Source organism: Mytilus galloprovincialis, chromosome 11, assembly GCF_965363235.1.
Source record: "Mytilus galloprovincialis chromosome 11, xbMytGall1.hap1.1, whole genome shotgun sequence".
NCBI classification, from domain to species: Eukaryota; Metazoa; Mollusca; class Bivalvia; order Mytilida; family Mytilidae; genus Mytilus; species Mytilus galloprovincialis.
In genome coordinates, this window is record NC_134848.1 from 83,957,938 (window position 1) to 84,030,026 (window position 72,089).

General features: G+C 32.0%; 2 protein-coding genes across 2 annotated transcripts; both read right to left on the reverse strand.

Moving 5' to 3' along the window:
* Positions 1–8,653: 8,653 nt before the first annotated feature.
* On the reverse strand, positions 8,654–12,032 carry LOC143050940 (uncharacterized). Its single transcript, XM_076224040.1, has 3 exons — positions 11,863–12,032; positions 9,010–11,349; positions 8,654–8,808 (listed from the first exon to the last, which is right to left on the reverse strand). The coding sequence occupies exons 1-3, from the start codon at positions 11,903–11,905 to the stop codon at positions 8,654–8,656; spliced, it is 2,538 nt and encodes an 845-aa protein (XP_076080155.1). The 5' UTR covers positions 11,906–12,032.
* A 9,180-nt stretch (positions 12,033–21,212) lies between these two features.
* LOC143050941 (uncharacterized) lies at positions 21,213–36,488 on the reverse strand. The gene is made up of 7 exons (XM_076224041.1): positions 36,411–36,488; positions 35,698–36,006; positions 35,232–35,286; positions 29,316–29,413; positions 24,392–24,451; positions 21,526–21,609; positions 21,213–21,262 (listed from the first exon to the last, which is right to left on the reverse strand). The coding sequence occupies exons 1-7, from the start codon at positions 36,460–36,462 to the stop codon at positions 21,213–21,215; spliced, it is 708 nt and encodes a 235-aa protein (XP_076080156.1). The 5' UTR covers positions 36,463–36,488.
* Between the last annotated feature and the right edge of the window lie 35,601 nt (positions 36,489–72,089).

The window sequence follows — 72,089 nt, forward strand, 5'->3', positions numbered from 1 at the left end:
CACTGTATAAAACAAATGATAAGTGAAGCAAAATCGAAATCTACTCTGTCTCGCCTAAATTATGAAAATGTCAAAGAAGGGAAAATACATAACATATGGAAAAGCTGTGGCACAAATCCATATGCCATCACATCTGCCTCCTTAAAGGCAAAGTTAGCAACAGGGACAATATACCTGCAATATCATCGAGCTAAATTTAGCAATGGACATGTGTCGCCTATTTGCCAGTTATGTGCAGAGGAAGAAGAAGATATACTTCACTTCATATTAAAGTGCTCTAAGCTACAATATATAAGAGATGATTTTCTACATATGATAGGCGAGGTATTGACAGAAAACCTAGAGGATCAGGATCTTATCCAAGAATTAATAACCAATGACGAACATTTGTGTCAGCTAGTTATTGACTGCTCAAAATTTCGATTTTTAAATGAGAATGCACAGAATAGAATAGAAACATTATCGAGAGGTCTGTGTCATAAATTATTCCAGCAACGGGCAATATTAATTGAACAGTGATTAAAAGCGTGTAATACCGAGCTGAAAAGAAGGGTCATACCAAAAGATAGAACATTTTGTTGTATATAGTGTATTTACATTTTACCGTTTTTAATATGAAAGAAGCAACTTTTATATTTGAATGATGGATGACTTTTTATGCATACCAGAATAGTGTAAATATTGGTGATAGGGTCACATCCCCCAGAGGAGATGAATTAATATCTCTTTTATAGTTTTAAAGGTTTTATATATCTTTTAAACATAATCTTGAGGATTTTAACCGCGAGTGATATTACACCGATTCTAGGATTGGTGGTTCTCCTGACATAGGAGGGAGTTGCAGTACAGGTAACAGGTAACAGGTAACAGGTAACTACTTTTTCTGTTTAGTCTGTTTTTTATGATATACATTTGACGTGAAACTGTACTTATGTATCCCGTCATACTTTGAACCACACCATTATTTTATTTATTATTATTACTTTTACTGTTAAATCTGGTTTTTGTTATATCTACTTTACGTGAGTCTGCATTTATGTATGCCGTCATACGACAAAATTATTTTTATGTCTACCTGAGCGAATTTCAAACGCGCAATTTTACACCAGTAATGAAAACCTTCTATCATTTATGGGTAGACTTTACATAGATAAATTCAGCCGTATTTGACGTGAAACTGTACGTATGTGTCCCGTCATACTTTGAACCACACCATTATTTTATTTATTATTTTTACTGTAAGTCTGTTTTTTGTTATATCTACTTTATGTGAGTCTGCATTTATGTATGCCGTCATACGACAAAATTATTTTTATGTCTACCTGTGTGAATTTCAAACGCGCAATTTTACACCAGTAATGAAAACCTTCTTTCATTTATTGGTAGACTTTACATAGATAAATTCAGCAGTATAAGAAAAGCAAAATGAGAATGTTAAATTTGATGTATGCCTTTTTGTGCTACTTTGTTACATTTGTTGTTTATGTAGTGATATTAAGATGATAACACAATATTGACTGGTGTACCCCTATTTTTGACATTTTTACTCTTTGAGTATGTTTGTTTTGTTCATGCATCGTTGACAATGTAATGGAATTTAATGCGACTGTCATACAAGTGAGAGGTTTAGCTAGCTATATAACCAGGTTTAATCCACCATTTTCTACATTAGAAAATGCCTGTACCAAGTCAGGAATATGACAGTTGTTATCCATTCGTTTGATGTGTTTGGACTTTTGATTTTGCCTTTTGATTTTTGATTTTCCTTTTTGAATTTTCCTCGGAGTTCAGTATTGTTGTGTTTTTGCTTTTTATCATACTTTGAACGACATAATTATTTTACGATAAGACTCTGTACCTATGTATCTTGTTATACTTTGAATGACAAAATTATTGTATTTATTAATATTACTTTTACTGTTAAACCACTTTTTTTGTGATATACATTTAACGTGACTCTGTACTAATGTATCCCGTCATACTTTGAACCACACTATTATTTTATTTATCATTATTACTTCAACTGTTAAGTCAGTTTTTGTTATTTTATTTTGCGTGACTGTATTTATTCATCCCGTCATACTTTGAACGACAAAATTGTTTCATGTCTACCTGTGCGAATTTCAAACGCGCAATTTTACTCCAGTACTCAAAACCCTCCTTCCGTGATGGGAGCATTTTACATAGACAAATAAAATCGTATAATATAATCAAAATGAGGATGTTAATTTGATGTATGCCTTTTTATGCTTCTTCGTTACATTTGTTGTTTTTATAGTGATTAAGATGATAACACAATGTTGACTGCTGTACCCCTATTTTTGACATTTTTACCTATTGTGTCTGTTTGTTTTGTTCACGCATCGGTGACAATATAATTGAATTTGATGTGACTGTCATACAAGTGAGAGGTTTAGCTAGCTATAAAACCAGGATCAATCCACCATTTTCTACATTTGAAAATGCCTGTACCAAGTCAGGAAAATGGCAGTTCTTATCCATTCGTTTTTTATGCGTCTTGTTATTTGATTTTGCTATATGATTATGGACTTTCCGAATTGATTTTTTTATATAAAAATATATATACTTGATAGGGTACACTGAAAATTTTACCGGTTTACATCAATTACTGTTGCAAACAATAAGCAATAAGACAAATTAATAAGTTCCGGAACTATCTCATGCGATTTCCTTTTAGTAATGTCATTATATGTTACATGTTACCTATTACCTTATATGTACGTTCCGCATCTGTCAGGCCCACCACCAAACGGTATATTTCAAATTTTCTATATACACGGGTCATGATCACAGATTCAGCCTACTTAATTCATCATTGTTACATTGTTTCCCATTGTAGTATTTGAATTAGCATGACTTTATAAAATAAAAATATAAATACTACAAAATTAATGTAGACTTAAAATAAGGCGTAGATACTGTTTCCAATGTGTTATCCGGTATGACATAACAACTTTATTTATAACTAATATAGGACAATGCTCCCTTCAAGGCCGCAAAAAATAATATTACCAATTATTGATAAGTTCCAGGTACATGGGTTCAAACAGAAAGATTTTGAAAACAGAGAAAACTGTGCATCTTATTATTCTTATAATCAGCAGGAATTTATCAGATGACAAAACCAATACTAAAAAGACAGTCTAAAATAATGCTTAAACATAATTAGATATTTTAATTCAGACACGGACCCGCGATATAGCAGTTGTGTTCTAGTAAATGTAATGTTTAGTAGTCAATCATTCCAACATTCAGAATTATATATCCCATTCTGACTCTTTATCTATTTCACATCTTACTTTATGCCTATTTGTCAATGAAAGTTCACAATTTCTGCTTCAAATGGTCAGTTTAGTAATAGTGTCACCCCAGTATCAACTCTAACCATATATATATAAAATAATTTACCTATCTTATGAACTAGAAGTGTTAAAACATAGCCATATTTGCAATCGTTGTATGTATGCAGATACCAGTCTGATGTATCAATTAACTTAAAGTTAGTCTGGCATTTGCATACCATGCATAATTCAATGTAAAAGTTATTGTTTTCTATATAACAAAAACACTTAAAAATCATAAAAACATAGCATTTTCAGGTTAAATTATTTCGTTAATGACCCAGAGGGTTTGCATTTTTCTCTGTTTTTGCCCCTGGTGCCTCTATTTCTGAATTTATTCTGCTGTTTCTAGAATTATGAAATATTAAGTGGATTTTAAGAAAAGAACACACAAAGAAAAGTTTATTTGGGATATTTTTGCATTCCTAGCTTGTATTTGTTTGATGTTGCGGTGATAAAAAGTGCACATGTAGGTGTCATCATACTAGTATTAAAGGCACAGAATTTTCTAAATATTCATAAAGTATTTATAAAACTTCATTTTTGAGTAAAATTGCATTAACACTAGTGAGATAAACCAGATTTAGTTAAATTCTTACGTTTTTTTTCTCACCCAATATAGGTTGCATTTCTGTAAATATCCACAATGCGGTTTCGGAAAGGAACTTTTTTTACGGCTAAAACTGTACCACTTTTAAAGTGAAGTTTTGAAAATAATTATATCCTAGAATGGAAAGCTCATGTGCATTTCAATTTTTGTTCAAAGGTCAAAATATAGGGTTGTTGTGATTATTGTCAACGTGTATATGCCTGAACTTTTCACAGTTTAAACTAGCACTTAATGTCGTAACCTTAACCACCCCTACCATTAATTTAGGATTACCACAGATTACAATATGATCAATATGCATATATATATTTTCTCTGACCTATTTTCGTATGCAACCGGATGCGACGTACCATGATTTGGTGGTACAGTCAAACCTGATTAAACCGGACCCTGAATAAACCGGTTTCCTGTCCATTCCGGCCGAAAATGAAAGTCCCATATTTTCCCATTCAAAGTCTTTGTTAAAATACCCTTTGTAAACCGGACCCTGTGTATTCCGAATTCCGGTCTATTTATAAAGTCCTAATACTCTTAATTACATTAATTATAACCTGTCAAAACCGGTTTATCTAATTAATTTCAATGATCGAAATGCAACCAAAACATATTTTTTTATACAATATGGCTTTTCGTGATAACCAATTAGTCAAGTGTCAAACTGTGAACCTACAATCGTACAGTAGTGAGCTGTATTATTTATTAAAACATTATAAACGTGTCAATTAAACGAAAAGACACACCGAATATATCTCGGATTGAACTTACGTTTTAACTTGGATAAACAAATTTAAATCCCGGAGTAAGAAATTCACATCGTGATTTCGAAATCCTGGGTTCCCTGTTGTGAACCCCTAAACAAATGACCTTGATAATGAAAAACACCCGGATGACAACAATCAATGGATATTGTACACTGTACGACAGCGTTTCGAAAGTGATGAAATTACGTTTGATAATATTCTGGCTTTTTAATCGGCCATTCCAACATTTCAAATTATTTTATCATGGGAGTAAATCGAAACTCTCGTCTTACAATCCAAACAACTCGAGCATTATGATGCAAATGCAAACAATGAAAAACGAAGTGAAAGCATTTTAATTTATCAGATATAATTTACAATCAGAGAGAACTTTTACATGCACAATGTCGGACGTCACAAGTCATTAACTTCCGGTCAAAACGGAAACCTGAATAAACCGGCTCATTGTCCAAACCGGCCCTTTTTCATAGTCCCGTAGCCAGCCGGTTTATACGGGTTTTACTGTATTCCACATCTACGAAAACTGTGACCGGAGTACTTAGAATGTCATATCCAAGAAATTTTAAAGACTGTTTTAATCTGGTAAGAAACCCATTATATAGGAACATATCTCTATTGATACATAATCAGCACACCCCTCTCATTTAATCTTTCCAGGAGCAGGTCTAAAAATTGATTCAGAATCAGCTCAAGCCTCTGATTAAAGCTTTCCAGGAGCATGTTTATATTTATACAGAATTATCTCACTCCTCTGATTGATATAGAAATGCTAACGCTCAGAATAAATTTCGAATATCACGGACAAGACCATGTGAAAATTTCCAACAAATAGATGGCCTCTATGAACTATTTCTTAATAAACACATGAATTACACTAAACGAAACCATTCTTTTAATAAAGAAAGTAATCAACAAAAGATAACACTCTCGGAAATGTGTTTGTTCTTTGTTTTCTTCTATAATACTGGCACCTTTTACAACTTATTCAATATATTTGGTTTTGCTCATTATTGAAAGATACATTTACCTATAGTTTTAGACATACATTGTATTTAAAGGGGAAATTCAGGAATCGAGAAGAAACAGGTTGAACAAATTAACTCCAAATGTTATAAATATTGCTTAGTGAAGGATGTACATCTGTGTTGACGACTGCATGCGAAAAACAACATTTCCCTATCGAAGCACGAAAGAACCCTCCTCTGTTTTTTCAGGAAAGATCTGAAATTGATGGGATAACAGTATCTTCTTCGCAATGGGTGTACATTTATGTCATTAGGATTCTGTAGGTTATTTGTCTCTTTAAGGCGAGGTTTGGCTAGCCACAAAACCAGGTTCATCCCACTATTTTGTTCTATGAATGTCCTGTACCAAGTCAGGAAAATGGTTGTTGTTATCTTCTTATTCGTTTCTATGTGTGTCGGTTCTTTTTTTTTTGTCGCACCTAAGTGTTTCTGTTGTTTCTTTGTTTTTCCTGTTTTTTTTTAGTTAGTAACCCGGATTTCTTTTATCTCAATCAATGTATTACTTTCGAACAGCGGTATATATACTGTTGCCTTTATTTGCAATCACTCGACATTGTCTTTTTTATAGCAATAAAAACATGAATAAATTAGAGAAGTTAACAAAAAAAACACTAGATAATTTTTATTCTGATTAAATTGCTGATATTAATTGTTATCACAAGACTATTCCTTGAAGTACAATATCTACAACATTTCATTGATACCATTACAAAACAATTAGTATGTAGATAGTTACTTCCCTTGATAATTAACTATCTCTTAATTACACAAACTTTCAAACTCCATTGCATTTCTATTGATCGCAATATTAAAAAAACATGTTGTTTGATAAATTTCTATCCAATTTAATTATAAATCATAAAGTGTAAATCAATGTCGCGCAAATGGCAACTCTAAATACTAATTATATCAAAAGTTAAGCGATTACAGGGGGAACATGCATTTATGAAAAGGAAAGACGCTTCATGGAAATGGTCTCAATACAATGCAATATTTAGAAAATTTTCCTTACAGGAGAATCTGAGGGTATTTCGTTAATATTGCTGATATATAAATTGTTATCACAAACCTATTCTTTGAATTACAATATATACAACATTTCATTCAAACCATTGCAAAATAAGTAGCATACAGTATATATAGGTAATAACTTCAATTGATAACTACATATCTCTTTATCATATAAAACTTTCAGACGCCATTGAATTTTTATTGAGCACACTATTGATAAAATAATTGTTTGATAAATGTACAACTAATTTAATTTGAAGCTTTAAAGTTTACATCAATTTTAATCACATGACAATTCTAAATACTAATTACTGTGGATTCATTTATTTTCGTGGACAACAATTTTCGTGGATGAAGGAAAAATTGGATGTTCGTGGACATTTCATTTCGTGGTTCTGCCGAAGTTATTCTTCAAGCCCTTGGAAAATTTGTCATTAGTGAACATTTAATTTCGTGGTTCACCAGTGTTCACCTTTACCTACAAAATTCACGTAAATTGGTATCCAACGAATAATAAGGAAACCAAAGTAGAACACGTGTAAACAAAAAATGTATTAATGAAAAGGAATAATGGTAAACATATGTAAAAAATAACTTTACAGAAGAATGTGAGGATATTTCGTTTTTTTTTTCAATAATGTTATAATCACAAAAGAATTGAGTAATACTTGAAAGTACACATTAATGAAATTGAGTAATATAGAAAAATCTTGGAGGTAAATAAAATTTTAAAAAAATGTGAATGAACATGTCAATATAAAGGTATACACTTTTTTCATGTGTTGGTATTTCTATGTTTTTTGTCATACTTGGGTTTGATTGCTGCCTAACATTGAGATACCTCTATCTAATTTTCAGTCTATAGAACTATAGAGTCGAGAATCTTAATTTACAGGTATTATGTTACAAAAACCTAGAAATCAGAAAAACAAAAAAAAAACATCAGCACAACACATGAAATAGCATATCAATCACAGATATATAGTAGCTTATAATTATATACAGTGTTGTTTGGTAAAAAATATTCAGTAAAATATGGAATTTAAACGATGAAAACCATAAAAATACAGAAACAGTCCTCTCATTTGTATAACAGTCACACATAGGTTCGCAATATTAACAATAATGATCCAGTACGACCACTTTTTGGCCCCAAAATATAGCAGTTTTACAAAATTGTTAAAATGTAAACTTTTAGTTATTTATTGGACAGTAGAACATGTAGAATGCTTCTGTTACATACATATGGCTGTTTTTGACAATACAATGCACACATATCGGGTATTAGCACCATACAGTCATGCTAAATTACTAAAGTCATCACAATTCTAGCATTTTAGTTAAATTTTAGACGGTTTTCGTGTAAAACGAAAGTGACCGCATTCGTGTTCATCCTTAACATAGAAATGTAAGTTGTATTTAATGAAAATACAAAACATATATAAAGGTTGAGGATGAACACGAATGCGGCCACGTTCGTTGACAAAAAAAACTGAAAAGTGACATTTTTCGGCATATTTGATAGATTTTTCATATTTGAGCTTGAAGTGGATCGTTTTTAATGACTAAATATGTTAAAATCTTTCACATAAACTAATTTATTCAAATGAAATAGACTCTTAAGTGTTTAAAAAGTGGTCAAAATGTTTTTTATTTCTACCATAACTTTTAATTATGTCAGTGTTTTCTAAATAAACTATATGTTTCTACCAGACCATTGTAGTCTGGTCAGTTCTTCTTTTACTATTAAAGTGTTTATTCAGTATCTTCATTTTTTTTAAAGATGTTTTTATTCTGATTATAGTGCTGTATCTTTCATAGTTTACATTTGTGACTTATGATGATTTTCATGGTGTTTCTTTTTCATTTTACATTTTTGACTCATTATTGGTTTGGTACTTTATCTGTTATAATCACAGTTTTTGCCTTTTTCATGTGTTTCGTTAAAATCATTACTATAGATGTATGTCCATTTTCTGTTGCAATGTCTAAAGGGAATTTCTCATCCATTCTACATATCTGTGTGTCTGCTCCGTTATCTATTAATAAACATACAATATCTTCATATCCTACTTCACATGCATAAAACAATGGTGTGGTCCCGTCTTCTTTTGTCATGTTTATGTTTCCCTTGTGGTCTATTAGACAACGGACTATATTTATCCTACCCATAAAACAAGCAATGTGTAATGGAGAGGAACCAGCTATTAAATCAAAGGCATAATCTACTGACTTCTTACTGACGTATTCTGTTATACGCGATGATGTATTCTTAACAAGACTATCAAATAAGTTTTGTTTTGCTTTGTTTAATGTTATATCTGGGTGGTTATTAAATATATCTGTCATAGACTGTTTGCTATGGATACAGATATTACAGTCAGCACTATTCTCTAACTGTAACTGTGTTATCTCAATGTGTCCATTCCATGCACTGAAATATAAAGCATTACCTCCATCAGATGTCTTGGCATTAATGTCTGGTTTATGTTTCAGTAATGGCTGGACAAGACTAGGACTGTTACTGATTCTGGTGTTATAGTTACATGGATCAGGATTCCTCTCTAGTAGTAATCTTACTATATCAGTATGTCCTTTCAAACTTGCTATAATTAGAGGACTGCAGCCATCATTGTCACATAGATTAACATCAGGATTTCTCTCTAACAGTATTTTTACGATATCAGTATGTCCGTTTTGACTTGCTTGTAACAGAGGACTTAAGCCATCCTTGTTACATAGATTAACATCAGGTTTCCTCTCTAACAGTAACTTTACTATATCAGTATGTCCGTTTTGACTAGCCTGTAACAGAGGACTCAAGCCATCCTTGTTACATAGATTAACATCAGCATTCCTCTCTAACAGTAACTTTACTATATCAGTATGTCCGTTTTGACTTGCCATTAATATAGGACTCGAGCCATTCTTGTTACATAGATTAACATCAGGATTTCTCTCTAACAGTAACTTTACTCTATCAGTATGTCCGTTTTGACTAGCCTGTAACAGAGGACTCGAGCCATCCTTGTTACATAGATTAACATCAGCATTCCTCTCTAACAGTAACTTTACTATATCAATATGTCCGTTTTGACTTGCCTTTGATATAGGACTCGAGCCATCCTTGTTACATAGATTAACATCAGGATTCCTCTCTAACAGTAACTTTACGATATCAGTATGCCCTTCCTGACTTGCCATGTGCAGTCCACTTGTCCCACTATCTCTACATTGATCCACAACAACATCATTACGTAACATCCACTGTACCATGTCAGTATAACCATCATAACAATTCGATACCAGTGGAGTAGTACCAGAATCACAGCTCTCCTTTGGTTCCACTGTATCATTGGTATTAGCTAATTTAACCTGCTGTACTTTATCAAGTTGTTGTAAGTACTGTATTAACTGTTGTCTGAATGATGATACTTTTATATTATAATTACTGAACACAACTGCCACCTTTCCTGCTAACCAGTCCTTGATAAACCTTTCTAAATATAATTCTAAATGATCATCTGATATTTCAATAATAAAATCTATGTTACTGTTCTCGTCATCTGGTGATGTCTGCCAAATAAAACGTCCATGTACTAACTCACTATCACCATGTTCTATCAAACATTCTATGATTTTCTGACCAAAGTAATAGGCAAGGAAGTCAAACAATTTATCATGTATTGTTCTGTAAATACCATCCTGTTTAGAGACAAATGTACCAACTAAAGTGTCTAGTTCTGTCTTTAGATTTATTTTAGGTATACTGTTGATTCCACATGCCTCACATGTGTCTTTGATGATCTGTGTTTGCTCGTCTGAAATTTTACCCAGGAACCATTTCTCTCTCAGCTGATTATTGAAAAGAACTGCTAAAGCTAAACAGCATTTTTTACATTTCCCTTCATTGCCTTGGCTATTCAAATTTTTTAGTTCTTCTTTATAGACGATAAAGGGATTTTGGAAATATTTTGTGACATCTCCATGGTTTTCCTTATTATATAATGAACACAAAAGTGGAAAAAATTCACAATTATGTGAAAACGTATAAATATTGGGCAATCCTGAATCAATATATTTGTTTGCTATTCTACTTTTTTCTATAGTTGTAAGGCACAATTCATCTGCAATCAAATTACATTCACATAATTTAAAAGGTGATAATATATTAAACTTATCATCTCTATAGACTTGTAACCTACATGATACAATAACCTTACAACATGTGTCTGCAATAATTGTGTCAACTACAGGTAACAATTGTTTCCATTTATCAATCTGTTGTTGGTTGGCAGTAAAGTTTCCACAAATATCATCTACAACGAAGACTGTCTGTTTACCAGGTTGATAATAATTTCTTATATCATCTGGTTTGTTCACGGGTATTATTTTGTATCCGTCCTTCTGTAAAAGTAGGGCTGTGTGTCTTGCAATAAATGATTTACCAACTCCTGATGGGGCAGTTAATGTCAAACAACTGTTTTTGTTTAAACATTTTTGGACAAAGTCACTGGCTCGTGTAGACACGAACAGTTTATCCTTCATTTCCCAGTTTTCTATTTGTCTTTGTATCTGATCTGAAAAAAAAATGTACAGGTGTAGCTTATTTAAAGTAAAAAAAATGACTATGTACTGGAATTATTAAGTCATCATTTAGAACAGAATAGAAATGACTGAGACTATGCTGTTTTACATTCTGTCATCGCACCACATCTTATTCCTAACTTTACATAATCGGGTTTGATTATTTCGAAGGGTTGACTGTGATCTGTATTTGTTTACATGTTTCCCTGTAATGGACATTTATTTCATTGGCCATCATACCGTATTCCTCGTTTTCTTAAAATCTAAAACAAAAAATTAACCTCTTTAAAATATATACCTAATCACAAAACGTTTTAAATATTGTCCTGGTAAATCATCAGAAAAAGTTTTTTTTAAATAAAAGTATCTTTATAAATACTCAAAATTTCATTTTTTGGGGTTCCTGAAATGCATTGTTGCCCCTAAATGAAGTTGGTTTAAGATGAAATATATTTAAATTGCAGTTTAAAGTTTTTCGTTGTAACATACATGATTGCATATCCTACCTCTAATATTGTTTGGAATACATTCTTTCTGCTCAATTTCCATTTTCGTTTTTTTCTCTTTTACATCTGAATTGTCTTGTTTTTAATTAGAAAAATAATTTTGATTATATGCTACATAAGATGAATAAATTTCCTGAAAGCAATTCATTATTTCTATTTATTTAGCTGGACACCAAAAACTGCAAAAAAAAAAAATGACATGGGACATCTAATAATACATACATCGGCACCAGACATCTTAATTCTAATCACACAGACATCAGATATATGTAGCAAGTTGCAAGGACATGACTGATCGCATAGATACTATGCATAACATGTACATTGACATCATATCTTTGTTATTGATAACATAGACATAATATATATGTCACTGATAACATAAACATCAGTTAACAGATAATAATTTTGATCAGATATTTAATACTAACCAACTTGACATCTATGATCTGATATCTATGGGATCAGTATCAGGTGTCTGATGTCAATATGGTCAGTATCAGATGTCTGATGTCAATGTGATCAGTGTCAGTTGTCTGATGTCTACGTGATCAGTATTATATGTCCGATGTCAGTGTGATCAGTACCAGATGGCTGGTGTAAGTATGATCAATATCATAAGGTTGATGTATATGTGATCAGTGTCAAATGGCTGATGTCTATGTGATCAGTATTAGATGTCTGATGTCTATGTGATCAGTATCAGATGTGTGATGTCTGTGTGTTCAGTACCAGATTTCTGATGTCTATGTGATCAGTATCAAGTGTTTGATGTCTATGTGACCTGTTTCAGATGTTAGATGTCTATGTGCTCAGTACCACATGTCTTAAGTCATTTTGATCAGTGTCAGTTGTCTGATGTCTATGTGATCAGTATTATATGTCCGATGTCAGTGTGATCAGTACCAGATGTCTGGTGTAATTGTGATCAGTATCATATGGCTGATGTATATGTAATCAGTGTCAAATGGCTGATGTCTATGTGATCAGTATTAGATGTTTGATGTCTATGTGATCAGTATCAGATGTATGGTGTCTGTGTGATCAGTACCAGATGTCTGATGTCTATCTGATCAGTATTAAGTGTTTGATGTCTATGTGATATGTATCAGATGTTTGATGTCTATGTGCTCAGTACCACATGTCTTAAGTCATTGTGATCAGTATCACGAGTTTGATGTATATGTGATCAGTACCACACGTCTTAAGTTATTGTGATCAGTATCACGTGTCACGTGTCTGATGTCTATGTGATCTGTATCAGATGTCTTAAGTCATTGTAATCACATAACAGACAACAACCACTGACCACATTGACAACAGACATCTGATACTGATCATATTGACATCAAACATCTGATACTGATCACATTGATATCCGACATCTTATACTAATGTCTATGTGCTCTGTATCAGATGTTTAATGTCTATGTGCTCAGTGCCACATGTCTTAAGTCATTTTGATCAGTATTACGAGTTTTATTTATATGTGATCAGTATCACGAGTTACGTCATTGTGATCAGTTTCACGTGCCACGTGTCTGATGTCTATGTGATCTGTATCAGATGTCTTAAGTCATTGTGATCACATAACAGACAACAGACACTGATCACATTGACAACAGACATCTGATACTGATCACATTGACAACAGACATCTGATACTGATCATATTGACATCAAACATATGATACTGATCACATTGACATCCGACATCTTATACTGATGACTGTGATCTGTATCAAATGTCTTAAGTCACTGTGATCACATGACAGACAACAGACATTATCACATTGACAGCCGACATCTGATACTGATCACATTGACATCAGACATCTGATACGAATCACATTGACAGCCGACATCTGATACTGATCACATTGACATCAGACATCTGATACTGATCACATAGACATCACACAACTGATACTGATCAAATAGACATCAGACAGTTGATACTGATCTTATAGACATCCGATATCTGATACTGATCACTTATACATCAGACATCTGATACTGATCACATAGACATCAGACAGCTGATACTGATCACATAGACATCAGACATCTGATACTAATCTTATAGACATCCGATTTCTGATACTGATAACATAGACATCAGACATCTGATTCTTATTTTATAGACATCCAATTTCTGATACTGATCACATAGACATCAGACAACTGATACTGATTACGTTGACATCAGACATCTGCAAGTGATCACATTGACATCTGATACTGATCACATTGACATATGATACTGATCACATTGACATCTGATACTGATCACATTGACATCAGACATCTGATACTGATCACATAGACATCCGACAGCTGATACTCATCATATAGACATCAGACATATGATATTGATCATATAGACATCACACATATGATACTGATCACTAATACATCAGACATCTGATACTGATCACATATACATCAGACATCTGATACTGATGTCTATGTGCTCTGTATCAGATGTTTAATGTCTATGTGCTCAGTGCCACATGTCTTAAGTCATTTTGATCAGTATTACGAGTTTTATTTATATGTGATCAGTATCACGAGTTACGTCATTGTGATCAGTTTCACGTGCCACGTGTCTGATGTCTATGTGATCTGTATCAGATGTCTTAAGTCATTGTGATCACATAACAGACAACAGACACTGATCACATTGACAACAGACATCTGATACTGATCATATTGACATCAAACATATGATACTGATCACATTGACATCCGATATCTTATACTGATGACTGTGATCTGTATCAGATGTCTTAAGTCATTGTGATCACATGACAGACAACAGACATTATCACATTGACATCAGACATCTGATACTGATCACATAGACATCAAACATCTGATACGAATCACATTGACAGCCGACATCTGATACTGATCACATTGACATCAGACATCTGATACTGATCACATAGACATCAGACAACTGATACTGATCAAATAGACATCAGACATTTGATACTGATCTTATAGACATCCGATATCTGATACTGATCACTTATACATCAGACATCTGATACTGATCACATAGACATCAGACAGCTGATACTGATCACATAGACATCCGACATCTGATACTAATCTTATAGACATCCGATTTCTGATACTGATAACATAGACATCAGACATCTGATTCTTATCTTATAGACATCCAATTTCTGATACTGATCACATAGACATCAGACAACTGATACTGATTACGTTGACATCAGACATCTGAAAGTGATCACATTGACATCTGATACTGATCACATTGACATATGATACTGATCACATTGACATCTGATACTGATCACATTGACATCAGACATCTGATACTGATCACATAGACATCCGACAGCTGATACTCATCATATAGACATCAGACATATGATACTGATCATATAGACATCAGACATATGATACTGATCACTAATACATCAGACATCTGATACTGATCACATATACATCACACATCTGATACTGATCACATATACATCAGATATCTGATACTGATTGCATAGACATCAGACATCTGATACTGATCACATATACATCAGACATCTGATACTGATCTTATGGACATCCGATGTCTGATACTGATCACATAGACATCAGACATCTTATACTAATCTTATAGACATCAGACATCTGATACTGATCACAAAGACATCAGACATCTTATACTGATCACTTATACATCAGACATCTGATACTGATCACATTGACAGCCGACACTTGATACTGATCACATAGATATAAGACATCTGATACGGTTCACATTGACAGCCGACATCTGATACTGATCACATTGACATCAGACATCTGATACTGATCACATAGATATCAGACAACTGATACTGATCAAATAGACATCAGTCATTTGATACTGATCTTATAGACATCCGACATCTGATACTGATCACATAGACATCAAACATCTGATACTGATCACATAGACATCAGACATCTGATACTGATCACATATACCTCAGACATCTGATACTGATCACATAGATATAAGTTATCTGATACTAATCTTAAAGACATCTGATATCTGATACTGATCACATAGACATCCAATTTCTGATACTGATCACATACACATCAGACAACTGATACTGATTACGTTGACATCAGACATCTGATACTGATCACATAGACCTCAGACATCTGATACTGATTAAGTTGACATCAGACATCTGATAGTGATCACATTAACATCTGATACTGATCACATTAACATCTGACATCTGATAATGATCACATAGACATCAGACAACTGATACTGATCAAATAGACATCAGACAACTGATACTGATCAAATAGACATCAGACAACTGATAAAGATCAAATAGACCTCAAACATTTGATACTGATCTTATACATATTCGACATCTGATACTAATCACATAGCCATCAGACATATGATACTGATCATTTATACATCAGACATCTGCTACTGATCACATATTCATGTGACATCGTACACTGATCACATATACATCCGACATCTGATACTGATCACATAGACAGCAGACATCTGATACTGATCACATAGACATCAGACATGTGATACTAATCTTATAGACATCAGACATCTGATACTGATCTCATAGACATCACACATCCGATACTGATCACATAGACATCAGACATCTGATACTCATCACATTGATAGCCGACACCAGATGCTGATCACATAGACATCACACATCTGATACTGATCACATAGACATCAGACATCTGATACTGATCACTTATATATCAGACATATCATACTGATCATATAGACATCAGACATCTGATACTGATCACATATACATCAGACATCTGATACTGATCACATATACATCAGACATCTGATACTGATCACACAGACATCAGACAACTGATACTGATCACATAGACATCAGACATCTGATACTGATCAAATAGACATCAGACATTTGATACTGATCTTATAGACATCCGATATCTGATACTGATCACATAGACATCAGACATCTGATACTGATCACATAGACATCAGGCATTTGATACTGATCACTTATACATCAGACATCTGATACTGATCACATAGACATCAGACAGCTGATACTGATCACATAGACATCAGACATCTGATACTAATCTTATAGACATCCGATTTCTGATACTGATCACATAGACATCAGACAACTGATACTGATTACGTTGACATTAGACATCTGAAAGTGATCACATTGACATATGATACTGATCACATTGACATATGATACTGATCACATTGACATATGATACTGATCACATTGACATATGATACTGATCACATTGACATCAGACATCTGATACTGATCACATAGACATCCGACAGCTGATACTCATCACATAGACATCAGACATATGATACTGATCATATAGACATCAGACATATGATACTGATCACTAATACATCAGACATCTGATACTGATCACATATACATCAGACATCTGATACTGATCACATATACATCAGACATCTGATACTGATTGCATAGACATCAGACATCTGATACTGATCACATATACATCAGACATCTGATACTGATCACATATACATCAGACATCTGATACTGATCACATATTCATCAGACATCTGATACTGATCACATAGACATCAGACATCTGATACTGATCACATATACATCAGACATCTGATACTGATCACATAGATATCAGATATTTGATACTAATCTTAAAGACATCTGATATCTGATACTGATCACATAGACATCAGACATCTGATACTAATCTTATAGACATCCAATTTCTGATACTGATCACATAGACATCAGACAACTGATACTGATTACGTTGACATCAGACATCTGATAGTGATCACATTAACATATGATACTGATCACATTGACATCTGACATCTGATTCTGATCACATAGACATCAGACAACTGAAACTGATCACATAGACATCAGACATCTGATACTAATCAAATTCACATCAGACATCTGATACTGATCACATAGACATCAGACAACTGATACTGATCAAATAGACATTAAACATTTGATACTGATCTTATAAACATCCGACATCTGATACTGAGCACATAGACATCAGACATATGATACTGATCAATTATACATCAGACATCTGATACTGATCACATATTCATCAGACAACTGATACTGATCACATATACATCAGTCATCTGATACTGATCACATAGACATCAGACATCTGATACTGATCACATAGACCTCAGACAACTGATACTGATCAAATAGACCTCAAACATTTGATACTGATCTTATAGACATCCGACATATGATACTGATCATTTATACATCAGACATCTGATACTGATCACATATTCATGAGACATCTGATACTGATCACATAGACATCAGACAACTGATACTGATCAAATAGACATCAGACAACTGATACTGATCAAATAGACCTCAAACATTTGATACTGATCTTATAGACAGCCGACATATGATACTGATCATTTATACATCAGACATCTGATACTGATCACGTATTCATGAGACATCTGATACTGATCACATTTACATCCGACATCTGATACTGATCACATAGACAGCAGACATCTGATACTGATCACATAAACATCAGACATCTGATACTAATCTTATAGACATCAGACATCTGATACTGATCCCATAGACATCACACATCTGATACTGATCACATAGACATCAGACATCTGATACTCATCACATTGATAGCCGACACCTGATGCTGATCACAAAGACATCACACATCTGATTCTGATCACATAGACATCACACATCTGATACTGATCACATATACATCAGACATCTGATACTGATCACATATACATCAGACATCTGATACTGATCACACAGACATCAGACAACTGATACTGATTACGTTGACATCAGACATCTGTTAGTGATCACATTAACATCTGATACTGATCACATTAACATTTGATACTGATCACATTGACATCAGACATCTGATACTGAACACATAAACATCAGACATCTGATACTGTTCACATTGACATCTGACATCTAATACTGATTATTTTGACATCAGACATCTGATACTGATTACATTGACATCAAACATCTGATACTAATCACATAGACATCATACTTTTGATACTGAGCACAGATACATTTGATAACTGATACTGATCACATTGACATATGTTACCTAATACTGATTACATTATCATCAGACATATGATACTGTTCACATTGACGTCAGACATCTAATACTGATCACATTGACATCAAACATCTGATACTGATAACATTAACATCAGACATGTTATACTGATCACATTGACATCTGACAACTGATACTGATCACATTAACATAAGACATCTCATACTGATCACGTTGATATCAGACATCTTATACTGATCACATTGACATCAGACAGCTGGTACTGATCAAATAGACATCAAACATCTCATACTGATCACATTGACATTATACATCTGATACTGATCACATTGACATTAGACATATGATACTGATCATATTGACATCAGACATCTGATACTCATCACATTGACATTAGACATTTTGAGTCGATTTCACAAAAAAACTTACGACTAAGATTGATCTTAAGTATACTGCATTGTTCATGATTTACAATTAGACTTAGTCGTAAGTTTTTCGTGAAATCGACTTAAGATACTCACCACATTGACATAATACATCTGATTCTGGTCACATTAAGGTGGTATGGGTGTCTTCCGCCATCTTGGATTGTAAAAAACAGAGAATCAAAGGTCCAGATTTTCCATCAAATAGCAAAATTTGATGCAGGAATGCAGATGTTTAATGTACCCTTTCATTTAAAAGTACCAATTTATAAGAATATAACTTCTAAATATTGATATTTTTGCAAATGTTAATTATTTTTTGTTGTTTTTATTTTTTGTTTAAATTGGCATTTTAAGGGGAGGTAACTAAAAAAGTGCATTTTTTGAAGGATTCTGTATGGAACTTTCCTATTTTGTATTTTAGCCGGAAAAAAAAATACGGTGACCCTATCTTTTCTTTTGATATTCTCAAAGTAGTGTCTGAAAGCTATATTTTTCTGAAGTATTTAACAATTCTATCATTTTGTTTAGTTTCTAATCACAAAATGGTGTTTTTTCCTGTATAATCCATACAAAATGTGTCATTTTGTCCCGTCCTGTAGCTTGAGAAAATGCGCGGTGACCTATCATTTTTATTATATTTTTCAACATGTATCAATAGATACAACGTTTTGGCAAAGTATGAACAAATTGTATCATTTTTATTTTAGACTCCCATACCACCTTAATATCTGCAATCTGATACTTATCACATAGACATCAGACATCTATCGATCTGATACTTATGTAATTAACATCTGATACTGATCTTTATAACATTTGATACTGATCACATTGACAACTGACATCTGATATATATAATAAAGATATTTGTAATCTAAAACTTATCATATTGACATCACATTAAAATATTTCAGTATGATTAGTGTTTGGATCTAGCAAAGCTAATGCACTATTTATATTTTAATCATATCTTACCTCAGATATCTTACAGTAATTATATTGTACATCAAATACAAATTTCCTGTCCAGGTTTGGAAAAATGGCTATTGTTAGCGTATAGTATGTTTTTGTCTGTTTTTCATTGTGTTTTTTTTTTTTATCACATCCGTGTTTCTGTTGTCTCGTTGTCAAAATGTACTACATTGTATTGTTTATTTGCGTAAATCTCTTTCCTGAATGATCTTGCATGCATATTTACTGTATTCATGTAGTGATGCCATTTTACTTTGATAGTTAACATTGCCATACAAGTGCGAGGTATGACTAGACACAAAGCAAGGGTTAAACCACCATTTGTTTTCTTAAAATGTCCTATACCAAGTCAGGCAAATTGCCATTGTTATATTTTATTTAAGCAGAGGGAGGGGCGCAAGCCCCTAGATTCTGGAATTAAGCCCCCGACCTTAGTCTTTCGGGGTGATCCGCTCTGAAGACAGTGTCAGGCGGGGAGTGTGACTGGGGCGGTACAGTGAGAACGCAAACCTCACGTAGAGTAAACGGGAAAAAGCGTGGCCTATCGATCCATTTTACTTGAAGAGTTTTAAGCAAAAGGTGTCAGTGATAACTGGCTTGTGGCAGCTAAGAGCTCATAACGACGTTGCTTTTTGATCCTTCGATGTCGGCTGTTGGTGAAATTGAACATGATATGAAGTTGAGTCGGTTCACATCATATACTTAGTATATTAACGCTGAACGTCTTGTACTGATTATTATCCTACCTTTTGAGCTATCACTTTGTGTTTATTTTTTATTTTCTGGTTTTTGTTTGTGGGCATCCTGTTTGCATTGCACTGTGCAAGTTTTAGATGTGTTTTAATTTAACCACATATGGTTTTAGAAAATACGGAGGTATGTTTATGTAAAACTGGTTTTAGATCTGAATTTTTTTCTCTCGACCAAATCAACCTACATGGGCAATGTAATGTTCGTTCTTGTTTGTATGCTGTTTTTTACGTCGGATCTTGGTGGTTGAATGATTTGATGTTCTGTCCAGTTTTTTTTTTGTGATTCGTGTTATCTGTTTTATAAATTCTTCTGGAAAACTTTAAAATACCTTGTATAATCTCTAAAGTATCTTCTTTCCTCTCACCTTGTGTGTCTTCTAATTCCTCTCCTATCACTAAATTATCATCTTTGCCTGAAATGAGAACAAGTGTTGTTGTTCATTTGATTTCGTGATAAGGGACTTTACGATTTACTTGGAGTTCAGTATTTTTGTGATTTTACTTTTCGTTTGATCTCATCAATAATTCTTAATGTATATAATAAGTCGTGGTATGAATGCCAATGAGACAACTCTCCATCCAAGTCATAATTTGTAAAAGTAATGCATTATAGGTAAAGGAACAGTTTTCTACACAGAGCTTTGGCTCACACTGAACAACAATATATATTGGGCCCTAAAATGACAGGTTTCAAACCATTCAAACTGGAAAAACTAATCTATATAAAATTAAAACAAGAAACGAGAAACTCTAATGAACCACATTTACAAACGAGAACCACTGAACATAAGGTTCCTGACTAAGGACAGGTCCAAACAAATGCATTTTGTTAACGTTTTAATGGCTAACAACCATCACTTTTACCTGAAACATTAGTAAAACAGCACAACATAGACAGACACAATGTAACTTATCAATTGCAATATGGCTACACGCAATCAAAAGACATACGCACAGAAACAATTGAGTACACTGAACAAAAATAACCATCTATAACACAATATAGATATAAAAACAATAAGATAAGTAGTATATAATATACAATTTCATCATGCCAACCATATCTTTGAACAAAATGACGCCATATAAATGATATGAGGATGTAAAACTTGAGCAAATACCGCCAAATCAATATGTACACAGGTAAATGAAAATAATTATGTAGAGTAACAGAGGACGGACATATATTTTACCAAAAACATAATAATTATTGTGTTGTTCATAGAACGACAACATCAATCAAAATGTATGGTCAAATCAAACCACTTTCACAGCTTGTATAATTAGATAACAAATAGGGAGAAGAGATACAACTTTAACTAGAGGCTCTAAAGAGCCTATGTTGCTCACCTTGGTCTATGTGAATATTAAACAAAGGAAGCAGATGGATTCATGACAAAATTGTGTTTTGGCGATGGTGATGTGTTTGTACATCTTAATTTACTAAACAGTCTTGCTGCTTACAACGGATGGACGACGGACGCAAAGTGATGGGAAAAGCTCACTTGGCCCTTCGGGCCAGGTGAGCTAAAAAGTAAACAACAAACAATGACAAACAAGCATTACAAATTGTATCAACAGGTCAAAGTAACACAAATGTACGTTTTGAGATTACATTGATACAAGCCAATCGATACTGTTTTATTTTACAACAAATATCAAATACTGAATATACTTTAGATAAGGTACATTGTATATAATACCAATTATATGCTACGTCTGATATCTGTGAATGATCATTTTGTACATCAAATATATGAAACTGATCTTATTTCACTTTACTATTCATCGCTTTTTTGATTTTAATAAGTTTACAAAAAATCACGAAGTATCTAATACTGGTATTAATGTTATAATAATTCGTACACTAAATATGATTAACCTATGGCCCATAGGAAAAGACATGACTACTAAAACATTATCTGTCTAATGTACCATGAACATGAAGTATAGGAGAGATAATAACTACAGGACATTCCATACATACAGTTGACCTATTGCATAAAGTGTAAGAAAAACACACCAAAACATTGACGAATGAACCAAGATAAAAGGTAGGATGAAACCTGCCAGACTGACAAACACACCTCATTATCATTCCAGACACCGAATAAAGCAGCAAAACAGATTTAATCATAGAATCTGAACCTTGATCACTGATTCATGAAACGAGTTCGAGGTAAAATGAACCCTGTCTTATGAACTTCTAGACCTTGCAAGGAACCTTACACTTTATACCAAATTACATTACTTATCATTTTACAAAGGTGGTATTATTCATGAACTAAGGATTAACTTATTCAAGACATAGATTACAGTAGCCCTTTTTGGCACATTTTTTTGAATTTTGGGTCCTCAATGCTATTTAACTTTGTACTTGTTTGGCTTTATAACTATTTTGATCTCAGCGTCACTGATGAGTCTTATGTAGACGAAACGTGCGTTTGACATATAAAATTCTAATTCTGGTACCATTGATTACTATATACGGATCTGTCTATTATTTAGATACCTTTTTTTAAAAATAGCTCTTGACATTTTGTTGGGTCCTTATAAATCTTAAGCCTTCAAATATGTGGCTTCGTGCCTTCATAATGAAGGTAAATTCAGAAAAAGACTACAGTTGCATCATATTTATAGGTCTTGCATTAATTTTTAATCATAATAAGTGAGACATTTTCAAAATTGAACCATAGCAATGAGATAAAGGACTGCAGACATGTGACAGAAAATTTCGTAACAAAACACATCTGTATGCAAAGTATGGAAGCACCTCTTCTTCTACCCTAAGGAACATAAAGATGAAAACAAATGGTTTCCGTCGCTGCCGGATTGAGATTCCTACGTCTCGCATTTATTGATTTACGTCGCAGGCAAAAAACTAACACACATTTGAAAATATTTTTCATTGTATCATATATTTTTCACGAGTCATCTGATAATGATTACATTAACATTCACATGAGCAATCTGATACTGTATACATTTAACATGATGCAATAATATTCTTTTTGGAAAATTATAGATAAATGTTTGGATAAAATTTTACGGTTTTTGGTTCCAAAATATATTTGTAAGGCGTCAAAGAAAAAAGAGTATATTAGCCTTTCAAGACGTTATACATATTTGGACTTTACCTTCCTTAGTTCGCTTCCTAGTAATCTCGTTTCATATATTTAAAACAATTTAATATACCTATTTGCACAGTTGTTTTGTCCAATAAAGTATCTTTCAGGTCTGAACAGTCTTCCCTATCTGGAAAAGAAACTTACATGCATTCCTGTGTTAGCATGCGCTAAGTTTACATTTGAGATATATTATACTTTGTATTAGGCACTCAATATTAGTACATGTGTTGTTCATTTTCAATTAACATCTCAGATACTAATAATGAAATAGATGACTTTTTTATATCCTGATACACAGCTTCATTTGCATAGGTACTATGTATGTACTATTTATGTACCACAAATCTGTAGTACTAGACATCTACTTTTAATATTCAGTACTATTGTGTTACTAACGAATTATTGTGATATTTAAGTACCTATATTTTACAGTACTTGATTTGTATTTGAAATTCAAGTACTACAATTTTTTTGTTGCACGGTTACATTTTGAGCATTTTGAACTTTTGTCTTTTTTTAAATCTCATGAAGTTAGGATGTTCAAACATGGAATACTGTGATCATTGTTTGTATCATTTTTTACCAATATTTTGAGTACAAATCAAGTACTGGAAAATACTCGTACCTAAATATTACAATAATTTTAAAGTAAAGAAATAGTACTAAATATTACAAGTAATTTTTCAGTACTACAGATTTAAAGTACAGAAAGAGTACCTATGCAAAAGTAGCTGTGTAGTGTTCATATGAGTCATCTGATACGGATTTAATTTAACACGATCCATATGATACAGATTTTTTTCACATCAGCTTAATTTTTCTCAAACTGATTACATCTCGATGAGTCGTCTGAGTCGTAATATATTGTATATGAGCCTGCTACTGATTATATTTTACATGAACTTTCTGATAATTAATATGATACTGATAACTTTAACATTACCTATCTTATCATCGTTTTTGGACACTATTACCAGCGGCGTTACTTAAAAAAAGTAATATTTTTAAATTACTTATATACGTAATTTTTGTTTTGAAAATTACAAAATTACTTAATAGAGTTTTAATGAATTTTTAAAATCATTATATATCATATAATAAATAATGTATTAGCCAAATGTTAGATTTGGGAGGAGTAGAGAGATAAAGGGTTACTTTAAAATAATGACAAAAATATTACTTGATTAAGTTATTTTATATAGATATAGGAAGATGTGGTGAGACAACTCTCCATCCAAATGACAATTTTAAAAAAGTAAACCATTATAGGTCAATGTACGGCCTTCAACACGGAGCCTTGGCTCACACCGAACAACAAGCTATAAAGGGCCCCAAAATTACTAGTGTAAAACCATTTAAACGGGAAAACCAACGGTATACATTTTTGAAAAAAATTAGTAATAAGGCCACATCAATTTAATTTCTTGTTCTACGGATTTTTGGATTAAAAAGTAAAGGCGAGCGATTATAATTTTTTTTTCAACATAAAATAGTTGGTTTTGACTATATTAAAACTTGATTTATCACTTGTACCTTGACATTTCTTTAATTTATGAAGTATTTTGTCCCTGTTCAACAAGAAATAAATGAATAATTAAATCTGGTCTATGTATGTGTGACTGACAATGAGACAATTCTCCATCCAATTCATAATCAGGTTCAGAAGAACCCCTTAATGTTATGAATATCCCTTTTATGACGGGTCTATATAAGTTATAATATACATTTTTTGTAAAAACACTTTTAGTACAAAAGGGCTAATATTTTCCCAACGAACTATAATATCTATATGGCATTAAATGGTCAAAACATGTCCAAGAATTTTGTAATATTCCTGGACTTTAACCATGTTAACACATTTACTTTAACAATTTAATATTATTCAAATAAGTGGACCCCTCTTTTAGAAAAGTTTTTTAGAATAAAACATATTTCTCCTCTTTTTGAGTAAAAAAGTTTTCAAAGGTCTTGTATAGTAGCACTATACACATCCTTAGTATTTCTTTTTTCTTTTCTATAACAGTAAACATGGTAAAAGGACCCCGTCAAGGCCCTTGTCTGAGGAATAAACTGATAATAACAAACATAGGTCAAAGTACGGCCTTTTACACAGAGCTTTGATCCAGACCAAACAGCAAGCTATAAGGGACCACAACTTAGTATTGTATACAATTCGAACAGGCCTAGAAAAACCAACGATCTAATTATATTTCCAAACGGGAAAATACCAATGAACCTCATCAACAAACGATAACTGCTGAACGACAGGTCCCTGAATCAATCAGAACAGGTGCACAAACCTGCAGCGGGTATGACCGTCACCATACATTATAATTGCAGTTGAAGGCAAATCCTTTAGAAGTTCTTTGTACTTTAATTTTACAACGAACATTTTTTGATAGGGAATATAGTCAGGGGGAAAGAAACCAATGTTTTGTTCTGTACAGGTATTTCCGCTGTTATATTATACGGAGCACTTCCATTTGGAATAAATTGGTTTCATGCTGAAACAAATATTATCACAGATATTTATAGTGTTGTGGGTTGCTTATATGTATAAAATCGTAATATAAATGTTATTCTGTGATTTAAAATCAAATGTCGAGTACTTTTTATAATATTTACAAAAATACGGCGCGGGAAATGGACATGATTACATTTCCGGATGCGGGAATATAAAAAAATAAAAAAATCTGTTTTGTGGGCGGGTCTGTCGAACAAGGAATTTAATTGGTGTGGCCTAACACTTATTTCAGGAACATACATAATAATGAATAACTTTAACTCTTAGTTGATTCACCAGTATATATCTATTTGTATCAGTCTACCTTCAAGGGTTTGGAAGAAAATGATAGTTTGATAGTCCAAAGAGACCAATCTCTGACCGAGAAGAGTCGGTATGAAAGATAAGTGCGTCAGAAAATTAATTAGTGTTTCATAGTGATTAAATTTTATATTTCATGGGAAAACTAACCATATGACCGTGAAAATTTGTTAAAGCTAGTGAAATCTGTATTATTGGACACCTATAAAAATAATATTCAGAAAAGTTACTCATATAAGTAATATTTGAAATAGCCTCGTTTTCAACATAACCTGTATAGATTATTTTAATTATTTCTTGTTTAAGTAATGCCCCTGACTGATTAGATAACGAAATCTTCGAAGATGACATAATACGTGCTATAAATAAACTTAAATCTGGAAAGTGTGCTGGAAGTGATTCCATCATTACCGAAATGTTTTCGTCGAATCCAGTTTTCTTCGCTCCTATTTTTAAAACTCTCTTCAACTATATGTTTGAAAATGGCTTTTTTCCTGATACGTGGTCTAAAGGCATAGTAATAGCTGTTCCGAAAAGTGGCGACTTAACAGACCCTAATAATTATCGACCTATCATTTTAGTGAGTATTTTATCAAAACTGTTTACATCGATATTAACTGAACGATTACTTGGCTGGGTTGAGGATGAGATAAACTTATAGATAATCAGTTTGGATTTGAACCTGGCCGCTCTACTGTAGATGTTATATTTGTACTCCATGGTATAATAACACATGTTCTACAACATAAATCGAAATTATATTGCGCATTCGTCGATTTTCGGAAAACATTCGACAAGGATATCAGAAGAATTTTATGGAACAAGCTACTAAAGAGTGGAATAAGTACGAAATTTGTTTCAATCATCAAGGCAGTTTATGAAACTGTTCGTTTGTGATTTCGCAATGAGAGTGCATTTTCAGCGGCTTTTGACCATTTCTTGGGAGTGAAACAAGGTGAGACATTATCACCTCTGTAATTTTTATTTTTCGTGAATGACATTATTCAAGATATCCCTATGGAAAATGATAACGATGTCTTTACTATCAATGGATATCTATTATATTTAATTTTGTTTGATGACGATACCGTCTTGTTTGGAAAAACCGCAGAAACATTGCAAGTCTTTCTAGGAAAACTTTCGTTTTATTGTAAAAAGTGGAATATATCTGTTAATACCAACAAGACAAAAGTAGTCGTTTTTAGAAATGGTTGGCAACCTGTTAATAACCGCTTTTTCTTTGACAAATAGGAGCTGGAAATTGTAAACTCTTATGTATACTTAGGCATGTTACTTCATTTTAATGGAGCAATCACAGAACAGGATTTTTCAGCAAGGAGCTAGTGCACGTTCTTTCTTATTCGACACTCTCAAGCGAGTTCATATTGAACATAGTAAAGCCTGCTTTTTGTTTAACAGTATGGTGACCTCTATACTTAACTTTGCGTCTGAAAATCGGGGATTTCATCGAGCCAATGAAATTAAACTCGTTCATAATCGTTTTTGTTGTTTTATATTAAAGCTTGGTAAAAATGTACCAATCGCCTTTTTGTGCGGTGAACTTGGTCATCTACCTATATTCATTTTAAGGAAACATAGAATTATTAAGTGTTGGTTGCAAATAATATATGATCAACCTAATATGGTGTATGATATTTATAACCTCCTGCATATTGATGCCTGAAATGGCAAGATAAACTGGGTATCCGTGTTCGTGATTTATTATTTAGTCTAGATATGAATTGTGTATGGAATGATCAAGAGAACACTAATGTTGCATTTGAATATATAAAATGTCGTATAATTGATCAATACTACCGGAACTGGATTACTACTTTGAACAGTTGTGAAAAATTGTGTTTATATAGAAAATTAAAAAATGAGTTTTGTATGGAAGATTACTAACAGTATGATTTTAATAGTAATATACTGACTAGACTGCGTAGTGGAACTATAAAACTAATTATTGAAGTTGGTCGTTTTGACAATATTGTAAGAGAAAATCGTATATGTAGATACTGTCATGTGAATTGTAATGGAAACGAGTACCATTTTGTTCTTGTATGTCCTGCCTTTAGGTCATTGAGACTACATTTGTTTACCAAAAATGGCCAAGTTATAATTAAAACTCATATTGCGTGACATAAACATGATATAAATATGTTACCTTTATGTTTGTTACTCAGGATGCGCCGCCTCCAAATATAAATGAAAATTGTCACAGACCCTATCAGTAATACAATAACTCCAATTATCAAAGCAGATCTGAAATCAAATAATACAATCCTGCACTCGTATTTTTGTCAAAGCGGGCGCACCAGAATTTAAATAATATCGCATGTTTTGAGTTTACAGATAAGACTAACAAAAACATCACTTTGTTTTATCGAATTTATTAATGTGGACCTTGAGCAAAAGTTGTATGAGAAAATCAAAACGTGCTCCTATTAATGTATCGCAGAAAGTAATAAGTAACTTTATTTTGACCGGTAACGTTCTGTAACTCTACACATACAAACCATAAATTATATTTATTTAAACCCAATAAAAGCTTAACTCTTTGAATAAAGATATCATATATGCAATATGTGAATATTCCGTTAAATCTGATATGTACCCATTGCCAATTAAATCCACAAACAAGTAAAAAGAAAAACATGTTTTCTCAATCCAAACAAAGGTGTACAAAATAGCTACAAATTGAATAAATAATCTGAGCCAACTAAAGTTGATGTGTGATATTTGAAAACATGTCTATATTTGTATCTCTAACTTCATCTAACTTTATAACAAGACAACAACAACACGCGCGTTTCGTCTACATAAGAATCATCAGTTACGCTGAGATCCAAATAGTGGTAAAGCCACACAAGTAAATAGTTAAAGAGCCCTAAATTCCTAAACGTTGTGCCAAATACGGCAAAGGTAATCTATTCCTGGGATAAGAAAATCAGAAGACAGTTTAAAGTTGATTTGATATGCAGAAAAAAAATCCATAAAATAATAAGAATATTGTCATGATTAATGTTGCAAAGTTCAGAATTTTAAAGAATAATTCCATAGTTGTCTCTGTATAGGATTCATAATTATTTGGACTAAGACACATATCATTCATCGACTAAAGAGGGCTTGGTTTGTTTACTCTCTCAGAAACAACATTATTTAATTATTGGATAATTTAAAAGAGGAACGAAAGATACCAGAGGTATAGTCAAATCGAAAATAAACTGACAACATCATGGCTAAAGATGAAAAGGACAAACAGACAAACAATAGTACACATGATACAATATAGAAAACTAAAGAATAAACAACACGAACCCCACACAAAAATCTATGGGTGATCTCAGGTGCTCCGGCAGGGTAAGCAGATCCTGCTCCACATGTGGTACCCGTCGTATTGATTATGATATAACAAATCCGGTAAATAGTCTAATTCGGTAGGTCACATTTATGATAAGGAAGGGGATTGTAGTTACGACGTAAGAAACATATCCGATATCATTTGTGAAACGGTTATTCCACAACGGTCAACCAACTCCTGAAGGCGTCGGTAAAAACTGCATTTGTAAATGTTTATACAACTGCAAGGAATCAGTGGCTGTATAATGGTATGGCGATATCGTCATCTGAATACATTTTTAAAATTGGTCCACATTGAGGTTCAATATAATATTGGTTTCAATTCATCAAAAATTGAATAATTGGAGTTCTGGTATGCCGATTCTAACGTAGATTTGTAGCATTTACACGCGTAGAGAAAGGTGGTAAACATGGCGAAATTAAAAGCCAGGTGTAAATATTCCTAGGAAGGCGGCAATCATGACGCCCATTATACTTTGTTTAAGGGAACCAGTGGAAATATGACTTTCTGGCTTTTGCGTAGAAGAGTTGGACATATGACATCTTGATATATTCAGGCAAAACTTCATTTGTTTTGTGCATTTACATTGGAATTATGGAATTAAATAGATTTCTGATAATTATGAAAGGAAAGGAAAGTAGTATACAAGGCCATGGTAAATAATAATTATGTGAGTAACTATGTAATTATTTTTTATCTTTTTACCATTAATTGCAAATTCTGGAAACCATCATCCTAGGACATGTTGGATAATATTTAAGAATCTTTCACAAGTTAAATTACAGTATTATAATTGATTTTATTGGTTTAAATAAGATAAATTTGCTAAACAACTTAGTCAAATTTCTAGTTTTATTAAAAAGAAAATATAATTGCCATTAACGTCAGCTTTCGATCGCATTTACAGGCGTCAGATTTCGTAGAGAAATGTAACTAGAGGCTCTAAAGAGCCTGTGTCGCTCACCTTGGTATATGTGAATATTAAACAAAAGAAGCAGATAGATTCATGACAAAATTGTGTTTTGGTGATGGTGATGTGTTTGTTCATCTTACTTTACTGAATATTCTTGCTGCTTACAATTGTCTCTATCTATAATGAACTTGGCCCAGTAGTTTTAGTAGAAAATGTTAGTAAAAATTTACAAATTTTATGAAAATTGTTAAAAATTGACTATAAAGGACAATAACTCCTTAGGGGGTCAATTGACCATTTCAGTCATGTTGACTAATTTGTAAATCTTACTTTTCTGAACATTATTGCTGTTTACAGGTTATCTCTATCTGTAATATTTTTCAAGATAATAACCAAAACAGCAAAATTTCCTTAAACTTACCAATTTAGGGGCAGCAACCCATCAACGGGTTGTCCAATTCATCTGAAAATTTAAGGGCAGATAGATCTTGACCTGATAAACAATTATTCACCAGTCAGATTTGCTCTAAATGCTTTGGTTTTTGAGTTATAAGCCAAAAACTGCATTTTACCCCTATGTTCTATTTTTAGCCATGGTGGCCATCTTGGTTGGATGGCCGGGTCACCGGACACATTTTTTAAACTAAATACCCCAAAAATGATTGTGGCCAAGTTTGGATTAATTTAACCCAGTAGTTTCAGAGGAGAAGATTTTTTGTAAAAGATTACTAAGATTTACGAAAAATGGTTAAAAATTGACTATAAAGGGCGATAACTCCTAAAGGGGTCAACTGACCATTTCGGTCATGCAGACGTATTTGTAAATCTTACTTTGCTGAACATTATTGCTGTTTACAGTTTATCTCTATCTATAATAATATTCAAGATAATAACCCAAAACAGCAAAATTTCCATAAAATTACCAATTCAGGGGCAGCAACCCAACAACGGGTTGTCCAATTTATCTGAAAGTTTCAGGGCAAATAGATGATGACCTATATAGCTAATGAACAATTTTACCCATGTTAGATTTTCTATTTTTAGCCATGGCGGCCATCTTGGTTGGTTGACCAGGTCACCGGACAAATTTTTTAAACTAGATACCCCAATGATGATTGTGTCCAAGTTTGGATTAATTTAGCCCAGTAGTTTCAGAGGAGAAGATTTTTGTAAAAGATTACTAAGATTTACGAAAAATGGTTAAAAATTGACTATAAAGGGCAATAACTCCTTAAGGGGTCAACTGACCATTTCGGTCATGTTGACTTATTTGTAAATCTTACTTTGCTGAACATTATTGCTGTTTACAGTTTATCTCTATCTATAATAATATTCAAGATAATAACCAAAAACAGCAAAATTTCCATAAAATTACCAATTCAGGGGCAGCAACCCATCAACGGGTTGTCCGATTCATCTGAAAATTTCTGGGCAGATAGATCTTGACCTGATAAACAATTTTACCCAATGTCAGATTTGCTCTAAATGCTTTGGTTTTTGAGTTATAAGCCAAAAACTGCATTTTACCCCTATGTTCTATTTTTAGCCATGGCGGCCATCTTGGTTGGTTGGCGGGGTCACCGGACACATTTTTCAAACTAGATACCCCAATGATGATTGTGGCCAAGTTTGATTAAATTTGGCTTAGTAGTTTCAGAGGAGAAGATTTTTGTAAAAGTTAACGACGACGGACGCAGGACGACGACGGACGCAGGACGACGGACGCCGGACGCAAAGTGATGGGAAAAGCTCACTTGGCCCTTCGGGCCAGGTGAGCTAAAAATGTAAAAAAAAAAACAAAATAAAGTTAAGAGCAAATGATTATTCAAGATAGTTTTGGGTCATCACAGGTGTACATACTTAGGAAAAAAAATGTCCCCAATGTGAACATCCCCCCACTCTGGACTTCTAAGTTAAAAACACAAATTTAGAATATTTGTTTCTTTTCTACCAAGACACAGGTAAATATGCCTATGCTAGAGGGACAGTCATTCATTTTATAAGGGATGTCCCTAATTTCAATATGTTTAATTTTAATGCAATTTTGATATTACATTTTTTTTCATTGGCTAAAAGTTGCCATTAAATACACAGTTGACCAGGCATAACTGAGTAGGGACCCGCCATTTTGAATTGATGAATCAACAAATGTTCGATTCCTACTATATAATCGAGAATAAAACAACACCTACCTCGAATTCGCCGTTTTATGTAATTTTATCCGAATTTGAAGCGTACAGGTAACGTAATAACCCCCAGTTTGTAAGTTTTCATTTGTATGACGTAACGTTTAGCCATGACGTCTTTGTGCCAAAATCATTCATGAAGTTTCGCGGATTTTTTATTAATTTGACAAATTAAAACATTTTTTCAAGTTTTATCGTATTTTTTTCTTTTTGTAATCCTTAAATGCATTAGAATCGGAATAACAGTACTGTAGTTGAAGAGTTGCCACGGTCAATTTTGATTTGACGTTCGCAAATCTCCGTTTTACTGTCTCCGCTACGCGTCGCCAGTAAAACTGCATTTGCGACCGTCAAATCTACCATTGACGGTGGCCACTCTTCAACTACAGTACTGTTATTCCATAAATAGTTGTTTCTCAGGTACTTATTTTAATGTTAAATATAGGGTCAATTTAACTGAACTAATGTTATAATGAATAAAAAATATCTAGGTTCATAGATCTTCAAAATGTTGTGTGAGGAAAGGAAAGGTTTTCAGAATGTGGTACATTATGCGTTCTCTGTTGACAACCGGATAATCAAGCTTCAATCATTTGTTCCTTACAAATCTATGTCAAATACATGTGAATAAGCTCATCATATATACCAGGATTAAAATTTCATATTTACGCCAATTGCACGTTTCATCTACAAAAGAATCATCAGTGACGCTGGAATCCCAAAAATGTTAAAAAGGCCAAACAAAGTACGAAGTTGAAGATCATTGAGGAACAAAAATTCCTAAAAGTTTTACCAGATACAGCTAGGGTATTTTTTTCCTGAGGTAGAAAAGCCTTAATACTTCAAAAGTTCAAAGTTTTGTTAACAGTTAATTTATAATAATGTACATATCAATGATAACTCAAGTCAACAAAGAAGTGCTGACTACTGAGTTACAGAGTCTCGGCTTGTTTTTTTTTTCCTTTGGATTACGCTTATCATATATTTTATCTTCCTATACTTGTTTAATTTCATTTGACTGGGCGGAGTTTAACCAGTTCGGTCATCAAAGACCAGTCCATCTAAAGATAGGGGTTTTCTGATAATCTCAGGAAAGAAGTGTCCAGTTATGGTCATTGAAATAGTTAGAACATGTAAACACTATACGTGTATTCGCAAAATAAAAAGACACAGCCGTTGATTTTCTTGTAAGGCAAACTTTTGAGATTAAAAACATGTGAAATTTATTAAATTTTGAAATTTGTAGATATGAAGCAAAACTATGACCAATCTAAAATTATTCTACAAAGCTCGTAGTGATAACAGCATTGGACAAAGAAGTTGATTTTGACAAAGTGACAGGCAGGCTCTCTAACTTTGTTTCTTGGGTTTATAAAATTATAGGTATTGATGTTTGACATATACTTGTCTTATAACATCTGAATCATAATATTTAAAAGATATGCAATATTGAATTTCCTTTGCAAGGGACCAACAAGTGTCCATATCCTTCTCTTTTTGTTAAATATAAAAAATTACAGGACATTACACCTCTGTTATTTCTATAAGAGAGGACACGGTCATTAATTATATGTGAATTACATTAAGAAGTAACCTTAGACATGCAGAGTTCTTACTTACATTTCACTATGAGATAATTGACTGTTCGGATCATTAGGTTGTGTAGGACTTATTGCTGAAATAAAATAATGTATATAAACAGAATATTTAGTATAGGATTTTACATAGAATTCCAACATCAATTATGTGTAAAAAAATGCCAATATGTTTATCATTTGGTCAGCCTTAAGATACTATCAAATGAACAAAAATGTTTCAAATTATTTATCCTTCAAATTGAGTTTAAGCTGCTGATGTGGTTAGGTATTTCCACATCCTGTATTGCCTTCCTACAGTAAAAAGCTTCTGGTTAAGTAAGTTTTTGCAATGTTTTCATGGTCTTGGCAACATAACAGATCTTTTTGTGATTAATTGTCTTGTCTCAGTGATGTTAAAACTCCTTGTTTTTTTTTTATATATACATATATAGCATAATATTTTCATTATAATTTTCGATATTCAATATAGGTTGAGTGTTTGCACTTACATTTGAAAACGTCCTCTTCCAGTAGAAATTTTCTTTCCCCTAAAGTTACACCATACAAACAGGAATATGAGACATTAAGATCATTTTCGGTCAGATTTTGGATAATTAAGGTGTATCCATCCTTCATAACCTTTCCATCATACTTTTTATTTGGTCGTCCCGTCTTTACATCTATAAACAGGGTCTGTTGTACAGGCGTCCACCTATCCCATCCACACTCCTCAGGACAACAGTGCTCAACATTGCAAAATAATGTCACATTTTGTCCATAATCCGTAACCTTCCCAACAACCGTCCATTCTAAAATACCTGAAATGTTTTTTTTTATTTATTTCCTGTTCCATTTCAATTGCTTTCGTAGTAACTTCACATTAATAGGGATACACACAATAATAAACATTGATAAATAATAATAAATGTTTTACTGTCAAATATTCATAATACCGACAATTGTTTTCTAAATTTTACTGGTATAAAATAAAGTACAGATGGTAGAAATAGAGAAAAAACAATGGAAACATATTCAAATTAAAAGACGAAATCTTCATCATACAAACAGTTTTCACAAGTTTACGTAAAAGAACAATTATTTTGCTGTTATCCAAAATCGCCACAATATGATGGATTCTAACATTTAGACCAAATCCTGATTGAAATTGACCTACATTTAAGACAACATGAAATATTTTAATAGACAATACATGTTTAATTACCTTGTACATCAAGAAAATCAATCAGAATCAGCAATCGCAGTAAATGCTTCATATCTTACAAATGTCTGCACTACAAAATAAATATATTATTAATAGTGGACAAAAATTTACACTTCATACGGTACTTGCAACCTTAGGCGATACTGTTTGACGTGAACTTGACTGATCGGTAAATGATTGGTGACGGATGTTTGACTGATCGATGAGTGATCGGTGATCGGTGACCCATAGGATTCGTCAGATAAGTCAAATAACCTATGTGAGAGTTACCCTGACAACTGTCATCGATCGATCAGTAAATTAAATTTATGCACGGATCGGACGGATACGTATATATTTAAAATTCTTATGTAAACCGAACTCCACAGTGTTTACAATCGATGAACGCGGACCTCTACGAAGAAACCTTAATTTACACGTTATGATTTGTAATAAAATTAGTTGCAATACAAAAGTAAAAATAGTTTAACAGAATAAGATGCTTAGAGCGTTAAATTGTTTGTGTTGATTAATATTTTCGTATTAAATATTATAAACATCAGAGACATTTAATACATAGTATTATATGACTCTGTTAATCATGCATGCAAGGGTCGGGCACATTTCAAGAAATGTTTATTTGTTTATTTATTATTACTATTATCAAGATATACCCTGCATATATTCAAACATACATAGACAATAATAGTGCATTGACTTGACATATCAACGATATATGGATGAGGCTTATAAACGGGGAAATGCTGTTCCGAGCTATTTCCACGTTTCGGGCCGAATTCTTATATCGTTGATATGTCAAGTCAATGCACTATTATTGTCTTTATACTGCATTATAAAACAACATTTTCAATGGTTGTTTAATGCGTTAAGGTTATTTATTTGATTTAAATATTGGGGGAAAATCCCCTTTAAAAAGGCCTCATATCATGCTCGCTGAGAAATATACAACACAATGAAATGTACATATTTACCTGTTGAAACTCACACTCGATGGTGAACGAAATCGTTTGAGTATGGACTTCAATATCAACCATTAGCATGAAACATAATGATTTATAGGTTGCAAACAAAAATATTAACAAATGAAATATGTTTTTCCAATAATTGCAAAAGAAACAAGATTGACTCGATCCACGCATCGTTGTATGGATTGGAAACAAGAACAGGTTGAAGAGGTCGTATGAATAATTAAATATCATTTCGGCATTTTCTATTTAAATATTCATGAGGAAAATTGATATCGGGTCAGTGACTGTATATGACATAGAAATATACAGTCAACGCATTTTGACTGCTTAAATAGAACGAGTGCAGTATAAATGGAAATAATTATTTACTGTTCTGAAAATATTAATAAAACAACGGCATGAACTATTATGTGATTTTAATTATTGTCATCACAATCTTTATTGGATGTATCAACTTATTTATGGCTTACATGTATGTCACACCTTTTGTGTTTTCAGACGTGTCAGATTATGACCGGTAATTAATATACAAAATATTTTAAACGTATGAATGAATGAATGATCTTTATTCTCATCAAACCAAATACATAGTTACTGAGAAGATATTACAATGATATATATATAAAATACATAAGATATAGCATGTGTGAAATATCAATTAATATGATAAATATTTACACCAAAGATAAATAAACATATAGTTGTACTAACCAGGAGGATAGACTTTTGCAGAAATAGATTTAATAATTCTACAAAGTTTCTCAGGCTCAAGTGCAATATTTCTACAACTCGGTTTAATACAATAAACCAAATAAAAAGTTCGAATAACGCGGTGGGCGTTCGCAGACCTAACGTTTTCCCCAAGTTAGCTTTTTCCCCTTATTTTCTAAAAACTTTTAAATCATTCAATCTTAATGTGTGTTTTTTAATTATTATTATTTATTTCAACAAGGATTTCTACAGTAGGAACTATGGTCATTTTACGTTTTCGCAATAAAAAAATCTAAATTTGACCAGAGACATATATACATGTATATATGTCTTTGATTTGACATAATTCCTTTTCAAAACTAAAAAGTGAATAGCATTTTTATTTGGTCCTGTCCTTGTCGAGGTTTGTCCTGTCATTGTCAGTGTTAGTCAGGTCACATTACAACAAGCTTTTAATAAAAAAAATTCTATATTATTCCTATCTTTATGTATAAAATGGTCAAATCTGATTATATCTCAAATTTCAGAAAAATATGTTTTAGAAATAAAAAGTAATTAGCAATTTCACCTGGTCCTGTCATTGTCGAGGTTGGTCATGTCAGTCAGCGATGGTCATGTCACGTTTAAACTTTCTATATTTTTTATAAAATTTATTTTTTGAAAATATGACATATTATATTACATTTCAAATATGAGAGAATTCCTTTAAAAAATAAAAAAAAAAGTTGTTAGCATTTTTATTTGGTCCTGTCATTCTCGATCTTGGTCATGTCATTATCAGAGTTGGTTATGTCACGTTTTCTAAAGTTTCTTACAATTTTTTTAAATTTTTTTCTTAAATCTCTATATCAAATGATGAAATCTTGTTATATTTCAATATTTCAGAAAAATATTTTGAGAAATAAAAGAGAAATTAGCAATTTCATCTGGTCCGGTCATTGTCGAGGTTGGTCCATGCAGTCAGCGATGGTCATGTCACGTTTTCGGAAGTTTTTGAAAATAGATTTATATTTTTTATAACATTTTGGTTACAAAATATGACATACCATTTTACATTTCAAATCTGAGATAATTTCTTTGAAAAATAAAAAAGTTATTAGCATTTTTATTTGGTCCTGTCATTCTCGATGTTGGTCCTGTCATTATCAGAATTGGTCATGTCACGTTTTCTAAAGTTTCTTACAAAACTTTTTCTTTTTTTCTTTCTTAAATCTATGTATCAAATGATGAAATCTTGTTATATATCAAATGTGAGATCAATCCTTTGAGAAATGAAAAAGCTATTAGCATTTTTCATTTGGTCCTGTCATTCGGTCCTGTCATTCGGTCCAGTCATTAGTGTAACCCTTATTGTTGACGGCCATTGGATTTTTTAACTTTTAATAGTTTCGAATAGGTTGTTTTTCAAGAAATTAAAAGAATGTCAAAGAAATGATATTAAAAGCTTGTTCCCATTGTTTAGAATTACCAAAATTAATATTCTTTTTATCAAATATTGTACTATTTTATTTAAAATCAGTTATTTTTACCATCTTGAGACAAGTCTTCTGATTAGAATTGAGATATAATGAGAATTAAAATACTTAAACTGTTATTTTTGTGGAATAAGAATGCAGTTATTGATTTATTTTGATACAAATTATTAACCATCATATATGATCTCAGTACTTTTTGTACATCAGGATGGGCTGTTCTTCATAAAACATGCCTACTTTAAGGAAAAAGATATTAAATTTTTATACACGTTACCTAAAATGCAAATATTTCTTCATTTTACTGAAAATTATTGACCGCCATTGGATTTTGTACTTTTTATAGTTTAGAATAGTTTTTTTGTTCATAAATTTAAAGGAATGTCAGAGAAATCATACTAAAATTTTGTTCGCATTGTTTAAATAATCAAAATTCTTCTTCTTTTTATCAAAAATGATACTATTTTATTTGAAATCAGTTATTTTTACAATCTTGAGACAAGTCTTCTAATCAGAATTCAGATATAATGAGAATTAAAATACTTAAACTTTTATTTTTGTGGAATAAGAATGTAGTTATTGATTTATTTTGATGCATATTATTAACTGTCATATGATTTCAGTACTTTTGTACATAATGATTGGCTGTTCTTCATAAAAGAATCTTACTTTAAAGAAAAAGATATTAAATGTTTGTACGCATTGCCTAAAATGCAAATATTTCTTCATTTTACTGAAAATTATTGACCGCCATTGGATTTTTGTACTTTTTATAGTTGAGAATAGTTTTTTTTTATAAAATTAAAAGAATGGCAGAGAAATCATATTGTAATTGTTTTCGCATTGTTAAAAATAACCAAAATTATTCTTCTTTTTATTAAAAATGATACTATTTTATTTGAAATCAGTTATTTTTACCATCTAGAGAGACAAGTCTTCTAGTCAGAATTGAGATAGAGTGAGAATTAAAATAATTAAACTTTTATTTTTGTGGAATAAGAATGTAGTTATTGATTAATTTTGATGCATATTATTAACTGTCATACGATTTGAGTACTTTTTGTACATCAGGCTTGGCTGTTCTTCATTAAACATGCTTACTTTAAGGAAAAAGATATTAAATTTTTGTCCGCGTTACCTAAAATGCAAATATTTCTTCATTTTACTGAAAATTATTGACCGCCATTGGATTTTGTACTTTTCATAGTTTAAAATAGTTTTTTTTTCATAAAATTAAAATAATATCAGAAAAATCATACTAAAATTTTGTTCGCATTGTTTAAGATAATCAAAATTATTCTTCTATCTATCAAAAATAATACTATTTTTATTTGAAATCAGTTATTTTTACAATTTTGAGACAAGTCTTCTAATCAGAATGGAGATATAATGAGAATTAAAATACTTAAACTTTTATTTTTGTGGAATAAAAATGTAGTTATTGATTTATTTTGATACAAATTATTAACCGTCATATGATTTCAGTACTTTTTGTACATCAGGATTGGCTGTTCTTCGATCATAAAATATGCTTACTTTTAGGAAAAAGATATAAAATTTTTGTACGCGTTTCCTTAAATTCAAATATTGTTTCATTTTACTGAAAATTATTTACCGCCATTGGATTTTTGTACTTTTTATAGTTGAGAATAGTTTTTTTTCATAAATTTAAAATTATATCAGAAAAAGCATACTTAAACTTTGTTTGCATTGTTTAAAATAATCAAAATTATTCTTCTTTTTATCAAAAATGATAATATTTTATTTGAAATCAGTAATTTTTACCATCTTGAGACAACCCTCATGAAAATATTTTTTCTGAATTTTTTCTGAACTCGATGCTGAAATTTTACTGAACACATTTAGTAAACCCTTTTCTTAAAAATGCCTGAATTTGGCACATTCCAGCAAGTTTTCAGCACATTTTCAGTAAAAATTCAGCAGTACGTTTTCAGTTAATATTCAGCAATATTCAGAAATAATTCAGCATTAATTCTGAATTTTTCTGAACACCTTGCTGAATTTTACAGAATCTATTAAAAACCTTTTGCTTAAAAATGTCTGAATTTGGCACATTCCAGCACATTTTCAGCAAATTTTCAGTAACAATTCAGCAAGTCATTCTCAGTAAATATTCAGCAATATTCAGAAATAATTCAGCATTAATTCTGAATTTTTCTGAACACCTTTCTGAAATATTCAGAACCTATAAAAAACCTTTTGCTTAAAGATGGCTGAATTTTGCACATTCCAGCAAGTTTTCAGGAAACTTTCAGTTACAATTCAGCAAGACATTTTCAGTAAATATTCAAAAATAATTAGTATTACTTCTGAACCTTTCTGAACAACTTGCTTAAATATTCAGAACCTCTTAATCACCATTTTCTTCAAAAAACAGCTATAATTTATCCCATTCCATTGGGTTTTCAACAAATTTTCTGTTAAAGTTCATCTAAGACTCTAAAGGTAAACTTTTCAGCATTTCTTTCTAAAATGTTCAACAAACTAAACAAAATTTAAGCAAATATTCAGTAAAAATTTGAATTAATCTATACTCAGCCAATATTCAGTCTTCAGCTATTTTTCAGGATGGGGTTCAGACCATTTTCAGCTTTAGCTTACATTTTTCAGGAAAGGTTCAGATGATTTTCGGTTATAATTCAGGAAAGTTTCCATTGGTATTTAGACAATATGAGCTTTTTAATATTCTGTCTGAAAGACACTATTTATCCAAAACAAATAAACATTATTTAAGAAATACAATGGTGTCATATGTGAAGTAGAATATTTAGTTGTGTCTTTGTCTTTTTTATTATTGCTTTTTATTTTGTTTCTTATATAGTTGCAATCAGATCAGTCAAGCCTTTTACAACTGATGATTAGTTTGTTATGTTGTGACATCAATGACCCAGCATTGTGACATAAGAAATTTATGAGAAAGTGGACACATTTTGAAGTCGGTTATACATAATACAGTATAGATTTTGCCCATTTTAATCTTTAACTGACCAGTAATGACCGTTTATTATATCTCTAAGTTTTTTTGTTTTTGTTTTATCTATGAATTGTTTGCTCAGCATTGATCATGCCACATCTAATTATTGTTATATTTTGTATAATAAACTTATAATTGTCCCAAGTGAAAGCTTCCATGCTGCTGTTGATACTTGGGCAAAGTATTATAAAAAAATGTTTTTTTCCTTATAAAAAAATGGTTATTTCCTTATAAAAAAAGAAAAGGTTTAGGACAACAAGCATCAGCAATTTGAAATGTATATTGGTTTTGATTGTTATTTTCTTTCATATACATTTCTTGGCTACGTCATTGTTTTAATTGAAAAACCTTATATCCATTAGTTTTTAAATAAAACCATGTCATATTTTTTATATATGACGTATGAATAATGACGTATCTATTTGCTGTCATTATTCATAACCATGCACTTGAAGACCTCTTAATGGATTCAATTACGCTTGCACACATGAAAAACTTGTCTAACAGGTTTGCCAGTCATCGTTGTTTACGTGTTTCGAATTTCACTGTTAACAATAACTTTAAAAGGAAAAAGGAAACAATAAAATCCACATTTAAATGATCATTCAACATGATAGTAGTAAACTTGTGAATGATCGAGTCACGTGTCTTATAAATTATAATCCTGGTATCTTTGATAAATATTACACCACTGGGTCGATGCCACTGCTGGTGGACGTTTCGTCCGGTATCACCAGCCCAGTAGTCAACACTTCGGTATTGACATGAATATCAATAATGTGGTCATTTTATAAAATTCCAGTTTACAAAACTTTGAATTTTTCGAGAAAAAAAAACGGATTTTCTTATCCCAGGCATAGATAACCTTATCCGTATTTGGCACCACTTTTTTGAATTTTGTATCCTCAATGTTCTTCAACGTTGTACTTGTTTGGCTTTATACATATTTTGATGTGAGCGTCACTGATGAGTCTTATGTAGACGAAACGCGCGTCTGGCGTACTAAATCATAATCCTGGTACCTTTGATTACTATTTGCACAACTCGGTCGATGCCACTGCTGGTAGATGTGTCGTCCCCGAGGGTATCACAAGCCCAGTAGTCAACACTTCCGTATTGAAATGAATATAAATTATGTTGTCATTTTTATAAATTTCCTGTTTACAAAGCTTTGAATTTTTCGACAAAACTAAGGATTTTCTTATCCCAGGCATAGATTACCTTAGCCGTATTTGGCACCACTTTTTGGAATTTTGTATCCTCAATGCTCTTCAACTTTGTACTTGCTTGGCTTTAAAATTCTTTTGATATGAGTGTCACTGATGAGTCGTATGTAGAAGAAGCGCGCATCTGGCGTACTAAATTATAATCCTGGTATCTTTGATAACTATTTACACCCCTGGGTCGATGCCACAGCTGGTGGACGTTTCGCTTGGTATCACCAGCCCAGTAGTCAACACTTCGGTATTGACATGAATATCAATAGTGTTGTCATTTTATAAAATTCCAGTTTACAAAACTTTGAATTTAAAAAAAAAACTACGGATTTTCTTATCCCAGGCATAGATTACCTTATCCGTATTTGGCACCACTTTTTGGAATTTTGTATCCTCAATGTTCTTCAACTTTGTACTTGTTTGGCTTTATACATATTTTGATGTGAGCGTCACTGATGAGTCTTATGAAGACGAAACGCGCGTCTGGCGTACTTAATCATAATCCTGGTACCTTTGATTACTATTTGCACCACTGGCTCGATGCCACTGCTGGTGGACGTGTCGTCCCCGAGGGTATCACCAGCCCAGGAGTCAACACTTCCGTATTGAAATGAATATAAATTATGTTGTCATTTTTATAAATTTCCTGTTTACAAAGCTTTGCATTTTTCGACAAAACTAAGGATTTTCTTATCCAAGACATAGATCACTGGGTCGATGCCAATGCTGGTGGACGTTTCGTTTGGTATCACCAGCCCAGTAGTCAACACTTCGGTATTGACATGAATATCAATAATGTGGTCATTTTATAAATTTCCAGTTTACAAAACTTTGAATTTTTCGAAAAAAAAAACGGTTTTCTTATCCCAGGCATAGATTACCTTATCCGTATTATAATCCTGGTATCTTTGATAAATATTTACACCCCTGGGTCGATGCCACAGCTGGTGGACGTTTCGCTTGGTATCACCAGCCCAGTAGTCAACACTTCGGTATTGACATGAATATCAATAGTGTTGTCATTTTATAAAATTCCAGTTTACAAAACTTTGAATTTTTTAAAAAAAAACTACGGATTTTCTTATCCCAGGCATAGATTACCTTATCCGTATTTGGCACCACTTTTTGGAATTTTGTATCCTCAATGTTCTTCAACTTTGTACTTGTTTGGCTTTATACATATTTTGATGTGAGCGTCACTGATGAGTCTTATGTAGACGAAACGCGCGTCTGGCGTACTAAATCATAATCCTGGTACCTTTGATTACTATTTGCACCACTGGCTCGATGCCACTGCTGGTGGACGTGTCGTCCCCGAGGGTATCATCAGCCCAGGAGTCAACACTTCCGTATTGAAATGAATATAAATTATGTTGTCATTTTTATAAATTTCCTGTTTACAAAGCTTTGCATTTTTCGACGAAACTAAGGATTTTCTTATCCCAGGCATAGATTACCTTAGCCGTATTTGGCACCACTTTTTGGAATTGTGTATCCTCAATGTTCTTCAACTTTGTACTTGTTTGGCTTGATAAATATTTTGATATGAGGGTCACTGATGAGTCTAATGTATCGAAACGGGCTTCTGGCGTACTAAGTTAAAGACTTGGTACCTTTGATAACTATTTATACCACTGGGTCGATGTCACTGCTGGTGGACATTTCGTCCCCGAGGGTATCACAAGCCCAGTAGTCAACACTTCGGTGCTGACATGAATATCTAAATGTTGTCATTTGTATAGATTTGATAAATATCATGGACAGCTTACATTGGAGGGTTGTTTTGTTGCTGCATGTTTATGGAAAGTAAAAATATGGCTTTTAGTATCATACCCCAACATAACTTGACAGTTAAATGAAATGCTAATGAAATTCTTGTGTATCAATTGTTCTGATTAGATGACAGTGAGCGTAAAATTCTTTATCTTCTTGTCTATAATAAGGAAGCCGACATTTTGAATTTCTACAATATAAAGCCAACAAACTCACATTTTGCACATATAAGTATTCTTTTAAATAAATTTGATTACATTCTAAAACGCCCGGTGTTTACGTTTGAAGCCTGAATCATACCTATGACGTCACTTCAGTTCAGGGACCAAAGAAGATAGCATCTTTTCGCGGATTTTTAATGAGAATTGTACACTGAAACAAGGATTAAAATTAAATTCTGTACCTGTTTTGAATTAGAATAGAGATAACCGTATTGAATTTTAAGCTTTGCTGACGTCCATCGGTAGTTTTACAGTCGCAAATACCTGTTTACCTGAAGTTGCGACACTAAAACTACTGGTGGACTTAAAATACAATACAGTTATATCTTAAATACACATCATATCTTGATATACTCGAGAGGTAAATTAATACACATTTACAAACATTATATCTCCATATAACTCGATAGTTAAATGAATACAAGTATCATATCTGGACATAACGTTATAGTTATATGAATACAAGTAGTATATCTGGACATTAGTTGAGAGCTACATGCATACAAGTATTATATCTGGACATAACTTGATAGCTATATAAATACAAGTATCATATCTTGACATAACCCGATAACTAACATGGTAAATGTGACTATTTTATCCTACTTCTTGATCAAATACATGAATAATCATGTTTTAACCTAATGTATTCATTTATTTGTGGATACATTTTTGGTATTTAAGACATTTTGGAAACTATATGAATAGATGCTCTAAGGTTATGGTTGGAACCTTGTTTAAGTGGGTTTGGTGTTGCTCGTGGTTGGTTTTCTATGTTGAATTTTGTATACTTTATCTTTTTTCGTTTTTGTCATGGCGTTGTCAGAATAGTTTCGAGTTATGGGTATTGTACCATTGCAATGGTTGTATTCTCCATCATTACTTTGAAGTTCGTATTGCAACGCTTTGTTGTCTTAAAACTTGTCAGATCTCGATCCCCTGAGTTATTCGTTCTTTATACATATTTTGATGTGAGAGTCACTGATGAGTCTTATGTAGTCGAAACGCGTGTCTGGCGTACTAAATTATAATCCTGGTACCTTTGATAACTATTTACACCACTGGATCGATGCCGCTGCTGTTGGACGTTTCGTCCCCGAGGGTATCACCAGCCCAGTAGTCAACACTTCGGTATTGACATGAATATCAATTATGTGTTCATTTTTATAAATTTCCTGTTTACAAAACTTTGAATTTTTCGACGAAACTAAGGATTTTCTTATCCCTTGGCATATATTACCTTCGCCGTATTTGGCACCACTTTTTGGAATTGTGTATCCGCCATGCTCTTCAACTTTGTACTTGTTTGGCTTTATAAATATTTTGATGTGAGCTTCACTGATGAGTCTTATGTAGACGATACGCGCGGCTAGCGTACTAAATTATAATCATGGTACCTTTGATAACTATTTACATCACTGGGTCGATGCCACTGCTGGTGGACGTGTCGTCTCCGAGGGTATCACTAGCCCAGTAGTCAACACTTCGGTATCGACATGAATATCAATAATGTGGTCATTTTTATAAATAATTCCTGTTTACAAAACTTTGAATTTTTCGACAAAACTAAGGATTTTCTTATCCCAGACATAGATTACCTTAGCCTTATTTGGCACCACTGTTTGGAATTGTGTATCCTCAATGCTCTTCAACTACGTACTTGTTTCGCTTTATACATATTTTGATATGAGCGTCCCTGATGAGTCTTTTAAAAAAACATTAAACTATCAGCCCACTTAAAACGAAACTTTTTTGAAGACTCACTATGACATAGCTTATCCAACGACAATAACTGAACTGCATGGGACAGGCACAATAAGATCGTTGCGTTGATGAATGTCCGCTAGAGCAAAGCCCCCTTAACCTCTGACACTAATGAAAAAGTACAATATGAGAACAGACAATAAAAACTCAGTTGAAAATGGTTTAAGGCATCAGAATGAAACAAAACAGGAACAAAACAATGTCGACATTTATCAAATAGTAAAGGAAATAAAAATTTACGTACCAGATAATTGAGATGTTGATCCACGTCTAATTAACTTGACAAAGATGTTGATTATCGGTATATGTTGTATAATACTTATTTCTTTTCTGTGATAATGGTGTAATTATCGAAACGTCGACGCAACATTAAAATATATGATATATTATATACTAAAGATTGTCAAGGTTGGAAGCATGATAATGAAACAAAAGAGCACACGTGATAACACCATATTTATTATCTTAAACGACATTTAATTTTGAAAGACATATGATTAATAAATTGTTTACGGGTCTAGATTAATTTCGTGTTAAAATCATTGCCACTCTCAAGTTATATTAACGACATTTAGAAACAGAACAAAGCAAAGCTAGACAAATATTTGACCCCTTTTCTAGAAAGTATTAATAAGTTATGTAGTTTATAAATATGGGACTTAGCTTTTGTATCCTTAAAAATTATAGACTTTTACCCTTCAAAACTATCATTGTTTACAACTGGAAATCTTTACCTATACTGTGTAGATATGATAAAGATGTTAAGTAACTGCAAAGTGTACATTCAATTGATTGTAAATGTATGGAATTATTCTCCTATATTATTTTTTTTTATAATTTCTTAAAATAAAATGAATAAAACGCGTCTTTAGAATAGGAGGTTTAAAGACGGATTTGTTTACGACAACACTGGTTATTTGATTTGAGACTTTATTGATTGAAAACAATAATACCTTACATCAATTCCGAATTGTATCCGTATTCCATCTATCACGGTTATTGCGTGTCATTGTACATTTTATAATTAAATTGGAAACATACCAGCGTAGATATATTCTTTATTTATAAAGAAACAATTGATTGTATTATATTCTTCGATGTGTTTCAGACGTTTAGGCACTATTTTGCACCGTGTGATTTCAAAAAGTATCAAAAGAGTGACCCAAAGTTCAATATAAATTTGATCATCTCGTTGATAGCAATAAATACACGCAACATACATTGTTGGTATGTCTGAGGCATAACTTATGGTTAATATTTATTTTTACTTATTACAAACAGTGTCCATCAGACAGAGATAAAATTAAAATGTGACATTGAATTTTATCTGTGATTTTTCGCTTATAAAACTGCTGTATAGACACTGTTTTTACTAACACTTAATGTCGCAATACAAAAGAAAAAGCACGAAATCTAAATTTGCATTTATTATGCGCCGGTCGAGGAAATATTTGTTGAAAAAGCGTTTAATGCATCATTTTGTATATGACGGAAAATACGCTTAGTAAAATAAGTTCGTGTTTGTAAATCTATAGAAAGTAAGCAGTACAAACGTATGTTATTTCACACATGAAGCCTCATATGCTTGCACTTATGATAAATATGAAATTGGGAACTTTTTACAAAATAGTGTTCATCAGACAAAGATAAAATTCAGATGTGACATTGAATTTCATCTATGCCATCGATCTTTCGCTTGTGAAATTATTGACGCACTTGAATTACACTAAGTCTTGTTATTAATAAAATTCTTTGTTTTCATTTTCTTAACATACATCTTAGAATACCATTAAAACTATAACGTTCCTTTATGTTTGTACTTTAACAAATTCTTAATTAGCCAGCGGTATTGTGCTGAATTTTGTTAATCTAACATGAATCTTTTGTAATTTGAAAAGCATAGTATTTGTCACATGAATTAGAGGTTTAAATTGTGACCTGTGTACGTCAAAACTGGTAATTTGATTTAAGTTAACATTTATTTTGAATTTAAATGTCCTTTGTCAAATACGTGATTGTTTTTGTAACATATCTTCTATCATATTTTTTTTTAGGTTTTTAATACAAACAATTTGACTTTTAACATTGCCAGGTGCTTCTTATACTTATTCGAATAAAAGAACAGCAAATAGTACGTTGAGTAATGATATTTATTTAACATATACCTATCAATTGTTTTGGCACATATCTGTATGAAGTATTTAGAAAGATGCCAAACAATTCCGTTGGAATTTTCTAACAATCAGTTTAGTTAACGAGGACATGACAATCTGATAATGTCTGATATGAATATAAATCATTCTTTGTACTAGACCGACATGATGTGCCATGTTTTTACCAGGCTTGTTAAAACAGTTATTATTCACTGTAAGACACGACACTGTATTAATACAAATTGTTTTGACTTCGAATCGATCACTCTTTATATAACACTTAATGTCTCATCCTCAACGGAATAGCAACAAATACAAATAAGCAATTATTATGCCTCGGTCGAAGAATTATTTGTAGCAAAAGCCTTACATACATTATGTTGTTCATGTATTTAACTGATAATACGTTGTGTAAAATCAATTTATCTGGGTACATTTATAAAAAGTAAACAATGTTATCAGATATTAATGTCATACATGTAGCCCCTTTGCCTGTACTTATAAGAACGAAACTTGGAACTTTTCGTTCCCGATGGTATTACCAGCCCAGAAGTCAACACTTCGGTGTTGACCTGATTATCAATAATGTGGTAATTTTAATAAATTCCCTTTTTACAAATAAAGGCAACAGTAGTATACCGCTGTTTAAAACTCATAAATCCATGGACAAAAAACAAAAGCGGGGCAACAATCCAAAACCGAGGGAAACGCATTACATATGAGAGGAGAACAACGACACAACATTAAAATTTAACACACACAAAAACGAACTAAGCATTTAACAAAATTCTATGAGAATAACAAATATAACATCAAAACTAAATACATGAATTTGGGATAGATACGTACCGTGACACGTCTGATACAAAACTTTGAATTACAACATTCAACGACCGTTCTTTGCAAGTCAGGAACACAATAAATAGAAGATTTTGACAAAAATTGTGCCAAGTTTGGCTGCAATCAATGATGTACTAAAGCAGGATATTGTACATACTATCACAAATTGCCGATCTGTACAGATAGATTGTCCTGTCGCGTTGTTATAACCTAGATGTACCTATGACATTTGCAAATAGTGGTTTTCGTTTTCGTTTTCCTCACCCTTAAACAATTTACATTTGCTGTTTGAAATGATTGTGTGTGTGGAAAACTGTATATATTATATGAAAGATATAAAGTAACTGCATATCATGTGTACTTTCAATTGCTTATAAATGTATGCAATTATTCTTGTATATTTTTTTTTTTATTTCTTAAAATAAAATGAAAAAAAATTCATTGAAAAGTATTTTGTTAGTCCTTGCCAATTAGAGGTTTAAAAACGGATTTTTTTACGACGACACAGGCTATTTGATTTGAGAACAATAATACCTTATATTAATTCCGAATTGTATCTGTATTTGATTTTGTACGGCCATTATATGCAATTGTTCATTATAGAATTAAATTGGAAACATACCAGCGTAGATAAATTCTATAAAGAAACAATGTTTTGTACTATATTCTTCGATGTGTATCAGTCGTTTCGACATCATTTTGCTCCGTTCATTTTAGGACGTTCCGTTTTGATGCGGTTTTTGTTGTTGTTATTTTACCTTTAATTGCATTTAAATGAAGGTGGTACACAGGCAAATGTGCCAAGCATGATATACGCATGAAGGCCATTACATGCGTATATCATGTGTAAATCATGCGAAATATGAGGTATGCGTAAATTGCATGATATTTACGTGCGGTTTTCACATGTTTCAAACATGCGTGTATCGCATAATTTCTTAAACGCATGATTTACGCATGAAGGCTATTAAATACGTAAAAAATGTGTGAATCGTGCGAAAATCATGCGCTATCTGAAGTATGCGTTAAACGTATGATCTTCACATGCGGTTTTCCCACGTAATAAATACATGTGTGTATCACATATATTGTAAACGCATGATTTACGCATGAAAGCTAAGTACATGAGAAAGTCATTTGTGCATCATACTCAACTCATCCGATTTCTGTAATAGTTGTAATTCTCTTGTATATAAATCATTCTAAATATTGCACATATAAAGTCAATTCTTTACTTGCTTTTAACATTCTGCATGCCAGATCATGGCAGATGTACATCATGTTCATGCATATTGTGAATCTCTGTTTTAATAAAGCTTTTAAGTTTAAATATTGGCATATCTGAGTACAAATGGAGTTATTTCTTTCCAGTAAAGACCACCTGATTAATCTAAATTAATTAAACATATAATATAATAATTTAATATAGCAATTTAATGAAAAGGGTATGGTAATATACAAAATTAAATGGACAGCCTCTCTTGACATCAGCTTCATATTCTTTTATATGATGAAACGACAGTGAGTTTCTTAACGCTGATTTTTTTTAATTTCTTCATGTAGTCATCCATTTATTTGAATTAAAATATGGTTGCACCATCAACATGATCGACCATAAACATGATAAACATCTCTAGAGAAAAAAATCTAGAAAAGGGGCTAACATGGTCATATTATATTGCATTAAAACAATGTTGATTTAAAGAATAAGTTTTTCCTGTACATTGTATGTAATTAAAACGAAAATCTTTTAAATTTGAAGTTAATGTGTGTCCCTGAGTAACAAAAAATGCCTAGTGTCTTTCCAACAAACAACTAAAGTAATGGTGGATGGCATATCTGTTTATGTTTTTCTTTATTTGAAGAATTTGGTGTTAGCATGATATAGAACTTGGAACTTGGAATTTCTAGATGTGTTGTGTTGTGTTAATATTGTTATCGAGGTTATATAAAAGAGGGACGAAACATACCAAAGGGACAGTCAAAATATATATATTTTTCCAAAAGTTTAGTACAATACCTTACATCTCTTTTTTTCATATGTACATATGTTCCAACTATCCGGCTTCCCCCCAATCATTTCAAGACGAAAATGCAGCTACATGTAGATGTATTTTAGTCTTTAAAAGGTGCTTCATACAGTTATATGACTATAACCAAATTAAATTAGCCATTTGCATATGTTATCTAGGATTTTTTTATTCTAAATCACTGAGGTTGAATAAGAAATTACCTGGTCATTGGTTGTTCAAACAAACGAGACCATACTCGATAGCTGATCATTCTGATTATATGTCCAAGTACAAAAACTATGCTAACAAGAAAATGTACATGAGCATATAGAAAGTACTTGAAAAGTTTGAGATTGTTTTAGGTCTGAGGTAGTTTTTATCCTGTTCAGTGAGGCTCTTAAGATTTAGGGGAAAGGAACATTTTAACATGTTTAAATCACGACAAACAAAAGTCACTATACATGGTGTTACATATACAATAACAGAATAATATACCATTATAAATTTATCATACATTTCTCCTTCTTTGGAGTGGAATATACAAAGCAAAGGACATAATTATCTGCTTATATTCTATTTATGTTTTAAGCAAGCATTTGGGAGGGGTTTACTGTAAAATGTATAAACTTCCATTTGTGACCACCTCCTGCATGTCCTGCAGGTGGTTTCAAAAGTTACCCGTGCTTGTGGTTTTTCAAAGTTCATAACTCCTCAATTCTTTATTCTATACATGTATAAAAGAAACAACAAATTTCAAAACTACCATTTTTAAATTGCGATGTATACCAAAACAGACTTGGTAAGAAATGTTGACAGACTTTTAAAGCCTACAGGTGAAAATAAAATTGGATAAGAAAAGATAAGATAAAAATAACAATACAGGGTCTTTAGCTGCGTGACTGTTGTTAACCGTAAAATCAAAGGAAGATACACATTAATCTGGTAATTTATTACCATAAATCCAAAAAAACGAGAAAGCCTAAAATATAAAATTTGCATGCAGTAAAAAAACAATAACTTTACATTACCATTACAAAGAAACTAACGATTGTGCCAGGGACGGATCCAGAAATGTTGATAACTTTAAAAGGGGGAGGGCACTGACTGCTAAATAGTTTCCGCTCTAGTCATGCTTCAGTGGTTCCCTATATAATCCATTGCCTTCTTTGGGCACGATCCACAAAAATAAATGGGTGAACTTAAGTACTATAAATGGTAAACAGTTCGGAACTTTCTGTCATCAACTTGACACTCACGGTGGCAACCTATCCTCAGTATAGGTTTAAGTCAAATTGCAAATGAAGCTGGGACTATTATACTGACATATGAACATAAGGGTTGGCGAGCTTTTCGTAGAATATACGAGATAGTGTTAACAGTATTTGCATAGTTAATAAATCCATGAGTTGATTATTACCAAAGACAAAATATTGTTTAACCTTGGACCAATAGATCAAGTCTAAAATTTTGCCATTTCAAGTATAAACTATTCTGATAATGTAGGCTAGCACTGGCTATTATTTGTTTCGAGCTTTGTAGAGTGTGCAATTCTAAGTCACAGAGACAGTAGCAAACTTAAAGTATATTTCCTAATAATATAAAATGTCTTTAAATTCAGATTAGTCAAATGTATAATTCATCCAAGACTTATTAATTGTTCAGTTTTGCGCCACTGTCAACAGTATTGACTATTTCTCGAAGGTTATTTCGTGGTGGTAAGTTTTTATTAATGGAGGAAGCTGGGGAGATCTTCGGCAGGAACACTAAGAAACCAAGAGTATTCCTATGTGTTGTATTTTATTTATTTACACTATAAGATTTCTAAATTCTCCGATTTGATTAATTCTCTTTTGTCAATTTTCCAGGCAAATTCTATCCCCCTCCCCACAAACACACTACATCAAACATCATAAAAGGAGTCAGTCAACCCCTCAGCAGAGTAATTTAATTCTGAATCATGATAAAAATGTAAAATAAGTGAATGACTTAAAAGAAATAAATGATAATCAGTCTATATGATATTATATGATTATTGCTTATTTAATATCAATTCGTTTTGTCCTTTCTTCTGCACGTTTTGTGTTATTATTCTCTATACAACGTATATCCCATTATTGATTCGTAACGAAACTAGATAACTACGTAAACAGCTTTCCACGTTGGATACGAAAACTCGGAAATTGTTCACCGTTGCCATTTTTTTATACTATGACGCAAAATCCATGGACGCTCGTGCGTCTGCTGATTTGATTTTGTTTTTACTGTATTTAAAAATATTGGACGGAGACAGCCAGAAAGATAATACAAGACACTTTATTTATTCAAACTGAAAGGTCAAAATATAGTATAAATGTATTATTAATTGTCGAATAACTGGAAGAAAACCGCCAACAAAAAAAATAGAAATGAACATGATCACAGGAGTTTGAAATCCTATCAATAAGGGGGTACAAATATACCAAAGTCGACTATCACAGTAGAGCTTCTCTCGAAGAGTTAGCCAAAATATGAAGTATAGAAAATACAGAAAACAAAAATGATTGTGAAGGAACACAACATAAAGAAATTCATTGGCGCTACAATTTTGGAAATCTGAGTCGACTGGTTCAAAGGTTATGACAATTAAGATTAAACAAAATGATATTTGCCCTCTGCAACATTCATATTGCAATTACTTACATGTTTCTTTTGAAATGTTATAACAGACATCCAGACGATATAGATCTCATTTCCGGTGCTATGGTAGAGAGACCTGTTTAAGGGGGAATTGTTGGACCTACATTTGCATGTTTGCCTGGCGAGCAGTTTGCTTTATTCAAAACAGGAGATAGGTTCTTTTATGAAAACGATTTTTATCCAACAAGATTTACAAAAGGTTTGTATCAATTTGATTGGTTTTAAACTCTCTGTTTAGCGCAAGTTCGTGCAATACCCATAACAAAAAACAAATCGATTAGTGGATGTAATTGTGATAATTACTTAATAATAATACAAAACAGGTTAATTTATTCTGTATATATTGTATTCGTTTTATGCCGTAATGCCGTAATAAAAAAATCAATTTGACTTCTCATCTAATGAGTGAATAGATATATAAATATATCAAAATGCCATCATTTGTCATTGTTCATTTTATAATTAAATTGGAAACATATCAGAGTAGATATATTCTTTACTTATAAAGAAACAATTGATGGTATTTTGCACCGTGGGATTTCAAAAAGTATCAAAAGAGTGACCCAAAGTTCAATATAAATTTGATCATCTCGTTGATAGCAATACATACACGCAACAGATAGTGTTGGTATGTCTGAGGCATAACTTATGGTTAATATTTATCTTTACTTATTACAAACAGTGTCCATCAGACAGAGATAAAATTAAAATGTGAAATTGAATTTTATCTGTGATTTGTCGCTTACAAAACTGCTGTATAGACACTGTCATGCGCGTAGCTACCAATACCAAAGGAAATCTAAATTTGCATTTATTATGCGCCGGTCGAGGAAATATTTGTTGAAAAAGCGTTTAATGCATTATTTTGTATATGACAGAAAATACGCTTAGTAAAATAAGTTCGTGTTTGTAAATGTATAGAAAGTAAGCAGTACAAACGTATGTTATTTCACACATGAAGCCTCATATGCTTGCACTTATGATAAATATGAAATTGGGAACTTTTTACAAAAAAGTTTTCATCAGACAAAGATAAAATTCAGATGTGACATTGAATTTCATGTATGCCATCGATCTTTCACTTGTGAAATTATTGACGCACTTGAATTACACTAAGTCTTGTTTTTAATAAAATTCTTCGTTTTCATTCTCTTTACATACATCTTAATATACCATTAAAACTATAACATTCCTTCATGTTTGTACTTTAACATATTCTTAATTAGCAAGCGGTATTGTGCTGAATTTTGTTAATCTTACATGAATCTTTTGTAATTATAAAAGCATATTATTTGTCAAATGAATTAGAGGTTTAAATTGTGACCTGTGTACGTCAAAACTGGTAATTTGATTTAAGTTAACATTTATTTTGAATTTAAATGTCCTTTGTCAAATACGTGATTGTTTTTGTAACATATCTTCTATCATATTTTTTTTTAGGTTTTTAATACAAACAATTTGACTTTTAACATTGCCAGGTGCTTCTTATACTTATTCGAATAAAAGAACAGCAAATAGTACGTTGAGTAATGATATTTATTTAATATATACCTATCAATTGTTTTGGCACATATCTGTATGAAGTATTTAAAAAAGATGCCAAATAAAGGCAACAGTAGTATACCGCTGTTCAAAACTCATAAATCCATGGACAAAAAACAAAATCGGGGTAACAAACCAAAACCGAGCGAAACGCATTAAATATAAGAGGAGAACAACGACACAACATCGAAACGCAACACACACAGAAACAGACCAATCATCAGACAAAACACCACGAGAATAACAAATGTAACATGAAAACCAAATACATGAATTTGGGATAGACAAGTACCGTGCCACGTCTTATCTCAATATCTCAAAAATAAGAGAAAACACAAACGACTCAACGTTAAAATGCAACACAAAGAGAAACGAACAATATATAACAATGACCATCTTCCTGACTTGGTACAGGACACTTTTAAAGGGGAATAAAAGTGGTGGGTTGAACCTGGTTTTAAGGCATGCCAAACCTCGCACTTTAATGGCAAAGTTAAATATAACATTGAAATGACAACATAATATTACAGGACTACAATACAAATAAATAGGAGAACATATTATACACAGAAAAACATGATTAATAGATAACAAAAAGCATCAGGTTTAAAATTCAATACGCCAAAAACGCGCCTTGCCCACACAAGACTCACCAGTGACGCCCAGATATAAAAGATCGAAAGTGAAAAAAGTACAAAGTTGTACAGCACTGAAGATCAAAAGTTGAAAAGGTTTCGCAAAATACGGCATTGTTTTTATGCCCGGGATAAGAACATTCTTATTATATAGAACAATTCATGCTATTGCAAACAGTAAATTTTATCAAATGAATATGAAAGAGATATACACAAAGAAACTAAAGTATTTACTAATTACAGAAAACTAAATCCAAACAGTTGCGTTAGAATTTTCTAACAAATCAGTTTAGTTCACGAGGACATGACAATCTGATATTGTCTGATATGAATATAAATCCTTCTTTGTACTAGACCGACATGATTTGCCATGTTTTTACTTGTGAAAACAGTTATTATTCACTGTAAGACACGGCACTGTATTAATACAAATTGTTTTGACTTCGAATCAATCACTCTTTATATAACACTTAATGTCTCATCCTCAACGGAATAGCAACAAATACAAATAAGCAATTATTATGCCTCGGTCGAAGAATTATTTGTTGCAAAAGCCTTAAATACATTATGTTTTTCATGTATTTAACTGATAATATGTTGTGTAAAATCAATTCATCTGTGTACATTTATAAAAAAGTAAGCAATGTTAGCATATATTAATGTGATACATGTAGCCCCTATGCTTGTACTCATAAGTACGAAACTTGGAACTTTTCGTCCCCGGCCCAGTAGTCAACACTTCGGTGTTGATCTGAATATCAATAATGTGGTCATTTTTATAAATTCCCTGTTTACAAATAAAGGCAACAGTACATGTAGTATACCGCTGTTCAAAACTCATAAATCCATAAACATAAAACAAAATCGGGGCAACAATCCAAAACCGAGGGAAACGGATTAAATATAAGAGGTGAACAACGACACATTAACATGTATCACACACAGAAACGGACTAAGCATTAAACAAAATCCTATGAGAATAACAGATATAACATCAAAACCAAATACATGAATTAGGGATAGATACGTACCGTGACACATCTTATACAAAACTTTGAATTTTTCGAAAAAACTAAGGATTTTCTTATCCCAAGCATAGATTACCTTAGCCGTATTTTGCACCACTTTTTCAAATTGTGTATCCTCAATGCTCTTCAACTTTGTACTTGTTTGGCTTTATAAATATTTTGATGTGAGCGTCACTGATGAGTCTTATGTAGACGAAACACGCGTCTGGCGTTCTTAATCATAATCCTGGTACCTTTGATAACCAATTAGCAAGTTCAAAATTAAAATGTCTGTTTAATGTGAATTGTTTCAGTAGCAAAGCAATTCCAAATTACAACATACAGCGACCGTTCTTTTCAAATCAGGGACACAATAAATAGAAGTTTGGACAAAAATTTTGCCAAGTTTGGCTGCAATCAATGATGTACTAAAGCAGGATATTGTATATAGGAGCATAATGGCAAACATTGCCGATCTGTACAGATAGATTGTCCTGTCGCGTTGTTATAACCTAGATGTACCTATGACATTTGGAAATAGTGGGTTTCGTGATTTGCGTTTTCGTTTTTCTTTTGAAAACAACAAGAATAATACCCTTATACATTCTAAATTTGCTGTTTTAAATGATTATGTGTATGACATCAGTACCGTCATGTGCGTCAATAAATCAGTATGAATCGTAAAACATCAATGAAAGACTTATCATAGTATGAAAATCACTCCAAGTTGGATATGCATAAACATGCATGACTTGTGTTTTAAAACGAATTGGTATTGCATTTGAGTTTTCATCTTGATCAACTAAGAATTATTTATGCCGATCATTATATATTGTCTTTCAACAGTGAAAAAACCCATAAAAGTCTTCGACATTAAACATGAAACAATTACAAACAGAAAACCATAAACCACAAAAGAATGGTGGCGTTGATAAATGTCCGCTAGAGACAAGCCAAAATAACCTGCGACACTAATGCAACAGTACAATATAAGAACAGACAATTACAATTAGTTGAACATGGCTTAATTCATTAGATTAAAGCAAAACAGGAACAAAACAACGTCTGCGTTTATCAAATAGTAAAGGAAATAAAAATGTACGTACCAGATAATTGAGATGTTTATCCACGTTTAATTAACTTGACAAAGATGTTGATTATCAGTATATGTTGTATAACATTTGTTTTCTTCTCTGTGATAATGGTGTTATAATCAAAACGTCGATGCAACATTTAAACATATGATATATATAATATACTAAAGATTGTCAAGATTGCATGCATGATAATGAAACAAAAGAGCACACGTGATCACATTATAGGTTATCCCCACACTAATTATTATCTTAAACGATATTTAATTTTGAAAGACATATGATTTATAAATTATGTACGGGTCTCTATTAATTTCGAGTAAATATCCCTGGTTCTCGCAAGTTTTATGAACGACATTTAGTAACAGAAAAAAAGAAAAAAAGTTTTATGAACGACATTTAGTAACAGAAAAAAAGCAAAGTTAGACATATATTTAACCCTTTTTCTAGCTAGTATCAATGAACTATACACATGTCTATACATATTGGACTTAGCTTTTATATCATTACAAATTATAGACTTTACCCTTTGTTGTACTTTATTTAATTTCTTTTTTTTAATTAGCTATAGTAAAATCTACATTTAGAAACGCACCTATCATTAAATGTCAATCAGACATTACTATTACTTTTGATTAAGGACTTTCCGATTGAATTTTCCCCGGAGTTCAATTATTTTGTGATTTAAATTTTTACTTAATACATGTATCTCTCTAATTAATCAAACATGTCTGTAATAACAACTTAGCTATTCATACTATATCAAAGATATGTATCTATCTTAATAGGTTGATGATCGATCACGACTTCCGTTATCATCAGTAGAAATGGTGTCTAATTTCTAGAGACAGTTTTAGCCAATTCTTAACCGACTTCCTGAACAATTAGTAACTTTCCTTTAACAGTCGATTGATAAATAATGAATACAATTGCTGTCTACTCTGCTGGTGATTCAATCAAGAACTAAACGCCCCACTACATAGACAGTGTATAGTCTGTACTGGTTGTTTTTCATTTAATTACGTTTTCAAAACTATTATCATATAAAACTGGAAAACTGTACATATTAGATATATCAAAGATATAAAGTAACTGCATATTATGTGGAATTTCAATTGATTATAAATGTATGGAATTATTATCGTATATATTTTGTTTAATTTCTTAAAATAAAATGAAAACAATTCATTGAAAAGTATGTTGTTAGTCCTTGCGAATGAGAGGTTTATACATGGATTTGTTTACGACTACACCGTTTATTTGATTTGAGAACAATAATACCTTACATCAATTCCGAATTGTATCTGTATTTGATTTTGTACGGCCATTGTGTGCCATTGTTCATTGTAGAATTAAATTGGAAACATACCAGCGTAGATAAATTCTGTAAAGAAGCAATGTTTTGTATTATATTCTTCGATGTGTATCAGTCGTTTCGACACCATTTTGCTCCTTGTCATTTCAATCTGTATTAAAAGAGTCACCTAAGATTTAATTAACATTTAATTATTTCGTTGCTAAAAATGAATACACGCAACAGATAATGTAGTAATGTCATTGACGGCAGACTTATTAAATATTCCTTAGTTTCATACTATTAAGACATCGTCTAAACGATCCGATTATAGATTTATACAATATTTTATCAGACTTGTATGATATCATGGTCTTTTGCTCTGAGGTACAACTTGGGATATACAAATATATATCACCATGTTGATTTAACTGTTCGTTTCTTGAAGGCCTCGGACATTACTTCATAATATTATGAGTTGTTTGCATAACGGGAGATCATTACCCAGTTGACGCATTTGTATTCGTAATTCTTGTTTTTAATAAAAATCCTGTATGTTCCTTCCTTTTAAATACATCTTTAAATGCTATTCAAACTATAAAGTACCTTCATGTTTGTACTTTTACATATTCTTAATCATTCAGCGGTATGATGCAAAACTTTGATAATCTTATACGAACCTTTTGATATTTGAAACGCATGTTATTTGTCAAAATGAATAAGATGTTTAAATAATGACCTGTGAATGTCAGAACTGGTTATTTGATTTTAGATAACATTTATTGTATAAAAACGACAATGTCTTATAGATCTGTATGTTAAATCCGTGATTGTTTTTGTATCAAATCTTCCACATGTTCTATCATCATAATATGTTGTAGGATTTCTAATGCAGATAATCTGACTTTTAGCACAGCCAGGTGCTTCCCATTCTTAGTCGAATACAAGAACTAAAGAAATAGTCAAAAATAGTCTGTTCAGTAAAGTTATTTGATTTATATACATCAATCGTTGTCAATATGTTGAAATTTTATGAGTCTACCATTCAAGTGAGAGGTCAATGTATCTTAAAACCAGGTCAATTAAACTACATAAGAAAACGACTATACCGAGTCAGGAATATTGCAGTTATTTGAATTCGATGTGTTTCAGCTTTTGGTTATGCCATTTATTTCAGGACGTTCCGTTTTGAATTTTCCGCTGAGTTCGTTTGTTATGATAATTTACATTTGATTGCATACAAATGTAGGTGGTAAATTCGGCATTTCTGGAGTCAGCCTCTAGTTCAATCGGGCAAGATCAATTCTGTGGAATTGGCATTATTTGTTTTATTTCATAGCAAATTACTAATCGTTAGCAATGAGAGGCTGGTTGTTGTGGTGGCTACAAACAAAGAACCTCTGGGATATTGAATAAATAACCGAACTGACAATGGCCAACAGCTCCGTCCGGGTGGCAATGTCCTCTCCTCATCCTGGACTGCAGCAGTTCTGCCTCTATGGCCTTATCAGATACATCAACATACAATTTACAAGAGGCTGCTGCATTGGGCAACGTTAGAATAGTTCTACCCCTCAGAGTATAAATGTTCACCTGAAATGTCTTTTAAGGGTAAGCCATGTTATCATACCCTTTACTGATAGATCGGTGATAATTTGCAAACCCTAGAAACCGCCTTTAAGTCTCGAAGTTGATGTTTATATTCTTTATCATTGACATCTCCTGGGGAATCAGGCACCAAAAACCTACGTGAATTAGACACTTAGTGTATAAAGCTCGTCATTCCAGAATTTGATACCAAACCTTTGAAGCCGTTTCACCAAATCTTGCAGATTACCTAGAGTGTCTTAAAATCCCTCCCGAGAACCAATTTTGTCCTTTTTAGAAGTATTAAATCTCCTAATCACGAACAACATTATCATTTAGATACTCTCATTCAATATACTAAAACATCAATCAAATTTTAATTGCTATTTGACATCTTTCCTGAGTTTTTGGTTTCTATTTAAATTACTAATACCTTGTTCCTTATTTTGATATAACTTATTTCATGTGTAATTAAATATCAAATGATAAATAGGAACAAGGAAAATTATAAATGTGTGAACCTGTATGACGTTAATTAAATATTCCGTTTTTTATTTCATTGAAAGAAATCAAATTTTTGCTTATATTGTGTTGAGTTTAAATTCATTTTTTTTCAATTTAACCGTCTTTGTATATATTTTTGTATTTAATATATTTGTATATATGTCAACAAATTTAATATGTCCCTAAACAAATCATGACCTATATTTTGAGGTCAACAATTGCTGTGTTGTATAATTTCTTCACATAAATAATCTTGGTAATTATTGATGTATATAAATTTAAGCATACAATGAATTTTGTATACATAAAAAATCATTTAAGAAAATAATCTATAGAAGACCGGCCTTTGATATATAATGATTTATTTTATTACAAATAATGACTTTGGTGGAGAGTTCTGTCATTGGCACTCATACCATATCTTTTAATATATATGAAGATTAAATCGTTTATTTAAATTTATGCGGATTTACAGGTTCAACCTGCTTTCAAAAAGAACAAAACTTTATAATATAAATCTTAATTCAAGAACATCTGCATTTTCAATCCTTATTTAAACTTACTTGCCTTCAGTTTATTTACAATACGATACATAAACATTGCTTCCAAATCTGCACTGTAAATACCAACCAGTTACAAATATCTAAAGAAAGAAACATAATTATTGAAAGGGTTTATGCACAGATATGTTATATAGCATAACTATTATGTTCCCCTTTTATTGCACTTTTAACCCTATCTTAGCTAAATAGATTTTTTTAAAGAAAGTTTACTGTTGAACACAATTTTCATTTTATTTTTAAAAACTTGTGATGGACAAATAACTGTTAGTAGTAAAGTCTGTAATTGTACCAGACCTAACATATATTGTGATGGACACATAACTGTTAGTAGTAAAGTCTGTAGTTGTACCAGACCTAACATATTGTGTGATGGACAAATAACTGTTAGTAGTAAAGTCTGTAATTGTAACAGACCTAACATATATTGTGATGGACAAAAATCTGTTAGTAGTAAAGTCTGTAATTGTACCAGACCTAACATATATTGTGATTGACAAATAACTGTTAGTAGTCAAGTCTGTAATTGTACCAGACATAACATATTGTGTGATGGACAAATAACTGTTAGTAGTAAAGTCTGTAATTGTACCAGACCTAACATATATTGTGATGGACAAAAATCTGTAAGTAGTAAAGTCTGTAATTGTACCAGACCTAACATATATTGTGATGGACAAATAACTGTTAGTAGTCAAGTCTGTAATTGTACCAGAACTAACATATATTGTGATGGACAAATAACTGTTAGTAGTAAAGTCTGTAATTGTACCAGACCTAACATATATTGTGATGGACAAATAACTGTTAGTAGTAAAGTCTGTACTTGTACCAGACCTAACATATATTGTGATGGACACATAACTGTTAGTAGTAAAGTCTGTAATTGTACCAGACCTAACATATATTGTGATGGACAAATAACTGTTAGTAGTAAAGTCTGTAGTTGTACCAGACCTAACATAGTGTGTGATGGACAAATAACTGTTAGTAGTAAAGTCTGTAATTGTACCAGACCTAACATATATTGTGATGGACAAAAATCTGTTAGTGGTAAAGTCTGTAATTGTACCAGACCTAACATATATTGTGATTGACAAATAACTGTTAGTAGTCAAGTCTGTAATTGTACCAGACATACCATATTGTGTGATGGACAAATAACTATTAGTAGTAAAGTCTGTAATTGTACCAGACCTAACATATATTGTGATGGACAAAAATCTGTAAGTAGTAATGTCTGTAATTGTACCAGACCTAACATATATTGTGATGGACAAATAACTGTTAGTAGTCAAGTCTGTAATTGTACCAGAACTAACATATATTGTGATGGACAAATAACTGTTAGTAGTAAAGTCTGTAATTGTACCAGACCTAACATATATTGTGATGGACAAATAACTGTTAGTAGTAAAGTCTGTACTTGTACCAGACCTAACATATATTGTGATGGACACATAACTGTTAGTAGTAAAGTCTGTAATTGTACCAGACCTAACATATATTGTGATGGACAAATAACTGTTAGTAGTAAAGTCTGTAATTGTACCAGACCTAACATATATTGTGATGGACACATAACTGTTAGTAGTAAAGTCTGTAATTGTACCAGACCTAACATATATTGTGATGGACAAATAACTAATAGTAGTAAAGTCTGTAATTGTACCAGACCTAACATATATTGTGATGGACAAATAACTGTTAGTAGTAAAGTCTGTAATTTTACCAGACCTAACATATATTGTGATGGACAAATAACTGTTAGTAGTAAAGTCTGTAATTGTACCAGACCTAACATATATTGTGATGGACAAATAACTGTTAGTAGTAAAGTCTGTAATTGTACCAGACCTAACATATATTGTGATGGACACATAACTGTTAGTAGTAAAGTCTGTAATTGTACCAGACCTAACATATATTGTGATGGACAAATAACTGTTAGTAGAAAAGTCTGTAACTGTACCAGACCTAACATATATTGTGATGGACAAATAACTGTTAGTAGTAAAGTCTGTAAGTGTACCAGACCTAACATATATTGTGATGGACAAATAACTGTTAGTAGTAAAGTCTGTAATTGTACCAGACCTAACATATATTGTGATGGACAAATAACTGTTAGTAGTAAAGTCTGTAAGTGTACCAGACCTGACATATATTGCATCAAGTATGATATTAACAAATGAAATAAAGTCCCAAAAAATAATATATAATTCTATATGGAGTGAAAATCTAAAGGCCTATTGTTAATCTCATTGTTTGTACAACAAAATATTTCCATTGATTGGAACGTTTTAAACCAATCACAACGTTTTGGGGTACACTTTTAAAAATATAACCCATATAATAATGGTATAGGCGAATAATCCAAAAATATAATATATAATTATATATAGAGTGGAAAAAGGAGAAAGTAATGCCTCGTTCACACGTACATTTAATTCGAATTGAATTCGCTATTCGCGTTCACACACTCTTCTTTTTTTAATTCGAATTCATTCGAATTGGCTTATTCGAATTGTCCAATTCGTATTTTTGTTAATACGAATAAAAAGTTAACGGCGTTAGGACAGTAAAGCGAATTTGTCGCGCATTGCAATATGAATTATAATTGACGTTAGAACGTAAAACGTTTCGAATGCGAATTAAACTAATTCGAATTAGTCAATACGAATCGAGTTCGAATTACTTGTGAACTCAGCATTATACGTACTTTATTATGTAAACCATATGTTGATGGATGATAACAAATAAAAATTCTTAAAAATCTGACTAGTAAAAAAGGAAAATGATAACTGGGAAAATATTCCAAGATTTCACTCTGATAAATTTTGCAAATATTTTCTTTTATTCAGAATGATTTTATCAAATGTTACCATGCTTAACAAAATGAATCTTAAATCTTTAGCGAGAATGCTTTAGATAAATGATTCAAACATGGGTAGAAGTGAAAGAAGGTTAAACAATAAACTTATATGGGAACAGTATCCTATAAAAAATGGGAAATGTCTGTTCTTTCCATAGATATAAAAGATTTGGTATGTGTGCCAAAGGAAAAACATCTCCATCTAAGTCACAATTTGTAAAGGTTAACATGTATATGTCAAAGTACGGTCTTCATCAGTGAACACGGAGCCTTGGTCCATACTAAACAGCAAGCTAGAAAGGGCTCTAAAAATAACTAGTGCTAAACCATTCAAACAGAAAAACCAACAATCAAATTGAAATGTTTAGGCGTGTTTAGGCGTACAATGACGTACTATTGACATTGTTATGGTTATCATCAGGTGGCACGGAAGTAATTAAGTCGGGTTGTATGAACCCTAACTGGTCAATATAATCTAAACAGTGTGAGTGGACAAAAAATATCTACCGAAAATACTTTTCAAGACTAAGTGGAAGTAGAAAAATATAAAATAATTTTACATGCAGGTCAAAAAATTAAATATATGAAAATTTTGTATTCGCTGCATGATAAAGGTCTTAAAAGCACTAGTGGCGCCCTATGTATATGAAGACAGCAACAAAAGTAAACGGTCATGATACATATTCCAATTCATTTCCTAATATTAAATTTAAAGTACTTCAGTTTAATGTGTATGTAGAGTTTGAAAATGGTGAAAATCCAAAAAAAGGCTATCATTATTCCTATGGACTAGGAAACAATACCATGCCCCTTTTAACCTTTATAATTATAATGTATAACATAGGTTAATATTAAATGTTTTCTATATGAATCAACAGTATATATCTGTAGAAAACTTATGTACATTTAAAACTTTATATCCAACTTTACATTAGATGGTGAGTAGAATTTCATTAGTTTTTAAATGCCGATTGCAATATTTTGTTGACCACGTGATTTACTGATTGCATTGATTATTCATTATTTAAATTGGCCTACTATTGCGTTGGATAAAAACCGCAATTTTTATACCTGTGCATGTAAAACAAATTTCGTTATAGAAAGGTCTAAATACAGCACAAACAACATTTTCCAAAAGACCAAAAAAGTGAAAAAGTATATTTAAACAAACGCATTTGACTAACAGGTCGAACAACTGATGTTCTTTAACCCTGCGGACTATGTTCAAACCTATGATTGCGTTGGATAAAAACCGCAATTTTTATACCTGTGCATGTAAAACAAATTTCGTTATAGAAAGGTCTAAATACAGCACAAACAACATTTTCCAAAAGACCAAAAAAGTGAAAAAGTATATTTAAACAAACGCATTTGACTAACAGGTCGAACAACTGATGTTCTTTAACCCTGCGGACTATGTTCAAACCTATGATTGCGTTGGATAAAAACCGCAATTTTTATACCTGTGCATGTAAAACAAATTTCGTTATAGAAAGGTCTAAATACAGCACAAACAACATTTTCCAAAAAAACCAAAAAAGTGAAAAAGTATATTTAAACAAACGCATTTGACTAACAGGTCGAACAACTGATGTTCTTTAACCCTGCGGACTATGTTCAAACCTATGATTGCGTTGGATAAAAACCGCAATTTTTATACCTGTGCATGTAAAACAAATTTCGTTATAGAAAGGTCTAAATACAGCACAAACAACATTTTCCAAAAGACCAAAAAAGTGAAAAAGTATATTTAAACAAACGCATTTGACTAACAGGTCGAACAACTGATGTTCTTTAACCCTGCGGACTATGTTCAAACCTATGATTGCGTTGGATAAAAACCACAATTTTTATACCTGTGCATGTAAAACAAATATCGTTATAGAAGGGTCCAAATACAGCACAAACAACATTTTCCAAAAGACCAAAAAAGTGAAAGAGTATATTTAAACAAAACGCATTTGACTAACAGGTCGAACAACTGATGTTCTTTAACCCTGTTGACTGCCATTGGCGATTGCCAAATAAAATTGATCACAAGATGTAACAAAATGGATATTAATGTAAATTTAATACTAAACAGAAAACAATTAACTTGTGGCCACGATGTTATGCCACAAAGATAAGGTGTCAATATTTGTTTTGTACACCAGATCCGGATTTCAACAATAAATGTCTCTTCAGTGATGTTAGGGATCGAAACGGTATTTGGAAGGCCATATAAAATGTACCCTCATTTTTAGATAGAGTCTTGAATTTTAAAAGTCAATATAGGATGAACAGATCATATAAACCGGAGTGAAAATATGATAAAAGCCCAAACGAAAATATATAAACGAGTCTAAATTGAAAACTACGTTCAAACCTATGATTGCGTTGGATAACAACCGCAATTTTTATACGTGTGCATGTAAAACAAATTTCGTTGTAGAAGGGTCTAAATACAGCACAAACAACATTTCCAAAAAGACCAAAAAAGTGAAAAAGTATATTTAAACAAAACGCATTTGACTAACAGGTCGAACAACTGATGTTCTTTAACCCTACTGACTGCCATTGGCGATTGTCATAAAAAAATGGTTATATACACATCACTAGAAAAAAATATAACACCTACTATAAGTGTTATGGTTTGCTACTGACCCCGTTCTGATCCATAGAGGTTATGAAAATCAATAGGGGTGAGGCGTAAGGCCGAATCTCATTTGGATTTCACTTACCCTCTATGGTCCTTGTGAGTTGAGAAGTGAACCATTTAACTAATTTATCGCACGAGGGACTTTGTTGCTGCGATTTGAAGAAAACAAATTATGAAATACACCAGCATCAATAGATGACGCCACCATAAACAGTAGACGCGACGGCATGAACCATATATGAACTTTATTAACCCCAAACGGATCCATAGAGGGGTCACCACGTGACGGCGTTAAACAAATCACAACATCATAATTTACCGTTTAGTATAATTCTTTATTTTTTGTATTTATCGTTCCTTTCAAGGGTATTTCATTTATATAATGAATATCAGTCTTAGCCTTTTTAGTTGGGAAAACCACTTCTGACCTTCCGCATGTGGTTGATAAATTAAACTTTCTCCTGAGCCGTTACACCTATGATTCTATAAAAAGTCTAAGACGCATCTGAAAACAAATAACATGACTTGTGAGGGTGCAATTTGCAAAACGTATAGTATATTAAAACATTAATATCATCAAAGTGTGTTAATAAAAGTTTATTTAGAATACTGGTTATTAAAAAGTGTTCACCATATTTTTTAGGTTGTTTTGAATAGACAGACACAAGTATTACATACATAAGCTATATTAAAATCCACAAATTAAGGTGACCTTAAGTCAATGAACAGGAACTAACATCTGTGAAAAACAATAACCACAGCTTCATGCCAATGTTTTTATTACATATAATGTTCTGAAAAAAATGGTATATGGATGAACGTTGATCGATGCATGTGAATAGTGCTGGTGAATATTAAAAACTGTAGTTTTATTAAATATGATTGACATGGTCCAGACAAATGGCCAGTCACATACTTATACAATCAAAATAAGAAGATGTGGTATTATAACGAATGTTGTAAGTATCCACTAGAGACATGAATGACATAGACGCAAATATACATCACACCAATGGCGTTTAACTATGAGAAAAAACTCATATCACATTACAAGCTATGAAAGGATCCGACATGACAAATGGAAACAATCTCAAACGACCAAACCAACGGCGTGTCATTGATTTATGTACAAAATAAACGAAAAGCAAATATAGTACAAAACAAGAAAACGACAACCTGATTGCAGCACATGTCGAACTAGGCAGGATTGAACATGTTTGTGAATATCCAAACCCCCTCTTTACAATCTCTTACATTCTTCCCCGTCATTTCCATGTCCCCTTACCCCTGTCCAACTCCTCATTATTTAGTCCCAATAAAATCTGTAGACAAAGATTCGGATGAAATGGGATTTGGCAGAAAATAATGCTTTACAAGTATACATTTTTGTTTGAGATTTATTTTAACGATATGTTCTTCTTGTCTTTTCATTATCGTCATGGTGATTAGGCAAACCTGCAATGAACGAAATAAGATATGAATTATATGTATGGAGATGCTATAATTTTCATAAATTTAAATCAACAAATTAAGTTTTATGACATATTAAGTGTTACTGGTAAAGGACTGGACTTACTCTTTTAATGCATATAGAAAACAAAGTCGGATAGATGTATTCAAAGAAGGTGTATGATCATGTTTTGTTTTGTTAACAACAAGGCAGTTTAAGTCCGTAACCGTTAAAGAAATCGATAAATTTATTTTCACAAATGGTTCGTTAAATCTTCATCTCGGGTATTTTGATTTAGGGTCATTGGTCCACCTAAAGAATAATGGTGTCAAGGTCAAATGACAAGGTCATTTTCTAAATTTTGGTCCTTGCTTTCATGTGTGTGCATCTTATTTTCTACAAAAAGTAATAGTAATTACTGGTAATTGTGAATCCTTGTACAATGTATTCATATTGATATTTTATTTAATTGTGCAATTTAAATGAATTTAATTTTAATGTTTCATCCCCCATTTTTTATTTAAAATTCCTCCAGCATTTCCCTTAAGACTTCATCCTAAACCGCCTCCTAATTAACCACCCAAACTAACTCCTTCTGTATGTATATAACTATGTTTAAAAATGTGAGATTTGGATGTGTCTTAAGATATTTGTTCATGTGAAATATATTTCTAATTTTGTTGATCGTTAGTTTTTATTATAAAATTCTTCTCGCACAGATGCAACTATTTGTTTAAAAGTCATGATGAAGGTCTAGTGTTGCTCAGGCATATGCATTGTGTTAAGTATGTTGGTGGCCTTCGGCCTTATGCTCTTTGGTCGGGTTGTTGTCTCTTTGACACATTCCCCATTTCCATTATCAATTGTACAATTCAAATATTATTTAAATAAACATACCTTGAACACCAGCTTAAATTCTTGTTCCACAAACAGCTTCAAATAGAAATTTTCAAATATCATTCTTACAATGTCAATCATTTTTCATTAAATCTATATAGATTTTATGAAGATTTAATTATTTTTCTAACAATTTTATTATGTTACCAATAGAAATATAACATTTCAAACATAATTCTAATAGAGCAAACATTTTAGCATTGCAATTATAAAGATTGAACTAGTATTTTAACAATTTTAAAATGTTATTGCAAGAAACATTACGATTCAAATATCATTTTAATATTCATACTTTGAGCACGTAAATCGACTGCGGCACAGGCAGGGGTTACTGTCAACGCATTTGGAAGACAAACACCTTCAAAGAGAAAATTTTAAATATCAGTCTTACAATATCAAACATTTTGTCATTAAATCTATGAAGATTAAACTAATGTTCACACAATTTCGAAATGTTATCATTATAAAAATATTAAATTTCAAAAATAATTCTAGTAGAGTGAAAGTTTTAGCATTGACGTTATTAAGATTGAACTATTGTTGTACCAATTTTAAAATGTTATTAAAACAAATATTACGATTTAGATTTCATTTTACTAATCATACCTTGAGCAGCGGTAGCGGCTGCGACACAGGCTGCAGCTAAAGTCATTCTTCTACCATTTCCTTGAAATAGAAAAATGCCATTAATTTTTTCACAATGACAAAACAATTTCATTAAACTGTAAAGATTGTATCAAGATTGAACTCTTATTTGAACAATTTCAAAATGTTACCATTTGAAAAAAATATAA

Bases quoted from the DNA above. Each gene is read 5' to 3' on its own strand.
- LOC143050940 (XM_076224040.1), bottom strand. From the start codon at position 11,905: ATGGAAATTGAGCAGAAAGAATGTATTCCAAACAATATTAGAG. The intron at 11,350-11,862 runs GTAGGATATGCA...TTTTTTTTTCAG, and splicing joins TATTCCAAACAATATTAGAG to ATCAGATACAAAGACAAATA. The intron at 8,809-9,009 runs GTAAGAAGTCAG...GTTTATTAATAG, and splicing joins GCGTATAACAGAATACGTCA to ATAACGGAGCAGACACACAG.
- LOC143050941 (XM_076224041.1), bottom strand. From the start codon at position 36,462: ATGAAGCATTTACTGCGATTGCTGATTCTGATTGATTTTCTTGATGTA. The intron at 35,287-35,697 runs GTAAGTGCAAAC...ATTTTATTTCAG, and splicing joins GGAAGAGGACGTTTTCAAAT to CAATAAGTCCTACACAACCT. The intron at 29,414-35,231 runs GTAAGTAAGAAC...ATTTGATTTCAG, and splicing joins CAATTATCTCATAGTGAAAT to ATCTGCTTTGATAATTGGAG.